The sequence below is a fragment of the Elgaria multicarinata genome, chromosome 6, assembly GCF_023053635.1.
Source record: "Elgaria multicarinata webbii isolate HBS135686 ecotype San Diego chromosome 6, rElgMul1.1.pri, whole genome shotgun sequence".
NCBI classification, from domain to species: Eukaryota; Metazoa; Chordata; class Lepidosauria; order Squamata; family Anguidae; genus Elgaria; species Elgaria multicarinata.
The window spans coordinates 24,664,289-24,736,377 of NC_086176.1; positions in this window are offsets into that span (position 1 = coordinate 24,664,289).

Consider the following 72,089-nt stretch of genomic DNA (forward strand, 5'->3'; position numbering starts at 1 on the left):
CTAGTGGGGATTCCAGAGGTGAAGAAAATGGTAAATAGGGAGATGTGCATAGCATTGTATGGTCAGGGCAGGAGATGTAGCTCGCCCTGACAGCAATCATTCCCATGTTGACACTCCAAGACTTATGGGGTATATCTGGCAGATGAAGGCAGCCATATTTTCATCTGGGATCTACAGAAGGGCTTACAGGATTGCATCCTGGGCAGGTGGGGGAAGTGTGACTAAGTGGAGGTGTGTCACTCTCTTGTGTCAGGGACGTGAAGAAATTCAATTTGTTGGGGTCGGTAGTTGTGAGCACCTTGACGTATAGTTAGGGTGACTGGCGATTTCCAAGGCTTGCCGGTCATGGCTGTTGGATTTGTGGACAAGTGACAGGTCACTTTGGGGGCTGACTAGGGGTGTCAGAGGAATCCGTCCGGGGTGGTGATGGAGCTCACTTATCATTCAGCAGTTGTTAATATATTCCACCACCACCCTGTCCCCTGCAAAAACATTTGTGCTGCTCTGAAAGATTCCTTAGGATTTCCAGCTCTCTCTTCTTTTCACTCAAAGTGCATGGAGGGTGGGCAGTGGGAGAGCTTCAGAAACTCTGAAATGAAAACTTTTTTTGTTTGTTTCCCCAACTACCCCTCCCGTCAGTTTAAATGGAATTGAGTTACCATTTCTTTAATCAGGTAGAAACGGTGTCTTGCACAAAGCTTCCTGGAATTACCCAGGATTTTCCTTCAGTGCAAATAAACCTTGGAACGTACCTCCCCAGCTACACTGATGCTGGATGTTTCAGGGTTCAGTTTTAGTTAAACAGATTTCAAATTAGCCAGCAGCGCTCTCGCACCTTGAGAAATGCCAATTTGGCTGAGGAAATAAACACAAAGCAGCTGGATTTACACGGAATGTAAACCATATAACTCACAAAGTTGACACGCCAAACGCATTCAGCAGAAACAGGAGAGGAATGGAAGACGTGTGAGCTGTGCCTGTGAAGTGCTTCCTTTCAAAGCTCAGCAGCCCCATCTAGAGGCAAAAGGACATCCTTGAAAGCATTTCACATTTGATCGATGACTATGAAAACACATTAGTAATTGTTAGTAATGGTTGTTTGCATATCCATAAATTTTCCTTCATACTTAGTGGAGACGGAAGTGCTTATGGAACTAACTTGTCAGCTTGAAAACGGGATGGTAGGAGATTTGGGAAGGGGTTCTTTACAGAGCGCGCCGTAAAATAATAGAATTTGCTACCATGAAACATAGTGACGGCTTGAAGGATTTTAAAAGGGGATTAGACAAGTTCATGGAGGCTACTAGCTATGATGGCTATATGCTACCTCCAGCCAGTATCAGAGGTGATAGGCCTTGGTGTACCAGTTGCTGTGAAATATGAGTGTGAGGGTACCATTGTACTCATGTTCTCTTCATGAGCTTCCCACAGAGAGCTGGTTGGCTATTGGGTGTGACTGTGTAGAATGCTGGACTAGACGGGCCTTTGGTTTGATTCATCATGGCCCTTCTTATCTATCTATCTATCTATCTATCTATCTATCTATCTATCTATCTAATTAGAAGTTGCGAGTTAGTTAGTCATGCCTTTTTGACTGCTTTCCCACTAACTGATTCCTCTACCAGATATTGCATTGGAAAGCTCTTGATATGCTGATTCCATGAATAACAACATTTTCCACTATAATTCAAAGTCAGGAGTTTATTTATCTCCATAGTGCTTTAAAAAATAATTAGGCTGTCTTCTCTAGCAATGTACTATAAAGTTTTGTTCTTGATATATATAAAAATATAAAGTCTAATGAAATTAACGCAATAAATTGGAAATTGGAGCAAAACAAAATATGAACACAAAAGTAGTCTCTGTACACCTTTATAAACACAGGTGCAGGCCAAAGTACAATGATACGCCAGTAACATATGGCCTGTAAACAAATCATTAATGGATTAAGAGGCACCTCCAATTAAAAGCAACCCAGACAAAGTTTGGTTATTGCTTAGAAAGGAAGTCTCCAGCTGTTAAATTTAACAGAATAACATTTAAAACCTCCGTACATCTTTAGTTAACTTTTCATTAGATTTGATTTCCCCCCCCCCCTGCAAACTGTGTTTGTGGGAAACCAACTTGTTTTCTTAAATTTGATCCTTAACCATTTGGGGGGCTTTGTCCTAGGCCGGATGTTGGAATGGCATGCTCCCCCAAATGCCTGATGACCTCCAAAAATATCAACCACATGACTTGTTCTTTCTAGGTCTTCCATAGAATTTCATGTAATTTACTTTGATCCTGATAACACAACAATCTACGTTTCCCTGCTTACTCCACTGACTGTGGTAGCGACGCAGGGAAACACGTGTCATTGTCATGCCATTCAATATGAGATAGTTGGTACTAAATATTACAATGGAAGAGGAGAGACAGAGACACACAGCTGCCGGTTTGGCATCAGTCCTGTATTTCAGGTAACATGTGGAGATTAACAATTGGAATAAAGTTAAAAATTGCACGTGGCATGCCAGCTCTTCAGCAGATAACTAATTGCTTCCAATGTTTTGCAAATTGTAATTGCATAAATTATTTTTGTTAGGCTGTCCATGCATGAACAGTTCATTTCACTGTAATGCCATCCTTGGGAGCCAAATATATTAAGCTTTGGGCAGCCAACAGATGCTGTAATGAAGGCATTCGGGAGCAAGGGGGGCTTTGAAGAGTGGGGTTAAGGTCGTTTTTAGTGGTGTTTGTTTATTTCTGGGCTCTCTACTTGTTCACTCTGGAATACTGAGCTTTTTTCTGGCACTGCAAAGTAATGCAATGAAGCAAAAATGGCATAAAATGAGTGCAAGTAAAACTACCTTCCCAACTTCAATGGCATGCGGCCAAGAATTGTAACATCCTGTTAAAATGCCCCCCCCCCGAATTTGTAGTTGTAGTTTTGGATACACCTAAAGCGTCTCCTCCTCCTCCTCCTCCTCCTCCTCCTCCATCATCATGTTTCGATTTCTTAGATGGAAATCCTATGGTCCCTGGGAGAGTGCTGCTGCGAATTTGACCCTCTGAGGCCATAAACACTGCTATGACTTTGGGAAGGGTATTCCAAGTTGGGATTCCCCCCCTTGACCATCACAGCCATCATGGAAAGCCCCATGGCAGCTCCCTCCTCAAAGTCTGAATGCTGACCTTGGGTAAAGATGCAAATGAGTGGAAAGGGGCACTACCAGGGTTCCTTCCATGTCCTAGACCCCAGCGCAACTCCTTAAGGATCTCTTGCCTCCTTAAGATCCCAAATTCCTTCTTTTGCCTTCCTCTTCCCAGTAAAGTGGATTTAGGATGTAGATGTGGGGTGATTGACACTCCAGACACTTCAGGTTTAACACAACTGTTTCCTAGAATATTAAAACAACAAAATTACAAGTAATGATATTTAGTCAATAGAGCTGAGTAATATGAAGGCATAGAAGAAAAGTTACAAAAATGCACATTCTTTTACCGTAGCTGCATTTAGGCTTTTCCAGCCACTTCTTCCTCATGCTCTTATCTTCCCCTGCTCTCTCTGGCTGGTTTCTCCCTCTTTTGTTATACCCTCATCCCCTTCCCCAAACAGAGGCCTAAACTACACCTGCAGCCCTTCCGGGATGGGGGGGATAGGATCTTGGACTTCCCAGCTTCCAGGATCATTCCCCAGGGTCCAAACACCAGTCCTGGAACTGAAGAGGGATGTTCTGGCATGGCAAAAAAATAAAAAAATAAAAAAAGAGAGGAGATGTTGAGCAATTGCATGGGCATGATCCTACACCAAAAGTGAGTGTTTAAAAATTAAAAAAAATAACAACCCTGTAAACTTGGCACTGAAAACCACCAAGAGCTATCCTAGGGATGGTGAAAATGCTCCCCCATCATCCCCAATGGGCACAGACTCATGCCACAGAGCTCTGTGCTCATTTGGTGAGCCCCACTACTCATGGGGAGGAGGGATGACCCTGGGAGTGAGCACCACACTGCCCATGGACATCGGGGTTGTAGACCCTGAAACTACTCCTCTCAGGGATAAAACGCAACAGAAAAACCCCAGGCCTCTAGGTCTGAGTTTATTACCTTGCCTCTGTGGGCCTCAAGCCTTTACAGGTATGTTGGAGATCCACAGGATCCTGAAGCCTCCCAGCTCATGTCTGTGCCCCAATCTCTGCCACTACACACACCCAGGGCCAGTGCTACCATAGAGGCCACTCAGGCGGCCGTCTAGAGCGCCACGGTAAGGGGGGGGGCGAACGCCGCACCTGGAAGTTGCTCTCCCACAGCGGCTCTGAGAGGGCGGCTTCTTGGCGCGTCGTTCCAAAGCCACCCGCCTGCCCCAGCGTCCTGGCTTCGCTTCGGCTGGGCGCCCACCCAGCTGAAATGAAGCCACATCCGCCCCCCCCCCACTCCAGCATCCTGGCTCCTCCCAAAGTGGCTTCCATCCTGGTGCACTGTTCCGAAGCCGCCCGCCCACTGGCACCCCCACCCTAGCATCCTGGCTTCGCTGCGGCTGGGCGCCCACCCAGCTGAAGTGAAGCCACGCCCGCCTGCCCACCCCAGCTTCCTGGCTTTGCTTCGGCCGAAGCAAAGCCAGGACACTGGGTTGGGGGGGGGGAGCTTTGGAACGGCACACCCAGCCAGAAGCCGCTCTGAGAGAGCGACTTCCGGGCGCGCCATTCTGAAGCCGCCCCCGCCCGCCCCCCAGCGTCCTGGCTGTGCTTAGGCTGGGTGGGCGAGATGGTGCCCCGCACCCAGGTACACTGGGGTGGGGGTGGGGGTGGGGGTGGGTGAAAGCAGCTCACCTGCCTAGGGCGCAAAATAGTTTGGCACCGGCCCTGCATACACCTAGCAGGTGTTTTATGAAAAAACAACAGAAAGAGGATGGAGAGGTGAAGATCACCTCTGTTGCTACTCCTGCTCTGCTGGGTGATCTGCCAGCAAAGCATAGGTGTTCAGAGCACTCCAACTGGTGTCCCTCCAGTGATGGATGGCTCTTTGATCTAGCAAAGGCCTTTCCCATGGCAATCCCCTCTACAGCCCACCCTATCTCCCCAATCTGCTCCAGAGGGTTGAGGACGTTTTGGAACAATGTAGAAGGAGACTTAGGGGGCTGCAGGGAGGAAGGGGAAATACCAAAAAAGGCTCCCAACTCCATCCTGTGGATGAAAGCCACCACTGAATCAAAGAAACTTCCATCAATGGAAGGACACCAGTCAGATGCAACCTATTATTTTTATTATCATGTCCTTTGCTGCTTTGAATTTTTTTAAAATGCAAAGTGGCATATAAAATTGTAAGCACACTTTTTCACTTCCCAAAGTTTTAGTTTTGAAAAGAAGCTGGCAGTTTTCAAAGAACATCTCATCTGAATTGATATGTTTGTTTGTTTTTCATTTGAAACCAAAACCGGTTGCTGTCACAGAGGGGCAGGGATGTTGGAGGAGTCTAGTTTGGGGGTTGAACTCTGTGAGTTTTCATCAGCTTGGCCTCCGTGAGTTGCCTGTTAGGAGGGAAGGAACTTGAAGGGTTTTTTTTGGGGGGGGGGGAATTATAAAATAAATGTGGGAGAAAGCAAAAGTTACAGATGTGCCCATCCATAGTTGTCACTGATATTTTAGCTGTTCTGTGGGTTGTTGTATTTTAATGAATAATTGTGGCTGTTTTAAGTGTTGTACATTTTCAATTTTTGTAAGTTGCCTTGAATCTTTTTATAAAGGCACCTAAGAAATAATAATAATAATAACAACAACAACAACAACAACAACAACAACAACATCCAATAGTATGCTGGAAGAAGGGAGTTCCAGGAAGCTAAGTTGCCACCATTTTTTTTTTCCTGAACGGCACCTCATCTTTAACAGCTATATGGCAGATAGTCATATTATGGTCCTCCATTCTAGGAATAGATATAGGCCTAAACTAGATCTAAGGTTTATACCGGGATCATCCCAGGGTCATCCCTGTTCATGTAAATGACACACAGGATATCCTGGGAGCAGGCAGGGACGACCCCGGGATAAACCTTAGGTCTAGCTAAGGCCATAGCTATTGAGTTTGGTTGGTGCAGATGGGTGAGAATTGTTTCAGTTCATTTTTGATAAGCACTTACCAAAATTCACAAAGGTCATATTCAGGAGAGAAAGTGAGATTTTAGAAATTCAAATGCAGGAGAAAGTGGGACTGACATGTTCACCCATCCCTAGTGTGCTCACACAGAGTGTTAGAAGATAAAGAAAATGAGAAGAGCCATGCTGGATCAGTCTGATCCATTCCTGTTTCCCACATGCCCCCAGAAAGCCCATAAGTAGGACATGAAGCAACTGGTATTCTTGTTCAGTTACTCAGGGAACTCTACAGGGAACTGTACACTCTTTCTTCTACATTGTCACTTTGCCTTTGATTAAAACCTCCCACTGAGGCAGAATGAGGACAGGGAAGAAATACCTGGATATTGGAAAGCTAAGGGTCAAAGAGCCCAGAGGCAGAGTAGGCAATGCACTCAAACAGAAGCTTGAGGAAAAGGACAGAAGAGTCAGGAAACTAGAACATAACAGAGCAAATCGCAGAAGGCGCTGTGAAGAAATTTCCAAACTTAAGTTCAAGTGCAGCTGCCTACCATTAACTAGTTGTAACTCAATGTGGTCCTCTTCGGTATGTGTGCAAACATGCACACGTTCTACAAGAAACACATTCATTGCAAAAGACCTTTGGACATTGGCAATGGGATAACTGTGACAAAAAGAGGCGATCCCAAAACAATCCACATGCACCTAAGTAGGTATGGAAGAATCAGTCATTTTCAAGTTTGCAAAAATTCTCTGAAATGCAGTTTAATTTGGGTGACCGTATGGAAAGGAAGACAGGGCTCCTGTATTTTTAACGGTTGTATAGGAAAGGGATTTTCAGCAGGTGTCATTTGTATGTATGCAGCGCCTGGTGCAATTCCCATTTCATCACCACAGTTAAAGTGGCAGGAGCCCTACCCTCTTTTGTATCTTTAGGGTAGTGGCCCCTTCTCTGTGGAACTCGCTGCCCCTGGAGAACAGGCAGGCACCCACACTAGGCTGCTTCTTGCAAACTCTTGAAAACAACTCAGGTTTGAGAAGCCTTTCTCAACTGACCCTAACCCTAACCCTAACCCTACCCACCCGTCCTATATTTTAAATTGAAGATTTTTAATTTGCTTTTTAAATCTTTTTACTGTTTGTACCTATGTTCACCACTCTGGAATCTTTTTTTTTTTAAGATATTGAGCAGTATAGATATATTGTAAATAAATAACTAATTTGTACAAATTGCCCAGAACCTCCAAAAATGCACAAAATTCCCAGAAAATCCACAAACTTACCCAACTTGCTGCAGATTGATTCAGGCTCTGCATTGGGTACCGAAATGAAGTCTTGGGGAGCGAGGCTAATTTGTGGCCTCCAGATGTTTTGGACTCAGCTCCCGTCATCCCTCACCATTGGTTATGCTGGCTAAAGAGGGTGAGGGAGAGAGGCAAGAGGCTGGATGGCTAAAAGGAAGTGGTTGCTGTGCTAAGGGCACTAGCCTGGCAGGGGAATCCTTCCACTTGGAGCTTCTTCTGGCACTATAGTATAGAACTGGACAGACGTTCCTTAGAAAAGTCTTTTCTGATACCCCCTCCTCACCTCAGGCGTTTCTGTTTTTGGCTGTCCTTGAACTGCAGATGAATTTCAGCAATCCCTCCCTTATTTCCCCACCCAAGAAAAGGTTGGAGATTTAGGAATTTTCCATTTTGTATTATCATACTGGAACCCTAGGTCATCCCAGCAAGCTGATTGGTGGGAGATCCAGGACAGATAAAAGGAAGGACTTCTTCACACAGCGCATAGTTAAACTATGGAACTCACTACCACAAGTTGCAGTGATGGTCACCAATTTGGGTGGCTTTAAAAAGGGATTACACAAATTCCTGGAGGAGAAGGCTATCAATGACTACTAGTGCCGATGTCTATGTGCTACCTGCAGTATCAGATGCAGTATGGCTATGTACACCAGTTGCTGGCGAACATGAGCGGGAGGGTGCTGTTGCACTTGTGCCCTGTTGTGAGTTACCAGTTGGCAGCTAGTTGGCCACTGTGTGAACACAATGCTGGATTAGATGGACCCTTGGTCTGATCAAGCATGCTTCTTCTTCTTCTTCTTCTTCTTCTTCTTCTTCTTCTTCTTCTTCTTCTTCTTCTTCTTCTTCTTCTTCTTCTTCTTCTTCTTCTTCTTCCTCTTCTTCTTCCTCTTCCTCTTCCTCTTCCTCTTCCTCTTCCTCTTCTTCTTCTTCTTCTTCTTCTTCTTTTTCTTCTTCGACGTCTTCATCTTCATTATCATCATCATCATCATCATCATCATCATCAGGGAGCTAATGATGACATTTTGCCCCTGAAGTGAAAATGGGAGAGCCCTTGCTACACTAATGCTGGCAGTGTCTGTTGCCCCTAGGGGGTCATGGGAGTTGTAGTTTAAGCCCTGTGATCCCTGGGGGGTGGGTGGGGGAAATATGCTACCAACATCTTCATTTTACAAACATCTAGGAGACAAAGAAGTGACCCAGTGGGCCTCTCCTCTCTTTGGATAGGGAGCTACATCTGCTGCCTTCTGTCCAACTTTGTCTCCCAAGGTGAGTTGTTCCCTCTTGATGGCCAGAATAGTGCAGTAGGCAGAAGAAGGAATTGCTTGAGCATTTGCTGCATTGAAACAGAATGCTCCACAGAGCCAATTCATTATGGGGGCAAGCACAAGGTTGTCACCAATCTCTACATGGAACCTTTCCTCAAGTCTCCTGGACCTTTTAACAACAAAGTCTCACTTTTAACTTTATGTCTACACTTAAATTACTGAACTGTCTGGGAAACGACCTGTTTATAATGCCACCGCTGCACATCAACACTGTTTTGATGTGTTCCAATTAAAATAAGAAGCGGATATAAAGAAACAGGATTTTTTTTTTTTTTTTTTTTAGTGTCAGTGGGTAATTTTGGAAGAAGCTTTATAATGTCACGATGGCATAGACGAAGTATGAAATCTGTGAAGTATTATAGAAGTAAATCAAACCCTGTGTCTCATTTCTCTAGCTCGAAGGGATGGAACATATTTGACATCAAGAAAACAACTGTCAGGATTGCTAAATCTGGCAAGAAGTACCAATCAAAACATGTCAGAGAGCACAGCTGTAACCTGACACACAGGTCTGTAGGTGCCTGACCCTATCAGTCAAAGCTGGGTGGGCCTCTAATCGCAGGCAGATGGTTACTCCATCATAACTGTGGAGGTTGCTTTGATGATTTGGGGCTGATGTGACGGATGTTGACGGACATTGGTGTGAATTGCTAGAGCTGTTATTCTCCAAGATTGAGCTCTAGAATCTTTAAAACTTCAATTTCTGTGTTGGGGTTGGAGGAATCTTATCTCTAGAGCAACTTTCCCCATCCTGATTCCATCATGGCTGGCTGAGGAGATGCTGGGCCTTGTAGTCCAAAACATCTGGATGGCACCAGGTTGCAGAAGGTCGCTCTAGTGCAAATGTATAGAAAAAAACAAGCTCATCAATACTGAAGACTGGATCTTGGTTCTGCCTTCCTCAATATGAAGGGGGCTTCTGTGAAAGAAAGGGCTCCACTCACAGAAGGCCCCTCCACCTGAGTTTTAGGAATCCCCCTTGCATACACACATATGTACCCCATAGCTCACTTATTCAGCAGGTCTCCTGTCACTCTGTGTATCATTTTCAGGGGCTGGTGGAGCTACAATAGGAAGGAGGGGACAACAAAGTCCAGTTCAAGCAGTGCAGGGAACAGGTGATCTTCTAGGACACCTCTCCTGCAATGCTTGGTTCTGAGGAAGGACCTACTCAAAGCCAGGCATCTCAACCAGCTCTCTAAAAGCCATAACAGCTGCTTCCTTCAGCTGACATGGATTTCCAGAGAGCCCGCCTGTCCTTTGGGACATGTGGTGAGGATTCTTAGCACAAGCCAGAGGGCAGGTGTGGGCAAGTAATGTGGTGGCAACAGGTGGGGCTGGGGATAAGTCATGATGTTGTGGTGGCAGTAAGGGTGTGTAGGTGATGGCAATGTGGAGGCAGCACCATGTGTGTTCTCCCACCTCAAGTGGCAGGAGAGCTTACAGCAGGGCTGCAACCACATCTTGGATTTTCAATCAGCAGAGGGCAGGCTCACATAGGGAAGGGAAAGTAATAACGGTTGCTGTGGTGGGGTGGTGGCACTCCAAAATGAGACCCGTTATGAAAATAAGAGTCCTAATTAGGGATGGATAAATCTATTAAGTTTGATTGAAGTTAGCTCTAATTAGATGCTCAATCATCTAAAATGCAATGCAAGTCATTTTTGGAGGTCCCTGCTAAGGCACACCATCTGGAGGAACTGGTTTGTGCACCACACCTCTTTAAACGTCTACATTTGCATAAAATTATATTTGAGGTGCACTCGAAAAAGCACGAAATTTCCTCAGTGGGATGTAACACATCTATCCACGGCAATCATATGTTTCAGTGCTAGGACATGCTGTTTCAGAACAAAGGCCTATCTTGTCCAGTGTCCTGTTTTCTACATAGGCCAATCAGATGTTTCTGGGAAGCCCAGAAGCATGAGATGAAGGCAGTAGCTCTTTTGCACTACTGTCCCATGGCAACTGATATTCAGAGGCATGCTGTCTCTATCCATTGAAGTGGCACAAAGCCATCATTATTGGTAGCAATTGTTAGCCTTATCCTCCACAAATTTGTCTACCCCACCTTAAATTCATCTCAGTTGGTGGCTATTAAGGATATATGATGATTTCATTTGAACTGTGTGTGTGTGTGTGTGTGTGTGTGTGTGTGTGTGTGTGTGTTTAAAAAATTGCATTTATATCCGATCTTTTTTTTCTCCAAGGAACCCAAGGTGGCATACATAATCCTCCTCCTCTCCATTTTATCCTCACAACAACAACCCTGTGAGGTAGGTTGGGCTGAGAGTCTGTGACTGGCCCAAAGTCACCCAGTGGGTGTCCATGGCTGAGTTGGGATTAGAACCTCCCAAGTCCCAGTGCAACACTCTAAACACTACACCACACTGGCTCCTTCAAATTTCTTCAAATTAGTCCCATTCACAACCCCGAACATGAATACGAATCGGAGCAGAATTTTCAGGAAAAGTTCCCAAGTTCCCAAACTTAGGGTCACATTTGAAAAGTGGTCATTTAAAAAGAAATTTAAAAATAGCACTTCCATACTATGGAGGAGAACTGTGCATTTGGGGTGTGCTCTTTCGATGCACACTGAAATGTACACTTTTGGGGTTTTGAAAAGAAAAAAAAAAGATTGTGTTTGGGAATGGGAACTAGACAAACTGAGCTCAGAGGTGAAAATAGGAGCATCTCGATGATTCTCCCATTGCTCGTGGCCACCACTATATCTTGTGGTAGAGCATTCAGTGAACTATGGACTGTGTGAAGAAGTCCTTCCTTTTTTCCCTCTTGAATCTCTTGCCGTTCAACTTTGTTGGATCAGCCCAGATGTTAGTATTATGAAAGGGGAAGAAAAAACCCTGCCTTATCCATTTTTTCCACACTGTGCAGAACTTTACCCTAAAATGTCTCCTATACAGTAGAAATAGCAAGAAGCAAGACATGGAGATAGTCTTCAGTATATGGGAAGCTAAGACCAGAAGTCAGAGAATATAAGTGTGCATTTGATAGATGCAGACGAAAATGATCTAAAATCAATAACCTATTATCTCTTACTTCTATGGAATGAAGAGGAGTATTTCACCACTTGATGTCACTGTAGCACTTAATGTGTGTTTTAATTATTGGCTAGTACTGGATTTTTGTTTCGTGCTACACAGTGCTATTTTCTGTTGGGGTGTCTTTTTTGTTATGTTTTGTTTTTCTTTTCTTTTTACAAACAAAAATGAAAGGTAGCAATTAAACAGAGCACTAGTAATAATCCTTACATCTGACAACTAATTTTGTTCTGCATTAAAATTCAAATGGACCTCACAGAGTGCCTGAAGAGAGCTGAATTGATTTGCAGTAAGTGGATCTCAAGTGATTCAACATTTTGCAAATCCGTTGAAGTGTTTTGTTGTTGTTTAGCAAGCTAGTCTGTTTCTTTGTGCTTTATCCTGTAACCTAAATTCTTTTCAGAAAAGACAATACTAGGGTCACCAGTCATAGACTGAGGCCATAGCTAGACCTAAGGTTTATTCCTGGATCGTCCAGGGGTCAAACCTGTTGATCTAGGTGATGCACAGGGGATCCAGTGCTCAGGCAGGAGTGAACCCTGGATGATCCCAGGATAAACCTTAGGTCTAGCTGTGGCCTGAGTTTCAGAAACAGTCTTGGCTGAAAGACGTTATGTAGGGATGAATTGATCATTCTGTTGCCAGACTACGTCCGTTTCGCATGTGTTCATGCATTCATAGGTCTGTGCCATTCTGTTTCCACACCAATCTGCAAATTAAACCACACACACACACACACACACACACACACACACACACACACACTTATTTTGGCAAACTGATAAATGCTGGGAGTTGTAGGACTTCTTTTCTGTCTAAACATCTGTTGGATTGCACCCTCAATTAACTTACTTTAGGATCCCTGCAATAGTCTAGAAATAGTGAGAAATGGGCAATTTGAGCTAAGCCATGTGAAGTTTAAGATGTTTGAATAGTAAACTGGGCATACCATTGGGCTGGAGAGACAATTAGCTTCATCCCATGTACCTGTTTCCCTTGAATTATCCCCTACAGCGCTAATCTGTTGGCGTTGTTGTTGTTGCTAGCTAAATCACACCCCGGGCGGCAGCGCTCCTAAGATCCTTTGCATACCAGGAAATGGGTTTAAGGGGGGGGGGAATGTAAAAAAAAATTAAAAAATCAACAGATGACCCAATCCAATTCAAATTTGGTATGCTTAAAGCTCTCATTAATATCTATTACTGTGCCAATTTTAATGTCTTTATCTTTAAATTTATGCAGATGTAAGCATTTGTTTATTTTTCTTTAAACATATCAAATCCTGCTCCTGCGTCCCCAGTGGCCGCTCAGAAAACAACAAATGATTCGCTCCAAAAGTAGTACCAAAATAGGTTGGGTCTTTTGCCTTTGAAGCACAATTAAAACAGAATGCATGGGAGTACTTCACAATAAAAGCAGATTATAAGCTGGAAAACTTCAGAGTCCTTTGCACTCAATTTGCAGTGATTGCGCAATATAACCCTGGTGTGATAAAGCTCAATGTAGCCAGTGATTTCCCTTTTCCAATGTCAGCTTCAGTTTCGTCTCAAGTCTCCATCTGTCCAAAGTGTTCCTTGACATCAGACATGGGTAACTTTTCATTGTCAAGGAGGCAAATCACATGGACTATATGATTTCCTGACTTTGGCTAGATTTACACTACTACTTAATAGCAGTATTGAAGTGCACTGATAACTGTTGGAGCACAATCCACATTCCACATACCACTTTCACAGTGTTATATCTTGCTTTTTATTCCACATTCACAATGATTTTACTCAAGGTGTAGATCTGGCCTTTGATCACTTGGGTATACCATGCTCTGATGCTGGATACCATACTTCTGCCATGCTATAGAAAGAAATCTCACTTGATAGAAAGTTTATTAAAGACCACACTAGTTGTTGCACTATCAACATGGCTACAATTTAAAATGACAGCCTTATGTTTAGATTCTCCTTCCCACTCTATTTGGCAGTTTCCCCCAATTTGATGACCTACAGATGCCTTGGATTACAACTCCCAACATTCTTGACCATTGGCCATGTTGGCTGGGGCTGATAGAACTCCAAAACATCAGAAGGGCAGCAAGTTGGGGAAGACTGTTATGATCTAGAGCAAAATGTTGAGAAGTCACAATGTTCTGAATTTACCTGCATCTACCACACATCACTGAGTGCTACTAGCAGGGCATGAGCAAACACAGAGTGTTATGACATCACAACAAGAGTAGGTTTTACTAGATATTATAGAGGGGGTGGAAGAATCTTAATGTGCCATGGCTCTTTTTAACAGTAGCCAAATGCTTAGTTTTTCAGTTTGAGTTGATGTCCAAAAGGGAAGCTGTTTCCTAACAAAGGGCCTTGCTAGACAAGGCTTTAGCCCGGTGCGAGCCCCGGGCTCACCCCTGTGCATCCAGATGACGCACAGGGTATCCTGGGCTCAGGCAGGGGTGAACCCTTCCTGGGCCCAGGGTAACCTGCACCGCTTCTGGCCCGGTTTTTCCTGCGGTCTCCGGCTGAGCCTGAGACCACAGGCGTGTGTAGCCAGGTCAGCCAATTTTCCCGGCTACCGCATTTACTACCGAGTAGTCGGGAAAAGCAGTGGATGGAGTGCTGCGGCCATCAGGGCTATGGTGGGGACATGGGGGGCGTGGGAATCATGGCCTATGGGACATGGGGGGTGGGAAATGGAGGCCATGGGGAGATCGGGGGTGGGAAACAGAGGCCAGGGGAGATTGGGGGGAATCATGGCCCAGGGGACATGAGGGGGGGAATCGCGGCCCAGGGGTGATCGGGGGGAATCGTGGTCCAGGGGACATTGGGGGAGAATCACAGCCCAGGGGCAATGGGGGGCATCGGACATGGCAGGGGGCATCAGACATGGCAGGTGGGTGGGGGGCATTGGACACTGAGGGGGGGAATTGGGGCCTGGGGGAGTGGGGAACCCTTTTTTTTGAAGGCTACCTTTATCGTTGGTGCGCTCCTGCACACATGGCCCCTTTAAAGTTTTAAAAATGGCTGACGTGATGGGGCTTTCCTTTACCCCGTCGCGTGTAACATGTAGACAGGAGTGACAGCCCACGCTACTTCTAGTGTGGGCTGGCCCCTCCACATGCCCGGATTTAAAGGTACATTTAGCAAGGCCCATAGTGACACAGCAACACAGCTCACCTCTCTTGCAAGTTTGTGAGATCAAAGCAGGGCTATTTAGCAAAGAAGCATTGAGAGTTATTTACCTTCCCTTTTGTGAAATGGAGTAGCACTGTGTACATTTAATGAAGCTTCATTCACAAAGAACAGGAGTAGCTGCATTGCTCTTTGCTTGCACTGACTTTGGCTACACTGTCCATGGCTTTGTAGAGGTGGCTCAAAATTGCATTAAATAATAAAATCTAGAGAGAGAGAATGAATGATTTCCAATAAATGTTATAGGCTTCTGTCTGCAGTTAAAATTCTGAGGAAAGGGAGAAGCTTCAAAGAAAAGATGAAAATACTTTACTTATTGATTAAGAGAAAAGGTTAGATTGACTTTGCATTCCAAAAGCAAATGTGCATTGCATAGTTCTTTCAAGTCATAAAAGAAAATCCCAAAAAGGAGATGAATGCAGAGTAAGATGCATTAACTGTCACACTTATAACTGGAGAGCATCATATTAATTAAACGTCTCTTACAATAGCTACACCAATGGTATCTGCACTGGCCATTGAGGCTGTCTTCTCTGAATCCATTTGAAACAATAAGAAAATGTTGGTCCACATAGCAATTCTGATTAGCTCCATCTGAATTGCATATGGCTCCAACAGAAGACAGAATGAGTTGTGTTTGAAAGCTCATGTGTGTTTTTTAATACATTTTAATACATTTAATACATTTAATACATTTTCATGCATTCGGAAGTCAATCCAGGATCAGCCCATTATAACTGTGATGTGTGAAACTAGTAAATTCAGAGCAATGGCACAAACAGGAGTTGAATTGGCAGCATGGGGTGTTGACTCATGATGGGGGGCTTAGAATAGATAAATTTTAGCTGCATGCTCCACTATCAATCAAGACATTCCCAAATACCCACAAAAAATACATGTTTAAATTTGAAGTTTGCCCTATCTGAACAATGAGTGTTGACTGTGATGGCCATTGCAAATTGGATCCCTTCTAATGTCCAAGGTAGGATCTACACTACTGCTTTAAAGCGCTTTAAAGCACTTTGAAAACATTTTGACAACTGTATACGGAGTGTGTCCTGGGCCCCAACAGTTGTCAAAACTGTTATAAAGCACTTTAAAGCACTTTAAAACAGCAGGACTTCTTTGATTCCCATGATTTTAAAGGCTGAACACGTTGGGGAAAATGATTGTCCGAATCTAATTAGAGAGATAATTTTAGACCACATTGTCTTTGCTTGGGCTGGTGCAGTGGAGTTGAGATAATATGAAGCGGTTTTCAGTTGTGAAAACTAGTGAACGCCACTGAATTTTGTAATTAGTATGCTCACTGGTCAAGCCTTGCTTGTTCACAATGATCATCAGTGAGCCTGGACCAGTGGTTTACAAAGTCACTTTTGAATTTAGAATTAATTGTGAATAGTCTGTATCTAAAGAATGCCATTCCTGTGTATTCATTGAGTTGGCTGGATTAACCCTTTCCTTGCCGAATCCACTGCTGCTTCTCTCTTTGCCACTGCTGCTCTGACTCTGTGAGAATGAAGAGGACTCAGCAGCATCCTCCCCCACCATCCTTAAATTCTTAGTTGTCCTATACACTAACAAATAGTTAATACATCCAGACCCTGATGATCCACAATGGGAAGGGTAGAAAGATCATCTGCATAAATGTTTATATCCCTCCAGTAGAGCTGCCATTATGGAATACTTTTGACAGTCTACTGGAAATTGTTCCTTTACACTACCCTGGCACTGATCTAATATGTGGAGATTTCAACGCTCGTATGGGCATAGGATCAAAATCTGAAGGCAGCCAAATTTCTACCTACAGAGAGGGTATTTTTCCTTTGGGCCATTACTCATCGGATGAGATCTTAAATTTCAATGGTCAGGAACTACTGAAAATTCTCTGTAAACATCAGCTAATAGATGTTCAAGAGAATGGAAGTTCTCCTGATAAATTACAGGGTTATGTCACATTTATGAGCTCCAGAGGCGGAAGCATGGTGGGTTTTTTTTTTTAATGCCTACCACATTATTGTCCCATGTGGTAAAATTTTGAATTGAGGAGCCTTGAAATGCACTTTGAAATGATGCTGCACCTGGGCCAGACTGAAATGGCAGACTGGGCTATTGAGAAGTGAAGACCGCTGCCGGCTGCTGCTATGATAGAAGGCATCCTTAGGGAGCATGTGGCGTTTAGGCTTGTGAGCCTTAACTCACAATTTCCCTTCTTTTTGGTGCTTGGTTGAAAGCTGTAGAGCCTTAACGTTGTTTTATAAACCGCAGGGTTTTTTGTTTAACGGATTGACTATTCTGGTGGTGTTCTTTTTAAGTTAGTAATGCAAATTGAAAATCTGAAATTGACTGTAAATATTCAACTGAGCCATCATTCTGATATTTAGCATAAAGATGACCTTATACCCCTTTTCGGATAAAAAAACTGACAAAAAGAGCTTTCTTGTAGTCCTTTCTACTATCTATGAATAATATCTTGTATGTGCCTTTCGATCTTTTCTTCCCACCCACCTACCCCCAACAACCTGCCCATTGTTTATGGCAACATATATACCTGAGGGAAGTATTGAATACTGGAAATGAATTATGTAAGTTATTGTTCATCAACATTGATTGAACGAACCCAACCCAAATGGCATTGACCTAGATTATCTTGTATTTTGTTTACATTATTTTCTTGGTTTACTTGTTGAGGGAAATTGGGCAGTCTTCCAATCTTATTGAGGTGACCGAAAGTATTGGCCATATGGCTTTTATCCCCAGTGAGATTGCTATTCTTCCCGATAAACACGTTTGCATCATTTGTTATTTTCACACTGGCTTACAAAGCTTTATCACACATTTTCTGAGGTTACAGAAACATGGATGATTAATATGACTTTATCTTACTTTCATGTACTCAACATTAACATTCCTAAGTAGCAATCAATCAGCTTTCCTTTGACAAACACAGTGACCTTTCTCCATACATCTCTACAAAGGAAAAGCCTTGATTGAACAACAACAAAAGCCCATTATAGTAGATAACCACGGCATGGAGAAACAGTATTGTCAATTCTCATTTTCCAGAATGTCATATTTGAAATGTCATTATGAACTGTTTTCTTTTTCCTCAGTTACAAAACATAATTTTGAGCCCCTCTCTAGCTCTTTCAGAAAAGGCAACGTTCAAGGACATTATTCAAATATCACAGTAAGAGGTCAGTACTCAAAGAAAATACTACTTTACAATTATTATTATTATTATTATTATTATTATTATTATTATTATTATTATTATTATTTATATAGCACCACCAATGTACAATGCATCTTTCCTGGTCTCCTTCAGCATAGGTCTGTGGATTGAGATGCTGCTGCAGCTGCTACTACTATTATTGCTGCTATTGACCATATCAATATGAGTGCTGGCCTACAAAGTACATGGTCTGGCCATTCAGTACAAGGTTTAAGGTTGAAATGGAAAACTGGGCCAGAAGACGTACAACTTTTATTCCAGTAACTCAGGCCTTAGCTAGACTGGGCGAAATCCTGGGTCGAACCCCAGGATCATCCCTGTGCATCCACATGATGCACAGCAGATCCCAGGATCAGGGAGGGATGATCCCCTTGCCCCGGGATCTCACCCTCTCCTTTGGGCCCACTTTTTCCATGGTCCCAGGTGGAGCCTGAGACCGCCGAATGTGTGGCTTTGCACGATTCTGGGAACTGCACCCATCGAGGGTAGGGGGAAAAGTAATTAACATTTTAAAAAAGTACCTACCTTTGCACACGAGCATTCGTGTGCTCCTGTTGCTTTAAAAATAAAAAATGGCAGGCGCAACACCTCTCCTCCTGAGGTTGTCGCACCTCATGTGTAAACGGAGGAGGGGTCACGCAATAATCACATCGTGGGATCTTCCCTCCTCCATCATGGATTAAAAGGTAGGTCTAGCTAAGGCCTCAGTCTTTAGGAGAGATGTCAAATTACAATGACTACATTCAGTCATTGACTGCATTGTGTCAGTGATGATATTAGCATGACCATTAAGAAAGGGTTTGCAAACTTTTGCTTCCATTTTTATTAACCAGTTTCTTGCTATGTCCAAACTGAAAACTGTGTTGCTCTTCTTCTTCTTCTTCTTCTTCTTCTTCTTCTTCTTCTTCTTCTTCTTCTTCTTCTTCTTCTTCTTCTTCTTCTTCTGATAGCCACTTTAAATTATTAATATAAAGTAACTTTACAGCAATTCATTCCAATCATTACAATACAATCAACACATTCAAAAACACAACATGGTGTAATGAAACTAATCAGTTATTCATCTGTTTTCTATATAACAGTTACAGAGTGTTCACAATAGAGACCAGTCTTTTAAACAATGCTGATTCTAATTCAATATAGCTATTCATCCCATAAGTATAACAAAGAATAGTTAAGATTAACCACAGTTTGTTAGGTTTGGATGACACAACAAGCTGCAGTTAATGAAAAACAGAAGTGAAAACTTCTGAACTCTTCCTATTTGCTCCACCTAAAGGGAAGAGGGGAAGGCAGAGTATGCAAACCCAAGTCTTGCCGAGACTCATTCCCAGCATGATAAACCATGGGTCATTGTGATGTCTGAACGCAGCCAATATATTTGCATCTTGTCTCCTCCTCTTGAAAATGAACTTGAGTATTTAGCATGGGATATTTTATGCTAATAAATTATAACCAATAGGAAAGAATATTCTAAATTGAAAGATGTATAAATGTAACTATTTGTACTTGAAATACAACTCCCCCCACCCCTCAAATACGAACATCTTCAGTTATAGGATTTAAGTTCAGCACATACATTTGCACTTAGTTATAATCTGAAGCTTTCTTGCAGTGAAACTCAAGCGGAAAGAGTATGGAAGTAAACAGCCCATAAATCACTTGATTAAACAACATATTATTATGAAGCAGCAGTTACCATTAGCAACCTTTTTCATGTTAACTTGTTGGAACAAAAAGTTTGTTTATATTTAGAGCCCATGAACTAAAAGAACGGTTGGGGAGGCAACAGAGACTGCATTCATTTGAATAAGAGCATTGAAGATGGATATGCCACATAATGTGCATTGACATTTTATGTTCTTTTCCTACTTGCATACATTATGTTCAAAAATTAGAATACTTTTTTTTTTGTTATTTCATCACTGTTTGCAACTTGATACTGCCAAATAGGGATGGGGAAGTGGCCTGCTGTTGGCCATGGAAATCAACTGGATCCTTCAAGTGTGTCCTGCTGAAAGCCCTCAAGGGGGAGGAGTTGAGCATTTGAAAGGAACACTCAAATGACCAGATGGACGTCAGCATCATTTCCTGTTGGAGAGGTCCATCAGACATCTCACTGGCTTGACATTATGCTTCAAACTTTTTCCCACTGGGGATCATAGTGCTTGCAGTTTAACCCCATGATACCTCTGAGCATCTTTTTCTGAACAAGCTTTTCTCATCTCTGTCAGAGCCCTGTGCTACCTACTACTATTTCCTCCAAGAGGTAGGTGTGTGTGTGTGTGTGTGTGTGTGTGTGTGTGTGTGTGTGTGTGTGTTAGGGAATCATAATAGATGGTGGAAGGTAGTAGGTTACAACCTCACCTGCTCTACATAATATAGGTACATAGGAGGTTGTCATACACTTGATCAGGCCATTCTCCAGGGTTTTAGGGAGGATGTGTTCCTAGCCCTACCTGGAGATCCCAGGGATCAAACCTGGGACCTTCCACATGCAAATCATGTGCTCTATCACACTGAGCTATGGCCCAGTTAAAAATTCTTCTCCACTCTGTTCTACATGCTTTGTGTTCTCACCTTCACCCCTACTACTCAGTTCTCCGATTGGTTGTTAATTTAGGGAGATGAACTTTTGTTTGACTACATATCACATGTAAAGCACCAGTTGGGGAAAAGGGGCACTTTCAATTTTGGCTTGAAATTCCTGAAGCCTACATTGCTGTTTGATCCTGTTCTGTAGCCTTACATGCCCAAACTAGCACACACCCCAGTTGGTTTCAATGTCTGATTGTCTACTTTTCACTCAGAACTTAACATGTTAAGAATTGCTGGAAAAGTCATGTGATGACCTCTGTTCATGCTGAAACATCATCATCATCATCATCATCTGTTATCCTAATTAATTTTGCCTCTGTGTGAACACTCTCTCAAATTGTTTTGTAAGGACAGAACATGTTATGAGAGACTCTAGACTGGTATCTAAAATGGCATCCTTATGTTGAGCTCCATCACTTTTACTATGTAATCTGTAATAGTTTACATATGCCATGGCTGTAGCAGTTTCGGGGGGGGGGGGGAGGGACAGATACAAATGGCATCATGACCACAATGTACAGTATAAGTCAGCCTTCTCCAACCTGGTACTGTCCAGATGTTTTGGGATACAATTCTCAGTTTTCCTGACCACTGGGCTTGCTGGATGGGGCCATTGAGAATGGAAGGTCCAAAACATCTGGAGGGCACTATGTCAGAGAAAGCTGTTCTGTGCATTTTTGTAGAAGGAGGCGACATTGAACATAGAGATGCCATAGTTCCCCAGTCCCACACCATTAGATGCCATTTTAATGTGTGGGTTCTTCCTCAGGCACCACACATTTCAATGCATTGCTCTCAACTTGAAGGATTCCCTGTTTCATGAATTTACTCGGTATATATCCCAAAACAAATATATCCCAGTCTTCTAACAAGGGCAAGGCAAACCATGTGATGATAAGGAATCCAGATTTCACAGTTGCAGTAATTCCTTTCCTTAGCAGCAGTGAGCCTGTTAATTTAACTGGTTTAGAAAGTATTAACAAGGTGCTATTTAACTTGAGACTAGTGTTCACTGATTATTGTGGAATGGCACTCTTCATTCTCCCCTGCCTATATGGAATATCTGTTCTTTAATTGTAGCTCATGCTTGGACTTGGCATTCCTTCAGAAGCCATTAGATGATGTGATGTTGCTAAATAATGGGTTTAATAATCCCTGAAGTCTTAAATTAAGCACAAACGAATCCCAGAGGTAACAAAGAGGCACTATTATTGTTTGAGACAATTGAGATGAGGAGAGAGTGTTGAAGAGAAACACTCTTTAGTAAGATTAGGAGATACAATGTGAGATTATGGTTAGGGGAGGAGAGTGAGAGCTCTACTGATTAAATTGTTAGAGGTCCAAAGTAAACCTTTTCTTTTATTCCTGACTCAGCTGCATTCTTCCCATTGGGAAGACTGGCTTGGCCATTCCAAAGTATCACAGGACATGACTCAGCACTTTTAACAGAGTGTGATTTGGCACATTTCCCGAATGCAGTCCAACACTTCTGGGAGCATTAATTTAACTCTTTTGTGGAGATGCAGCACTTTTGCAGACCATGACGTAAGGACTTATGCTTCCAAACATGTCGACGTGCCTCAGCAGTTTCTGAACAAGGCAACTTGGCACTTCTGCAGGACACAACAGCACTTTGGCAGAGAGTAACTTGGGACTTACTGATTTGGAATGCTTCGAGATGGCTTGGAACATAATATGCAGAGCATGACAGCACACTGCCATATAGTGAAACAGCAACACTGTCTGACAATGAGTCAGCATTTTTACAAATGTTAGGACAATACATTCTGAATATAATTTGGTCCTTTCACAGAGCATAGTTTGACATTTGGTGACAGAATTTGCACTGCCTAAATACTTCCGCAGATAATGACTTGGTGCATCTTCAGGCTATGATTCATCACCTTTTATAGATCATGATTTTACACTTTTGTAGAGCTTACATTGGAACTACTTATTGATCTAGAACTTTTGGATATGTCTCAAGAAAGCATGACTTAATATTTTCTATTATTTATTTATTTACAATATTTACATACCGCTCCCCATTCAAAATTTCAGAGTGGTGTACAAGGTAAAATAAAATAAGAACAGAAGAAAACACTTTAAAATAGATTTTAAAAGAAGCAAAATGTACAGTGAACCATGGCTGGTCATTAAGGAAAGGCTTCCTGGGATAATGACATTTTCAGGAGGCACCGAAAAGTGTACAAAGTTGGTGCCTGCCTGACCCCCAGAAGCAGGGAATTCCATAGGAGAGGGGCTACTAACATTTTGGAGTATAGGACTTGACACTATGTGAGAATGGTTATAAAATGATGTATGGATAGTATGCAACTCCAGAAATTCTGGGTAAAGTATGTCAAGAATCTTGGAAGGAAAGGAAAATGAACTTTTACATATATGGTGGACATGTGACTCAGCAAAGAAATACTGGAAAATTGGTGCAATGTTAAACTCAAGTAATATACGGAGTTATTAAAGCACTGTTACTTGTTGTTGTTATGCCAAAAATGCAAAACATTTAAATATTCCATTCCATCAATAATTAATGCAAGAGCATGCCACCCTGCAAATAAATGTTATTTAAGAAATGCATGCAATAAATATAATCTAATGTGTATATATTACATTCCGCTCTTTAAATCTTGAATTTTAAATTAAATTCTAATTCTAATATCCTAAGAATATTTCTGCTAACCTACAGGTTTCTTATGTGACTAAGCAAGAGATTAGCTGATTTGCAGCATCATGTGATAGGTTTTGGGTACAGTGAGGAAAACAGTCTTGGCAAAGGGGGAAATTTCCTATATGAAAACTGTCCTGGGCCAGGGAGATACTCTAATCATGGCTCTGAGATGGTAAATCTCACTGAATTCAATGGGGTTTACTCCCAAGGAAGCGTATATAGAATTGCAGTCTTAAAATAAGTTGGGTGCAATCCTATACAACTGGCACCTGATGCATGGAGGGCTCCGATCTCAGAGCCCTCCATTCATTCTAAACCCTGCTGGCAAGAGCTGTACAGGACAGGGGAACAGCAGACACTTTTACAGCCTATCCTCCTTTGCAATGATTTTAGCTAGATGGTTCTCTGAACCTGTTTAGCTGCTGCACGCTGCTGGGAGTGGCCCTTAGGGACCTTTGGATCTGGCGGATCCTCTGCTTCCCACCCACTGGCACCCCTAATTCACATACAGATCTCCTCAGAGTGGGCTCACAGGAGGGGATTCTGCAGCATCCTATGGCACCCCAGTCACTGTCTAGGGAATATACAATTGTTGCGTGTAGAAGTGGAAGCATGGAATAAAGACACGGACACAAGAGCTTGGATTAAACTAGGGCCTCTTCATAAATAATTAGATAGATTCATCCCTCCCTGGATCTGCATGTGAAAGTGTGGGAATTAAGTCCTTATCTCAGGTAGCTTGCCTGTCTTATGGGCGACCAACTCTCCAAAGCAAGGAGTCTGGAAATCCAGCTCCTTACTTACGTGACACTTTGTAAGTGTGGGGAGTCCACCCTACAACACCCGTCCACTGCCATAGTGACAGTGAGTAGGTGAAGACAGGAGGCTCTCCAAAGGCATACCATATCCTGACATGTGAGCTGCATAGCCCCCGAGGAGCAGGTGCTCCGGCTATGCCAATCACCAAAAGGTGCCAGAGTGCTCATCTAATATAGCCAATTCCTGCACATATCCCTGCCACAAATCAACCTAATTACTTACCCTCTCACATAAGACTTCCAGTATGAAGTAGGCCAAACCATCAAGGATGGAAAAATTCCTACCCAGCCCCCCTTCCAAAGGGATTGAATGGCTAATCCCATACTAGAAGAAAGGTGGGAGCTGAAAATGGAAGAGGCCGATGCCTCGGGGGGGGGGGCCTGCCTTTTATAGGCACAACCCCACCCTACCTTACGTGGCCTACATTTTTGTGCCACGAGGGGTGCCTTTACTCTGCTCCTCCCCTTCACAACAGCCAGCGTCCTGCCTAAGCCTTTGGCTGGGTGGACACCGGATTTCTGTTTATCAGTCTGGAGGGCAGACATCAATGTGGTCAGATGTCCCTATTTTGAAGTTCCTTAGCTGCCTACTACCCAGGTGCAAAGTAAACTGGTGATGCTTTAATACAAGCCATTCTCCTGAATGAGTGCCATGCAATTATTTTATTGTCGGTTGTTAGCATGCTGACCAACACTGAAAACCACAATTTCACAACTTCATTCTGCAATGGTGTCCCCATTAAAAGAGACAGGTTTGTGCTACATGCTAGAGAATTAAGTGATGTGGTTAATAAAATCCAGGTGCCTATTGAAACTCTGGAGATGGCCATAAGTGTTTGAAGGAAACCTGGGACGCAATTTTCTATTTCTTTTTTTTTTAGCGACAGGAATAAAAGAAGCCCATTGGTTTCAGCAGCATATGTTTATTTCATGACAACAGCTTTACTTTCAGATGGTGGTTTCAATTGCATTTTTAATAGCTGCTTTTGTGAAAATGGAGGAGGGAAATGTAATATCAGTGCTGCTCCTATCAGTATAAAAAAGTTCAGTAAAGATGAGAAAAGAAAGCTTTCATAGCTTTGTGGCAAGTTCCCATCACTTGGGCAATATGTCTTCAAACGTTTGAACTAAATGAAATTTGTGGGGGAAAATATTCACAGCTGGATGGGGGGAAGCTCTAAGTCAGAAGCTATGGATTACCTCTTTCGGTGCAAATAATGCTTACCATTTGCAATATAACCATGGTTGTTAAGGCTACTGTAAGTGCATCCAATACATCCCAAGATTGTATAAACTGGTGTGGGCAAATTTATGATGGCAGTGGCAGAAGGGAAATGACTCACCATAGTGCCCCTTCAAACTTAGAGCTAACCAGGGTGTATGCTGTTGTTGTTTATTCATTCAGTCGCTTCCAACTCTTCGTGACTTCATGGACCAGCCCATGCCAGAGCTTTCTGTCGGCTGTCGCCACCCCCAGCTTCCCCAAGGTCAAGTCTGTCACCTCCAGAATATCATCCATCCATCTCGCCCTTGGTCGGCCCCTCTTCCTTTTGCTGTCCACTTTCCCTAGCATCAGCATCTTCTCCAGGGTATCCTGTCTTCTCATTATGTGGCCAAAGTACTTCAGTTTTGCCTTTAATACCATTCCCTCAAGTGAGCAGTCTGGCTTTATTTCCTGGAGTATGGACTGGTTTGATCTTCTTGCAGTCCAAGGCACTCTCAGAATTTTCCTCCAACACCACAGTTCAAAAGCATCTATCTTCCTTCGCTCAGTCTTCCTTATGGTCCAGCTCTCGCAGCCATAGGTTACTAAGGGGAATACCATTGCTTTAACTATGCGGACCTTTGTTGTCAGTGTGGTATCTCTGCTCTTAACTATTTTATCAAGCACCTCTTTTTTTAATTCTGAGAAACTGATTTGGTTCCTTTTCTGCATTCAAGGGTCTAGTTGACACTGATGTGATAAACCTGCACCTAGGCTGTACCATTTCAGGCTTCACCTGATTGATTGTCCCTCCTAAAAACACCAACTATCTCCAAAGAAAAGAATCAATGTCAAGCAGGAGAGTTCTAATTTTCCCTAATATTCTGTGTATAGGAATCTCCCTCCCCCAACTCAATGCGAGAGCATCCTATCATGTGTAGAGTGACCATATGAAAAGGAAAGGGCTCCTGTATCTTTAACAATTGTATTGAAAAGGAAATTTCAGCAGGTGTCATTTGTATATATGGGGAACCTGGTGAAATTTCCTCTACATCACCACAGTTAAACCTGCAGGTGCCCTGCCCTATTTTAAATCTGGTCACCCTAGTACAGCTCCTGCACCTTTAACTGTTGTGATGAAGAGGAAATTTCACCAGGTTCTCCATATATATGAATGACACCATAGAAATTCCCTTTTCTATGCAACTGTTAAAGATTCAGGAGCCCTGTCCTTCTTTTCATACGGTCACCCTTATAATGTGAGTTCCCACCTACACTTTAAAGTGATTTAGACAAAGGTTTATCAGCTGCTATGCACATGCAGGGCTGTCACTGGGCCATTAAAATGAGAGGAACAGTGAAATTGACAGATTCACCCATCCCTACTCCTAAGCCATCTTGGAAGGAGTTGCAAAGTAGGATATACATTTTATTATTATTATTATTATTATTATTATTATTATTATTATTATTTAAAAAAATCTGCACCACCCCTACCATTTTTTTTAACCTTTAGCCACTGAGCATGTTCAGTCCTTACTAGACCATGGCTCTTTTGAGGAAGGTTCCCCCCCCCTTATTTTCTCCCCTAAAGTTTGTTTGTATTTTTGCAGACCTTGTAGTTCCTTCTGAGCCTGGTGATACCAACCTCTTGTTCATGAATAGTATCACATTGGTCATACAAGGATTGATACACAGCGAATGAGTTCATAATTAGTATCTAGGATTAGGTCTCCTAAAAACCATTATAAAAGGAGCTAACTCTTGGCACTAACAGAAGAGCATTTAATGAGGGATGTCAGATTAGCACTGACATAGCCGAGAGATTTTTAGCCATTATTTATATTAATGTTTTGAGGGAAGCGGGATTTTTCAGAGAACAAATTAGTCTAGGAGGCTTTCACATTCACTCAGATACTCAGACTTGCTCTGACAACACAAGTATAAGGTCTTCTGATCATTTTCCAAGAGAGAAAGGAACTGCCATCATTCATATGTTTCTTGCCCAGTGGCTTATCTCTGTCCTTTCCACTGCTTCCATTATATATTTGCTTGTTCATCCCTCACTCTGTCATGTTGTTTCCTCTTTATCACAGAAGGATTGCTAATTCATCTTTCAAGGAAGGAGATTTGTCCTTCTGTTGACTAATCCTCTGCATTAAAATCTAATTTGTTAGCTGCTCTGTATTCCTACTTCTGTGGTTTACAGTGATGCTGCAGGTCATATTTGCTTCCACCTTTTCTTCTGTACTTAGAGAATGTGAGAACAGACTGTGTCAATGATCTCCACATCATTGCGTAATACAGAGTGGATTTTAAGCTGAAAGGGAAGTCAGTGGAATGCCAGGGGTCAGTATATTGTTTAAAATAAATAAATGCAGAAATTAATACACATAGGATATGATCAAAGTTAACTGAGATGGGAGAATAAAATACTGAGAATGCAGAGAGAGAGAGAGAGAGAGAGAGAGAGAGAGAGAGAGAGAGAGAGAGAGAGAATCTCCAGCCTACCATGGAGCAAATGAGCTTGTTTTAGTAAGCTTATAATTTGCCTTGTATGGACTTCTAAATAGGGATGGATGTATCTGTCAATTTCACTTTGTCCCTCTTTCAGATTTTTAATATCTCAAATTCTAATAATCTTTTTTTTAAAATGGACTGAATTGAAATTCTCACTCATCTGCCAGCCAAATTCAACAGCTATTCCCAGCATGGAGAATACATGATGTACTTACCAACTATATAGCTGTTAAAGATAAGGAGACATCAATATAAGTAGATGTGCAATCCTAATTAAACACTAGGGCCTTTGCAAGACCTACCTGGGAATCTGTGCAGGAGGAGGGGCAAGCCCGTGGTACAAGTAGCGCGGGCTGTCACTCGAATCCAGTCATCAGATGCAACGGGCTGCAGGAAAGCCCCATCACGTCCGCCATTTTTTTCAGTCTTAAAGGGCCATCTGTGCAGAAGTGCACCAACGATGAAAGGTAACGTTGTTTTTTAAACAACGTTACCTTTGTAAAACGCCCAGAGAGTCATGGCTATGGGAGCGTTATATAAGTTTAATAAATAAATAAATAAAAATGATTTCCCCACTCCCCCTGCCCCCGATCTGCCCACTGCCCCCAATCTGCCCCCTGCCCCCTCTCTCCCCACCCCAATCTCCCCTGATTTTCCCCTGGCTCCAATCTCCCCCCTGATCTCCCCACCCCCGATCTCCCACTGGCTCCGATCTCCCTCCCCACAATCTCCCCACCCTGCCCTGATGGGCCCAGCACTCCTGTGGAGCACTGCACCCTGTCCACCGCTTTACCTGGCTACTCGCAAGTAATTGTGGTAGCCGGGAAAAGGGGTGGAACAGTCTACACGCTCGTGATCTCGGGCTCACCCCGAGGCCGTGGAAAATACAGGGCTACAACTGGAGCCTGTTACCCCGGGGCAAGGGAGGGTTGACCCCTGCCTGAGCCTGGGATCCCCTGTGCGTCATCTGGACTGCACAGGGGCAAGCATGGGGCGAGCCCCGGGCTAACCTGTGGTCTAGCAAAGGCCTAGCATGGTTTAATTCATAAGGATTCAAACCCACCCTTTGAAGAACTAAGCACTCACAGTCTTGGGTTTGGATGGATGAATCCCTCCATTTCAGTTTTTCCAACATTCAGATCTTCAGTATTCATTAATATTCAATGTCAAAATTTACAGATGATTTTGAGAACATTTGGTTATAGTTTTGGAATGGATGATCTTGTCTAAGACCAGAAAGTTGATCTAGATATCTTCAGAAGTCTTTCTGTGTTTCCCTTTGCATAATCCTTTGCAGAATCCTGCATTCTTGTCTTGCTAGAAAAACCTTGTCTTTGTTCTTCATTGCACAATGACATTTGCATTCACCATGTGGTGGAACCACATAGAACAGGGTTGTTGGAATGGGATCATTTTGATGATATGGCATTGTCACCAGGCAGTATTTTTAAGGGTTAATGAAACTGAAAGCTGGTTTGCATCTGAAGTGATCACACCTTGGACCCATTCAGAAAATTCAGATCTTCATGAACCCAACTTAGTTACACAAAGTATGGTGATGAACTCCCCCCTACAAATGCACTAAGTGGAAAGGCAGAGTATAAATTGAATACATTAATAAATAAACTGATGAGGATGAGGCATCTTTTCATCCTAGAGCCCAGATTCTTAATGTCAGTTAACAAATGTGTGCTCATCATGCGATAACTGTACTGTCTAATGATAGCTAGCATGTGTCAATGGCCCCTCACAGATATAACACAATAGAGACTGCTTTTATTTGATGAAATGTCATAATAACACCTCAAACACAATGTTTTTCAGAGGGGTTGATTCAGGCATTCAGGTGATAGTCAACAGGTGTAGGGAATGAAATAGCACACACACGTGATCATGAAAACCAAGTATAGACTAGTCATGTGTACCAAAATCACATGATTTTGATTGGGAAAAAAAAACACTTCAGTCATAGGTTTTAAACTATTAATATGCAGATGCTAATAGGGATGATGGAGAATTTAGTTTGCTCCACATTTTTAAACAAACTGACCTAATTTGCCCCTCTGGGACCACTACAAGCATCAGAAGACAGTTATACGTCAGATTCTGCACTTTTACAAATTTTGTGATGCAGTTCTCAGCTCACAAATTGGATACAAAATTGCATATATTAAGTAATGTGTGCAAAAATGCATATATTGGACTTTATCCACTTTTGTTTTGCAGAACATTGTGAAAATTGGATGGAATGGACTTATGACTGAATGTGTGTGAAACTGACAAAGTCTGGAGACTGGGTGCTTTCAGAGGAGGGTTTTATTTGTCATCGCCCGGCCTCATTCACAGAATGTTGATGATGACATCTTCCCTCCCATGATTTGCCACTGTTTCCTTTGGCTGTTATCTTACAATGGAAAATACATTAAGGAGAAATGGATGGAACAGCTGCCCATTGGGTTGTAATCATTATAACTGTTATAATAATCATTATTATTTATTGCATTTGTATACCGCCCCATAGCCGAAGCTCTCTGGGAGGTTTGCATAAGGTAAAAACGCTTAAAAACAACATATAAAAATTAAAAACCACAAAACATATAATATGCACATATATTTAAAACCACTATAAGAGTTTTTAAGGCAGGAAGAGTGACAAAGGTGACCTTCACCTCTCTATTCTCCTTTCTTTTGGTTTTCTACTTGATGTGCTTTTGGGTGCATCTAGTCGAGTCACAGGGATGGACATGAGGTTGGGAGGCTTTGTGGAGCACCGAGGGTCAGAGGTGTGGGAGGGAGAACAGTCTCCATTCAGATTTCCACTTCCAAGGCCATATCAGTGTCTACAACCTTGAATGGGGAAACCCACAATGTCCTATGGTCTCTAGGATACTCTCCCAGGGACCACAGGCTTGCTCTCTAAGTGGGTGTGTTAATTTTAGGACCACTGTATTCTTGGACTAGAAATACTTCATTTAGGTGTGCTAGACTATCTATCCATGATCAACCCTACACATATTTACTTTTGTGAGCTTTTAGACTAGTCGATTTCAGCTGCCACCTGGACTTGGCTCCCCTGCTTGTGACTGGTAGTGCTGCTTGGCAGATTGTGACGAGCGCTGAATGGCGTCTGTTCAGATGCAGGGGTCTTGCCCAGAGCCAAACGGCTGTGTGTATTCATGTGTACCGCACTGCTTTGAAATGCATTCCTGCTGACATTACATTTCTCTCCGATTTGGAAACTCATGCTCGGAAGCCTGCAGCACACTGCGAAAAGCTCTTTTCTCAAGCCGCAAACAATCTGGGAAGGATAATTTTAGAAGAGCAACACAATTAGCAAGAAATAATCGTTACTGCAAAGACTCCTTGGGGGCATTTAAAACACACACACGCACAACCCGTTTTAGGCATTTGGATTTTGGCTGCCTTGATTTCCCAGGAAGGGTTTATATTATAGAGCCTCAGTTCTCAAACCACTTTGCTCCGGCCAAGTTTTAAAACTGGAGCAGAAACTGAGAGATGACAGGCTGTGGGAGGGATGTTGACTCATCCTTGCCCTCTGTGCTTACCCAGACTTGTGGCTGTAGCTGAAAGCTCCCTCACACCAGGGGTTAACATGCTCCCTACATGTTTTCGTTCCTTAGTTACTTCCTCTTTTCAAAAGAGGAAGTACAAAATGAGCATGAGGCCCATTGAGTCCGCAGTTCTAATGGCGCTGCTTCTCCTGCACACAGCAGGAGAGAGCAGTGATTCCGAGTTTAAAAATACATTGGACTTAATGAGAGGTTTCTTTGTCATCTGAGGAAGGCCAGAAGGCGCACGGGAAGCAGACAACATCATGCAAGGGACCTGAGCAAACTCCGTGAGTGCCCGGTAATGAATGTGCAATAAAATGCTCGTTGGATGGAGCTTTGACTCAAGCCCAGAGGGAATGGACAAGGATGCAATGAGTCACTATTCACAATACTTCAGACTGGATATGGAGGAAAGAGCCTGATGGGAATTTGACAGGAGGATCTTTGGAGGTGGAAGGGTTTGGCATCATATTGATGGTGTGGATGATGAGATTAAGCTGGATCCATTCTCCTGGTGGAAGGGGACATCCCTGCTCCCTCGTTCCCAGTGTAGTCTCTCCATGCCTTTCGACATGCCACACAGAGACAGGAGATCCTGTTGAACGGGGTGAGTTGTGGTGTGTGAGAGGGGGGTCCCCAACAAACAGGGGGAGGGAACTTCCTCAAGTAGAGCCCTTCTGCTTGCACTTCCTCTTGCAGAAAGCATCTTAATCTTATGGAAGGCAGTTCCTGGATCCAAACCAACATTTATCTGTAAACATCAGGGAGAGGTTATTCTCCTTCAAGGCACATTCACAGATGTTCTCTCGGTAATCCTTGGATCAAGGTAGGCCGGTATTATTATCCCTAGATTGTCAATGGGAAGGATGAAGCTGCAGGGGAAAGAGGAAAACTGTGCAGCAAGTAATGACCAAGTGCCTTTTTTGGCAAAGGAATTGTGGGTTGGAGTACAAGCCCCATGATTTCTTGAAAGGATGCTCTGCCCACGATGCTGTGCCCTGTCCAGGTGGACAAGAGCCCTGCTGGACACACCAGGCTTTGTTGGAGCCTTCTACTGGCTAAGAATGCATGAGGAACTCATTTCAGTTGATTTTTTAATCAGGATTTTACTCAGTTCACACCTTCCAGCCTGAACATGGACTCAAATACAATTTGCTGTTGAAATCCATACATTTCCAAGCTTGCACTGTGATTCATGGACCAAAAAGGAAGAAGGATTCAACAGCATGTGTGCCTTTCAAAAATATATACATTTCAAAATGCTGTGGAATGGGTGACCGGGCCTTCCCTGAAAATTGCTGTAGCCTGGGACGTTGGTATAGGAGGAGACATTCCTTAGGTAACTTGGTCCTGAGTTGTATAGGGCTGTGTGTAGTAATAATGACACCTTAAACCTAGCTTGGTCGAGGATGGCCAGCCAGTGTCAATCCTTTAGCACAGGCATAATATGTGTGCATTAAGGCACCCCGGTCAGTAACCCAGGTGCTACTTTCTACACTACATGTGGCTTCCAAAGCACTCTTAAGGTCAGCCCCCAAAGAGTTCATTACAGTAACCTAATCTCAGATTTACCAATGCGTGGATCACAATGGCCAGGCTGTCCCTGTCCAGGAGTGGGCACAGTTGGTATTAAGAGAATCCAAGAGAGGGCTGGGGTCTGGCAGACTCTGCAACCCTCAACCTCCTGGACCCCATTCACTGAGCTGCCACACATTTACCGAACCCATTTGCCAAATGTCATGCAGTCCACGAGCACCCAGCAGCAGCCCAACCCCTTAGCGAACTGCCATTTTGTGTAAAAATGGTGTTTCAGGGTTTCCAGAAATGTAATGTTACATAAATGTTGGCTGTAAAGGAAGCATTTATGCAAATTACAGATGTAAATGGTCCCTTTGCAGTGCTTGCTGGGCCATCCAGTAGCTCATGCAGGTGTGGGGAGGAGCAGCAACAGTTTGGGAAGTGCCTAGTGGGCATGGACAGAAGTGACTCCATCCATCCCTAGTCGGTATACCAGCTTGAGCTTGTAGTAGGTGCTTCTAGGTATGGAGGATACTTAGGACTCCAATGACAGATCCAGGAGCACTCCAAACTGCAAACCTGTGTTTTCAGGGGGCATACAACCCTATCCAGAGCTGGTAATTCCCCTAATTCTCAGGCCTGGGAACCACTCACCCACAGTGTCTCCATCTTATTGGGTTTCGGCTTCAGCTTATCAGCCCCCATCCAGCCCATCAATATGTCCAAGCACTGATCTAGGTTGTGCATGGTGTCTCCTGATTCAGATGCAACACAGAGAGTATGGTAGAATACTGCACAGTATAGAAAATAGCACAATAGTGTGCATCATTTTGCTTTTCTAAGATGAGGACCCTATTTCCTTCTCGCAGCTTAATTGGTAATACTTGTTTCAAAGTTGTTTGGATTTCTAATTAAAAGCTAAAGGTTGCATTCCAGCAGGGTGAATATATTTTCTTAAAGCTCAGTGTGTTTTTCAAGCTGAACCTATGCAGTGAAAGCAAACACCACTGAATTCAACAAAGCCTCCTCTGTGGTAATAATGCACAGGGTTGTAGTCATGCCCCTTAAATCTAATTGTAATATCTCCATATGGGTGGTATTTTTTTCCTACTCAGAAAATTACCTTTTGCAGATCTAATCATATAATCTGCACCTCTACAGCTTGCTATGAGTTACAGGTTCTTCATTGTGATAGCTATGTGTACGTCAAACAATGCACTAGACAAGATCTTACATTACATCTAAATGTTTCTATGGAGACATAAATTGGTGGTTCTTGCCTGAAAATGCATAAAATTGCATATGATCTAAAATGTACTCCCCTTTTAGTTCATAAGATGTTGTTCCCCTCCACATACAACTTAGGTACACATTTGGAGATACTGGGCTCTCTTCTTTATATGTCTCCATTTCTTAAAGATGCCATCTTCCATAATTGTTTATTGAATGACCCCAGCATATTTTGTGCATCAATGAGCTGCTCCATACATTCATTATTAGCTATATAACACTTTCAGGTGCCTAGTCCTGATTTATTTTTCTAGGTGGCACCTATTTTATTCTCTTGCTGTGCCATCAGTACTGTCCAGGAAATAGCTCTTCAAAATGTCATTTTCTACTCTAGAAGAAATTGCATAATTCATCTTCCTCTTCTTCTTCCTCTTCTTCTTCCTCCTCTTCTTCTTCTTCTTCTTCTTCTTCTTCTTCTTCTTCTTCTTCTTCTTCCTCTTCTTCTTCTTCTGTTTTTTAATCTTCTCGTTTCATACTTGTATATATCCCGCTTTTAAAATATAATCTTCTCAAAGAACCAAGAATTGTTTAGTCATGTAAAGATATACTGTAAAGGCCTTACAAATAGAAGATACAGAACAGGAGGAATGAAAAGCAGGCAATATATCCCTGGTACTTTATCAGGGAATTCTATACTAGGAAAAAAACCATAGTATCTTTTTGAAGCAGAGTTGGCAAAATACTATCTAAATATTCCAAGAAAGAGGCAGGCTTTTAGATAGTTAAAGTAAATGAATTGGGTTGTCCTGAATCAAATGCTACCCATCCACCTAGTACAAAAGTGATGAATGTTGCAATAGATTTACCCACTCAGGATCAGGCAGAGAAATCCTTATTTACAGGTCTGAACAGTAGACAGGTACAGGCAGAAATTAATTTATTGGCCCCCAAAGAAAAGAACTGTGTGGATGGGGGCAGTTGCTTATTTTAGCGACAGAATGGAGTTGATGCTTCCAATATAAGGCTAAGCTGTAATTTTGTTTTTTCTAGGATGGTGATGCATTGTGAATTGGTAATTTAATCCCTTTATGTGCACTGTCATTGTTTGCAGCTATTTCAGATTTCTCTATATACAGAGGATATATTGTCAAAGCTACCTAATACTATCTATATGGGCAACCTAAAATGTTATTCCTGTAAAGTTAGGGGTTTAGCCACAGTTGTTAAAAGGAAAAGGGTCATACTAGAAATTAATAGGTGCTTTCCCAACGTAATATTTCTCCAAGAGATGCATCTCAGCAAGAGACATAACACAGTATTAAAACATCCATACTTTGGCCAACAGTTTTTTACCTCTTCAAAAGCTCGTGGTGTTGCTATTCTTTTTCCAACCTCCCTTCCCATTTTGGCTGGAAGTACCATGGTGAACCCCGATGACAGATACTTATTTATCAAAGGTGCCAGAGGAGTTTCATACTGTACATTCACTACTTTGTACTCACCAAACTCAAACCAACATAGCTTTTTACATGATACTTTGCAGAAGTATTCTGCAAGGTGTAACGATTATGTGGGGTGGATTTTTAATAAAATAAGTGATCCAATTTTGGATACAACATGCTCTGGGGAGAGGCACAGGACAACCACTATTTCAACATTTGGCTAAATTCAAATTAATAGATTCTTGGTGATTTGCAAATACAGGATCCTGGGATTATATGTACTTTGCCCCTTGATGTCAAACATACACTAGAACAGACTACTTACTAATTTCTTCAGCTCATGCGACTTCTATCATAAGTACAGATATCTATCAAAGAATGGTATCAAATCACCCAGCTGTAAGTCTAACCGTAAACCTTTATTTAGACTGATCCTTTACTTATGGTGTTCCAATCCTGTTCTTCTGCAAAACCAACTATATGTTTAGAAAATTAAAACTGAAATAGAACATTATTTATATACAAATGAACAAGGAGGATAAAAAACAACACAATTTGCTGGTTGGAAAGATAATGGTTTACATAAGACACTGGATTTCTTTCCAAAGGGCAAATGTTTAACAGGATACCAAATAAAAGACAGGATTCCAAATACTCCTAGGGCATGTCTACACCATAGGGTGTAGAGGAAGGGAGGGGGAGGATTGTGGACCTATCTGCTTCTGCGATTCTCTTCCAGTGCCTTGATGGCCATGCAATGTCCCAGAAGGAAAGAGGATGTCATGGCCAACTCCCCCCCCCCTTTCAACAGAGAAGAAGAGCACAATTGTTTTTCAGCACAAAGTAAGTTTTGTTTTGTTTTGTTTTTAAAAAACCTGAACCCACCCCCCACCCCCACCCCCACCCCCACCCCCACCCCCGATGGGCATGCCCTGCCCTGCACAGCTCCATACCCATTTTAAGAGCCCCACTACTCATGAGGAGGAAGGGATGACCTGGGAGCAGCAGCCACACAGCCCACACTCCTTGGGATGATCCCACGGTCCCAGATATTCTGGGGAAAGTCCCTGGTCATCCCAGGTTGCCCCCGGGATCCCCTGTAAGACATTTGTATGCACAAGGATGATCCAGGGATGACCCCGGGATATAGGGCTGGTGTAGACATGCCCTTAATCTGTGGTTTCAAATCCATGAAGTATTTCATTTTCTAAATCTACCGTCAGTTAAGCACATAACTCTGTCAAGTCATAAAAGAATGGGCTTACCCAGTGACACCCCCCCCTATTCATATTTATATATATATATATATATAGGCAGGGGGCACACCAAGCAGGATATAGCACCATGAAAGCGGTATGAAAGTGGTATATGTAATGTGTCAATGGGCTCCAACAGTTGTCAGTGCACTTCAATACTGCTATAAAGCAGTCGTGTGGCTCCTGGGTTTTATATACTGCTTTCATACCACTTTCAAAGTACAATATCCTGCTTGGTGTAGATCTGGCCTGGTTATAGTCTTGTGGAGAAATGACATATGGAATGAATGAATGAATGAATGAATGAATGAATGAATAGTCCTGAGGGGCTGATATTGGGTCCTTCCTCAATACTGAAGAATGATAACAAAACATATATTGTGGATCTCAAAGTTTTGGAGTTGAATTAAACACACACACACACACCTGAATAAAACTCAAGGTATCCTGACAATATATATCCCTGACTTTCTCTTCCTTTTTTTTGCCAACTATCATAGTTCTATTTTGTGTGTGCTGCCAGTTAATTAGAAAGGACATAGTAAATGGATCATTGCAATTGGCTTACTTCTTGAGTTTTAAAATAGCCACATAAAATAGAACAATTCAGTTAGAACAGAGCCAAACCAAGCCAAATGTATAGTATTTCTTGCCATGAAACAAAATGATTTGAGACCCAGTTGGTCAATTAGGGCATTAGTAGCATGTTCTCCATTGTCATTTAGCGTGCGTCACATTGCTAGTACTAAACCTCCACATGAAAAATACATTATAAAAATACGTAATGAATGATTCCCAGCTTTACCCTAGTAGCGCACACAAATTAGCATCCATTATTCGATCAATGGCTCAGTATTTCACGGTGCATCTTTCTTAACGTTTCTCAAAGTCCAGAGAGGGTCCCTGTGGAAGATGCAGAAGGTACCTGGGGCTAGCCTGGGCTGGGGGAGAGTTATAAAAATATGTATAAAGACTACGCATCACACACAAACACATGCATTTTATTTTTTAAAAAGAAAATAATAATTTGGAGAGACAGGGCTGTTGAGCAGAGACCATTTGTTGTTTCTCTGCTCTATGTTTCCCTCCTAGTAACTTTTCTTCACCTTGTAAGATGGCAGGATTTCGAGTGAAGAAATGGCAGGATTTCGAGTGAAGAAATGGCGGGCAGGGCAGGGATTCAGCATGCCCCGCTCCATTTCTGCTCTACCGGCCTCTCTGCCGGAGCTACTTTCCTTTTTAAAAACAACAACAGCAGCAACAAACACAAACAACAGCAGCAGCAAGGTTCTGCAACACTCGTTTGCCTGTAACATGCAGAATGTAGAATTTAACTTCATGATGTGGATAATTTTGTGGTACAGCTCTTGATGGATTATGCCACTTCACCTTGCAAATGGGAGCTCATATGTTTGGCAGTGCAAACTATTGTATTCTAAGCCTGGCTTGTTGTTTATATGTTCAGGGAGATTTCTTAATATACAGGCACATTCAAGTATGTAGGCAGACGCAAAAGGCTTCCCTGTATGTTACTGGCAGAGAGAAGCTTCATATTAGATTCACAGTGGGAAAGTTCTGTTTCAATTAGGGATGTGCTCCGCTCCGATTAGGAGCGTAGAAGCAGTAGCGGATTGGCCTGCTCCGCCTTACCCAGAGGCGGAGTAGGAGCGGACCGCGGACCCCCTAGAAGCAAGGCGAAGAGAAGCGACCATTTTTCGGAGCTCCGAGTTCAGTCGGAGCGCTCCGGTCGCCATCTTGAAAACATTTCGCCATAGGATTGCATTGCGGCAAATAATCGCGCATAACTACGTTGTTTTTGAAGCTATCGTTCTGGAAATTCTTGTGCACAGAGAGTCGTGGATGGGGGTCATTTTGAGACCACTCTCACCTCTCTGCGTGCTGTGGTTCACGTGCAATATTTTTTTAAAAATCGGGTCAACCGCGGGGCTCAAACTGCGTTTCGGCTTTTCGCCCATAGGATTGCATTGAGGGAAAGAATCGGGGATAACTGGGGGGGGGTTTAAGCTATCGTTCTGAAAATTCTTGTGCACAGAGAGTCGTGGATGGGGGTCATTTTGAGACCACTCTCAACTTTCTGCGTGCTGTGGTTCACGTGCAATATTTTTTTAAAAATCGGGTCAACCGCAGGGCTCAAACGGCGTTTCGGCTTTTCGCCCATAGGATTGCATTGAGGGAAAGAATCGGGGATAACTGGGGGGGGGTTTAAGCTATCGTTCTGAAAATTCTTGTGCACAGAGAGTCGTGGATGGGGGTCATTTTGAGACCACTCTCAACTTTCTGCGTGCTGTGGTTCACGTGCAATATTTTTTTAAAAATCGGGGTTTGGGTTTTTTTTTTTTATTATTATTATTTTTTTGGAAGCGATGACAGGCACATTCAACTCCCAATCCTGATGAGAATTCATCTCCTCAGAAAGCATCCTCCTCCAATCCCAGCGTTGGAGGGGGGACTAAGGCAGACCCACCCTGAGAACTTTCTGTTTTGTGTCTCTTTGTGGGTTGGCGTTCGTGGAGGGAACACTTACTTAGCTAGTGCTCCTGCTTTGGAGATAGATTAATTTAATATAGGTTTAGTTTGGCGCGTGTGTGTGTTTGTTTGCTTCTTTCTGACTTGTAGCTTAGTTTGCCCTGTGTTTTCCCCTTACTTTGATTTAATATAAACTTTATTTTTGAATTTTGGAGTGTGTGGTTGGGTTGGTTGCCCCCCCCCTTCCCTGTATTAAAGCCTGACTGTTCTGCTTTTGTGAAAGCTTTCTTTTGAAAGCATACACACACTTTTTGTCCCATTTCCCTACATTTATATTCTTAAACATATTTTATTATATTCTTTCACATAGTCCATTAGTATATATTCTCATACATATTATATTAGTATTCATATTTTGTTCTTCTTATAGTAGTGGTTGGTTCTTTTTCCCCCTCCCCTCTCTTAAATCCTGATTGTGTTTCCTTCTATCTTCTATATACCAAATATACCAAAAAAATTGGATTCTCTTTTTCTTCTCTGTGTAACTTCGACGGAGTGGGCTGCTTTTGTCAAGTTCAACAGGCAGCCACAGATTGAGCATTTTGGGGAAAGCATACGCACACCATTTCCCTATTCTTAAACATATTATTATTATATTCTTTGACATAGTCTTAGTAGTCTATTAGTATACATTCTCATACATATTAGTAGTAGTATTCATATTTTGTTCTTCTTATAGTAGTGGTTGTCCCATTTCTTGTCCCATTTCCCTACATTTATTAGTAATATTCTAAAACATATTATTATATTCTTGTAGATATTCTTAGTAGTATATTCTCATACATATTAGTAGTAGTATATTTTATTGTTCTTGTCCCATTTCCCTACATTTAAACATATTATATTCTTCTTATACATATTCTTAGTAGTACCTTATACATAGTATTAGTAGTATTAATATTTTGTTAGTCATCATGAAAAGAGAAAGCAGGCGTGCTGAAAGCAGCAAGGCTCAGTCTGCCAGCAGGGCTTCCTCTCCTCCTGTGAAACTCAAACGGGCAACTCCTTGGCTGACTGCTCCAAAACAGAAGCAGGACAAGCAGCAGGCAGAGCCACTCTCTTCTGCAACTTGTGCCCGGCGTTCTCTTTTTGAGGGTGGGAATGGGAAAAGTGCCCGTTTGCAAGAGGCACGTGGCAGCAGTGCCATTAGAGGAGGAGGAGTATCCCCAACTCCTTCATTCTCCTTTCAGCCCACGAGCCCGCTGATGGACCTAGACGAGGTCCTCAGCACAGTGGAGGGGGGGGAGGAGGAGGAGGCGGTGGGCCTCCAGGATGTGGGGGCTGAGGAGGAGCAGCAGCAGGCCGAGGCTCTCTCCCCAGTCTCATCCCACACCCCTGTTTCTGTGGCAACACCAGAGAGCTCAGGCGGGCAATTGGTGGTGTCACCACAGAAACGAAAGACAAGCATCGTGTGGGACCACTTTGAGTTGGGAGCGGATCCCCGCTTTGCTGTCTGTCGCCACTGCAAACTCAGCCTAAGCAGGGGTTCATCGACAGGGCATTATGGAACCAGCAGCATGAAGATGCATCTTCATAGGCAGCACCAGGCGATCTTGCTGGGGAAAGAGGCGGGCAAGGCGACTGGTTCCAGGGGAAAGCCGAAGGCTGCTGCTGGCACTGCCACTCTAAGCTCTCCATCTCCCATCCCCACAAGGGTTAGGCAGGCAACCCTGCAGGACATGGGGTGGGGGAAGTATTGACCCACAAGATGGCGTTTTCCAATGCCCACCCAGGGTGCTACTGTGTTGGGGCATCTGCCGGGACTGACTCCTCCCCAATACTAGATCTATGACATGTCACTCTGCCTGCCCCTCTGCTAGCCTGTCCTCCTCGGTGACCGACTCGCTGGGATGGTTTGCGTTTGCAATGCGTGACTAACTGCAATGCTGGCTTAGAAACCAGCCATCACTTCCTTGTGCCCCCAGAAATGCCCGCAGCCTGCCTGCCTGCCTGCCCGCCTCCCCCGGGGTGCTGCTGTGGTGGGGCATCTGCCAGGACTGACTCCTCGCCTACTCTGCCTGCCTCTCTGCCCGCCTGGTGCCTGGTTTGCTCCCAATCGTCCTCCTCTGTGCCCCTCAAGGCGTAACTGCTGGCTTAGAAAGAAACAACCAGCCATCTTTGCCTCACTTTGCGCCCACTTATGGGTTGGTTTGCTATGCGTTAGTGCTCAAGCCATCCTTGCGGCACTACAATGCATGCTGCCTGCCTGCTTTCCATTGATGGTGCTATATAAATAAATAATAATAATAATAATAATTCTCCCCTTCCCGCCTTGCAGCGATGGTGTATGTGTCTTGCTTTGACTAAGGGGAGAAGTCCTTCCTGCGCTCACTTAGACTTTATCAAATTCAATAATCCCTTTTTCAAATGTGCCAGAAGATTTAGGGTTATCTCGTGGCATGTTGGGATTGCCTTGGAACTGGCCCCATTGAGCTGTCTGCAATTGCAACTTTAAATCCCTGACATACTGGAGTGTTCAAATTTCAAAAGTTCCCCTAACATCAGGGGATGATGGGATTGCCTTGAAACTTGGTGTCCATGGGGACACATGGGTAAGCTGTCATGGGACCAAAGGATAGGTTTCTAACGTGCAAATTGACGTAGTTGTAGAATGGGACTTGATTTGGGGTGAGTTAAAAAGTTTAAGCCGCGCCAAAAATCAGGGGATGATGGGATTTGCTTGCAACTTGGCGTGCATGTGGACACATGGATAAGCTCTCCTGGTGCCGAGTTTGAGGTTTCTAACATGCAAATTGACGGAGCTATCCCAAGGGGTGTGAATGGGGTGCCCGATTTTCATAAATTCCCCAAAAATCAGGGGATGATGGGATTGCCTTGAAACTTGGCGTGCATGTGGACACGTGGATAAGCTATCATGGTGCTGAGTTTGAGGTTTCTAACGTGCAAATTGACGTAGTTGTAGAATGGGACAATTTGGGGTGAGTTAAGCCATGCCAAAAATCAGGGGATGATGGGATTTGCTTGCAACTTGGCGTGCATGTGGACACATGGATAAGCTCTCCTGGTGCCGAGTTTGAGGTTTCTAACATGCAAATTGACGGAGCTATCCCAAGGGGTGTGAATGGGGTGCCCGATTTTCATAAATTCCCCAAAAATCAGGGGATGATGGGATTGCCTTGAAACTTGGCGTGCATGTGGACACGTGGATAAGCTATCATGGTGCTGAGTTTGAGGTTTCTAACGTGCAAATTGACGGAGCTATCTAAAGGGGTGTGAATTAGGGTTATGGGAGGTGCGTTAGAGGGTAGAGCCGCGCCAAAAATCAGGGGATGATGGGATTTGCTTGCAACTTGGCGTGCATGTGGACACATGGATAAGCTGCCCTGGTGCCGAGTTTGAGGTTTGTAACATGCAAATTGACGGAGCTATCCCAAGGGGTGTGAATGGGGTGCCCGATTTTCAAAAATTCGCCAAAAATCAGGGGATGATGGGATTGCCTTGAAACTTGGCGTGTGTGTGTATACGCCCATGAGGTGTCATGGTGCCAAACGTGAGGTTTCTAACTTCAACGGAAAAAAAGTTGTTTACTTTTTTAGCTTTCAATGCAAGCCTATGGGGGGGCAAAAACGGAGCTCCGGATCCGATCCGGAGCTCCGGGCGGAGCGGAGCGGAAGTGGGCGGAGCGGGGGCGGGGCGGAGCGACCCGCTCCGAAAAATGGCGGATCTGCAAGTGAAGCGGAGCGGGGGGTCCGTGCACACCCCTAGTTTCAATACTAGATTTTCTATGGGCTAATAGTTGGTGTCTTTTATTTATTTATTTATTTATTTATTTATTTAATTTATATACCGCCCCATAGCTAAAGCTCTCTGGGCGGTTTACAAAAGTTAAAAACTGTGACCATTAAAAAAGTATACAAAATTTAAAACCATCAAAAATATAAAAAAACCAGTATCCATTTAAACAACAACAGTTCATTTAAAAAACAAACAAACTTAGCATATGTTGTTAAATGTTCTTAAATGCCTGGGAGAAAAGTTTTGACCTGGCACTGAAAAGTTAACAATGTTGGCGCCAGGCGAGCCTCATTGGGGAGATCATTCCATAATTGGGGGGGCCACCACTGAAAAGGCCCTCTCCCTTGTTAACATCCTCCGAGCTTCCCTCGGAGTAGGCACTCAGAGGAGGACCTTAGATGTTGAGCATGGTGTATGGGTAGGTTCATGTCAGGAGAGGCGTTCTGTCAGGTATTGTGTTACCAAGACATGTACCCATGGGTTTGCATATTGTATTGTGACTAGGGATGTGCTCCGCTCCGATTAGAAGCGGAGAATCAGAAGCGAATTGGCCTGCTCCACCTTGCTCAGAGGCGGAATAGAAGTGGACCGGGGACCTGTAGAAGCACGGCGAAGAGAAGCGCCCATACGCGGAGCGCTTCTCTTTTCGCGGACCGATCCGATCGCCATTTTGAAAAATTTTGCCCATAGGATTGCATTGCGGAAAAGAATAGGGGATAACTGTGCTGTTTTTTAAGCTATCTTTCTGAAACTTCTTGTGCTTAGAGAGTTGGGGCTGGGGGTCATTTTGAGCCTACTCTCAGCTCTCTGCATGTTGCGGTTCGCTTGCTAGAATTTTTGGAAAAATCGGGTAAAACAGCGGGAAAATATCTTTTTCGAAGGGCTGAGGGGCAGAGTCAACTCCTGATCATGATCACATGATCCCAACGTTGGAGGAGGGGATAGGCAAAACGGGTAACTTGAGATTCTGGGAACTTCTCTTTCTTAGTCTGAACGGACTTTTCCCAGTGTTTTTTTTAAAACAGTAGCCCCACCAAATGCACAAACACAACCTGAAATTATATACTAAGCCAATAATAAAAGAAAGAAAAAGCACAGCACTGCTACCCACCCTAACTTTGGGGAACAACTAAATAGATGTGGTGGAAGGGGATGAGCTCCCCTAGGGCAAGGACGTGCCCTGTGCACTCTCCTGTCCTTGGAGGGCCATCAGAGCCCTCCAAAGGTAAATCACTGGAGTGAATGCCTATCATGAGTTGAAGTGATCGTTTGCTTCTTAAAGACTGGTACCTAGACAGGACCAGTCAAATTGGCAGATGATTCCCCCTCCTCTTGGGCACATCCACTTCCCTCTTACTGGTAAAAGACAGATATAGCCTTTTTTAAAAAATTCTTGTTGTTGTTTATTCAGCAACACTGCTGCTTTTAATTCCACCCCTCCTTTGTTTATTTATTTATTTATTTATTTATTTATTCCATTTTATATGCATTACTGGCTTTGAAACTATCCTTGGCTCACTTCCTTGTGCCCCCAGAAATGTCTGCTGCCTGCCTGCCTTCCCTCCCTCCTCCCCTGCCCACCTCGCAGGGATGGTTTTTGTGTGTCTTGCTTTGACTCAGGGGAGAAGTCCTTCCTTTGCTCAAGTTCCAAATCAATTTTTCAAGTGTGGAAGAAGATTCATATTTAGGTTTATCTCTACTCCCCAATTCATGGCATGTTGGGATTTCCTTTGAAATGGGCCCATTGAGCTGTCTGCAGATACTGGGGTGTCCGACTTTCATAAATTCCCCCAAAATCCGGGGATGATGGGATTGGCTTGAAACTTAGCATCCATGTGGACACATGGGTAAGCTGTCATGGGACTGAAGGTGAGGTTTCTGACATGCAAATTGATGTAGTTGTAAAATGGGACTTGATTTGGGGTGAGTTAAAAGGTTAGAGCCCCGCCAAAAATCAGGGGATGATGGGATTGCCTTGAGTCTTGGCATGCATGTGTATCCCTGGATAAGCTATCATGGTGCCGAGTTTGAGGTTTCTAACATGCAAATTGATGGAGCTATCGAAAGGGGTGTGAATGGGGTGCCCGATTTTCAAAAATTCCCCAAAAATCAGGGGATGATGGGATTGGCTTGAAACTTGGCGTCCATGTGGACACATGTATTTGCTGTCATGGGACTGAAGGTGAGGTTTCTGACGTGCAAATTGACGTAGTTGTAAAATGGGACTTGATTTGGGGTGAGTTAAAAGGTTTAAGCCCCGCCAAAAATCAGGGGATGATGGGATTGCCTTGAGTCTTGGCATGCATGTGTATCCCTGGATAAGCTATCATGGTGCCAAGTTTGAGGTTTCTAACGTACAAATTGACGGAGCTATCGAAAGGGGTGTGAATGGGGTGCCCGATTTTCAACAATTCCCCAAAAATCAGGGGATGATGGGATTGGCTTGAAACTTGGCATGCATGTGTATACCTCCATGAGGTGTCATGGTGCTAAACTTGAGGTTTCTAACTTTAACAGAAAAAAAGTTGTATACTTTTTTAGCTTTCAATGCAAGCCTATGGGTGGAAAAAACGGAGCTCTGATCCGGATCTGGAGCTCCGCAGCGGAACGGACATAGGCGGAGCGGGGGCGGAGCGGAGTGGCCTGATCCGCAAATCACGGATCCGGAAGAGAAGCAGAGCGGGGGGTCCGTGCACACCCCTAATTGTGACTAGTGTTCTGGTGGCTTACAGAAGGCGCAAACATATATAAAAGTGGAGGGGAGGAAAGAATTAGCTTTGAGTATGAAATCTTATTGGGTGGGCTGATTCACATGCATGAACACACTTGGTCATTCAATACTTGGTGACTCAGGCCAATAGGATCAGCTCTAGAATGCTCCAGGGCTTATCACTGTAAGTCAGAGCTAGGGATTTATGAGAATTTTTGTTTTTGCTCACAAAACATGTAGCAGGCCCTGTTTGAAGCTTGAACACGAGCGGGGATACCTGTCTACTGCAAATATTTGAAAACTGCCACACACGTCTCACATTCGTCTCATTCCCAAGTCCCAGTTTGATTTGTTCATAGTTCCTCAGTAGACTGAATGACCCCCCCTTTAGTCTATGGAGGAGATTTGTGCAAATGCTTGGAGATTTGCGCAAAACTGCCATTCAATTGCCGCTCAATTTGTGCAAGTTTCCTGTTTGCACAGAACAAGCAGCTATTACAAATGCAAATGGGAAATGAGTATGAGATGGGCAGTGAGACAATCTTCACAGAATCCTGGGGATCTTGAATATTGCTTGGTTGCCCATCCCTAGTTAGAACCATTAAAAGATCTCCCACCTCATCACTGGTGGGTTTTTTTAGATCATCAAGGAGACTATAGAGATAGTGATGTTCCGACCATTTTTAAGGTGGGCTACATAGGAAGCTGCCTTCTACTGATTCAGAACATGGGTCCATCCAGCCCCGTATTGCCTTTGCAACTTGATGCCCTCCAGACGTGTTAGGCTATGACTCCCATTAGCCCCAGCTGAAATTGACCATGATGGCTGGGGATGCTGTGAGTAGTAATCCAACACATTAGGAAGGCACCAAACTTGGGGAAACTGGTCCATAGTACCCGGCAGTGGTTTTGCAGGTTTTCAAGCAGGAGCCTTTCCCACTCCTAACTTGAGATGCCAGGGAGAGTACCTAGGGATTTATGAGAATTTCACTTCTGTTTGCATCACATGTGAGCATGTACCATTCGAAGCTTCGAAGATGGGTGAGAGCATGTGTCTGCTGAAAATATTTGCAATTTGTCAAACAGGTGGTCACATTTATCCTGTTCCCAATTCCAAGTTTGATTTGTGCAAATGTCATCAGGAGTCTGAATCAGCCCCACTTTAGTCTTTGGAGGAAATGTTCACAAATTTGGGGTGATTTGCGTAAATCTCCCAATCAATCACTGCTCGATTTTGTGCAAGTGTCCTGTTCGCGCAGTGCGAGTAGTAGTCACAAACGTGATGGAATCAGCAAACAGGAAGATACTGTTTGGAGAATCCTGGTGATGTCAAACTCTGCTTATTCACCCATCCCTAATGAACCTGAAATTTTCTGTATGCAAAGCACATGCTCTATCACAGAGCTACAGATGTTCCTCAAAGTCCACTCTGTGTGCTTACTTAGGCTGTTATCCAGTGCACACTTCCATGGAAACAAGCTCCACTGAACACCATGGGGCTTACTTCTGAGTCAATATGCATAGGATTTCTCTGTTGGTTTATTTCCTCTGCTTCCTCATGGGTGAATTTGTCCCATCCTTCTGCAAAGTTCAATGCCCAGTGACTGGGAGGCAGAGGCACCTTGACACAGAGATACTCATGTTCTCTAATGGAGCACATGAATAAAACATTGGCTCCCCAGTGAGGATGCTTTTGGGTTGAAACTAGCATTGCTAGTGTCGACGCTGCGGCAATCCCAGTGATGAAAACCTTTCCCTGCATTTGTTACAATTCGTAACTCAAGAAGGAAATCTGTCTCAGATCTGTGGGCTGGCATATCCATTCCCTGTAAAGCTTTGTGAAGGGAAGGACACATGCCAAAGAATTTTCTCTCCGAGTATTCATTTTGCATGCACATGCTAAATCCAGATAAAGCCTAATTAGCCAAAATTAGAAAACATTTCTACGGTGCAACAAGAAGCGGAACCAATTGGAACAGAAGTATTAAATACATAAGCTGCTTATGACCACAGGATCCCATAGTATTAAGGTAGATAGATCTTTGGAAGTTAGGCGGTTTTGTCCTTCTGCCTCCCTTAATGAGCAGCTGTAATCAAAGATGTGAGCATTTACTGAGGGTTCTAATGAGTTCCAGACACATGAGTTTATCTTGCCTTCACTGTGATGTCATGGTGCCAGAACAAATTAATGTCATTCATTGATTTCTGTTTGTTCTACCAATCCAAAACAGGTAGGGGTCAGGCTTGAATGCTGGATTCTCCGTACCTTGTCCCCTTGCTGACTCTTCTGCAGTGTAGTGGCCAGGATTTTTGGCTCAGCTAAGTTTCACTTATGGCTAATGTGTGTCTTACATGCCTCATTCCTGTGTTTAATATAGCTGCACATTGTAATGTGTTTTGTATCAACCTTTTATTTTATTTATTTATTTGTTTATTTTATTAAATTTATATACCGCCCCAAAGCTGAAGCTCTCTGTGCGGTTTACAAAAGTGAAAAACAGTGAACATTAAAAAGTGTACAAAATTTAAAATCATCAGAAATATAAAAACAACAGTATAAAACAGTATCCATTTTAAACAACAACAGTTCTGGGGTCCAGTAAAAAAAAACACCTTAGCATATGTTGTTAAATGCTGTTAAATGCTTGGGAGAAGAGAAAGGTCTTGACCTGGCGCCAAAAAGATAACAATGTTGGCGCCAGGCGAGCCTCGTCGGGGAGATCATTCCGTAATTGGGGGCCACCACTGAAAAGGCCCTCTCCCTTGTTGCCATCCTCTGAGCTTCCTTCTGAGTAGGCACTTGGAGGAGGACCTTAGACATTGAGCAGTGTACGGGTAGGTTCATGTTGGGAGAGGCATTCCGCCAGGTATCCTGGCTGCATGTTTTAAATGTTGTCATTTATGAGTACAATCAAGACTCTTTTGATTTTCTATCTTGATCTACCATGTAATTGTGGATTTCTATTGAATTGATATGTAATTCTGAGGAAGGCCATCAAACTATCATTGACTACTTGCTGTAGAAGCAGCTTGCATGCTTGTAGAGTGAGGCTAAGGTCCTTTCTACACCTAAGGCTTATCCCAGGAAAATGGAGGGATCATCCCTGCGTGCTCCTGGGATCCCCTGCGTTTCATTTGGATGCACAGGGATGACCCCAAGACAATCCCGGGATAGATGGCTTGTGTAGAAATAGCCTAAGTGAGGCCTGGGGACATTGCTGAGCTGCTCTAAGTTGGGGATGCTTGAGGTCAGCTAGGGCTAAGTATTTCTTCTGCAGTATTTTGGAATTAATAATATGTTGTAGTTGTAGTCTAACTGCATCTCTTCCCTGGGCGACCAGCTAAGAAGGACAGGGATCGAGAGAACAAGTTGTCTTCCTTACTCGTCCAAGCATCTTGTCCACATTGTTGGCACTCACCAACTGAAACTGATCCAGTGTAATCCTACTTTCCCATAACATAATTCATTTTTGTAGGAATGTTTTGAGCAGAGCACTGCATTGCAAAAACCAGGGAGGAGCAATTCCCTAAGCATAGCTGTGTTTTACTTTGCTTTTTTGGTTCAGGAAATGCCAATTAGGTAGAACTGCATTACAATGCAAACTGGGGTGGTGGTGGGAATCTCTCCAATCCCTGTTTCTGAAATGGTCCTAGGAGCCACCAGAATGTGGCAGGTTCTAGATCCATGTGGAAAACATTCTAGTGCAACTGGATCCTATATTTTCCCCCCTCTATCCCTTGCATGCTGTTGTAAACTGGGCATGCTGCTATAAAATGGAGATCATTAAATGGACAAAGATGAGATTGAAGAATTCTCTTCCTCTGGGCTTCCAAAATCACACCTGTTCCAAACCAGTATCTTCACGTTATTTCAAATTCAGCAAAACAAATGTCCTACTTACTCATTTATCCTTGCTCTTGGAACACTGTGCTGTATATCAGCAATGAGTTTAACTGTGAAGCAATGCATCTTACACTGCTCACTGGAGAACCTTTAATTCAGCACCAAGTACAATATTAAAAAAAAAAAAATCTCCAGGAGATTGCAGGCAGTACATACATACTTTCATCACAAATCTAATACCCTTAGGTTGCTTTTCTTTCACCAGCTCTCCATGGTCTCTTGTACTATGCAAAACAGATTAATTTTGATAAGATCAGCCTATAAAGGTTTCAAATTACTGAGCACATAGCATGCGGCTGGGAAAAATATCCTTTGCTACATTTATAAACTTTTCAGTTTAACCTTGAAAATACATTGCATAGGAGAAAACACATAGGACAGATCTACACCAAGCAGGATATAACACTTTGAAAGTGGTTTCAAAACAGTATATGGAATGTGTCAAGGTCCCCAACAGTTTTCAGTGCACATCAATATTGTTATAAAGCAGTAGTGTAGATCCTGCCCAAGTTAAGTCCAGATATACACCAAGCAGGATTTAATGCTTTGAAAGTGGTTTCAAAAGGTTGCATACATCACACGCTGTCTAGATAGCATAGTAGACAGTGCTGGGGTGGAGTCAGTTATGGTCCATGTTGGTACCAACGATCTGGAGAAATGTAGTCGTGAGGTCCTGGAAGCCAAATTTAGGTTGCTAGGCAGGAGGTTGAAATGCAGGACCACCAAAGTAGCTTTCTTTGAAATGCTACCAGTTCCACGCGCAGGGCCAACTAGACAGGCGCAGCTGAGAAGTCTCAATGTGTTAATGAGACAATGGTGCAGAGAGGAGTGGTTCAGATTTATTAGGCACTGGGGAACATCTCTCAAGGTGAAAGAAGTTCCCCACCCAGGATCTAGAATATTAAAAAGATTTTCAGCTGTTCAAAATGTATTATAGTAGAACAAAGAACACCAGTTGCTGGGGGACATGGGTAGGAGGGTGCTGTTGCACCATATCCTGCTTGTTCATCCCTGGCCGATGGCTGGTTGGCCACTGTGCAATCAGAGTGCAAGACTAGATGGACCCTTGGTCTTATCCAGCATGGCCCTTCTTATGTTCTTATGAGGAACTACTGTTGAAGAAATGACCGCTGATTCACAGTAGTCATTATAAATTTCTTTTTAACAGGGCCTATTATTTCACCAATATCTTTTCTTATCACTCATTCTTCCCCTGGTGCATGATTGGCATGGGAACCCCTCCTTCCTGTGCTCATCAAAGCTGAAACTTTCCTAGTATTCCAATTAGCCTCTCGACCTATATGAGACTCCTCTTTGGTGAGTTATTTAAGAGCAAGGTCAGAAGGGGCGTCTGATGGATGAAAGAAGTGGTTGACATTTCAGTCGAAGATATTGGGTTGGATGAACACCTGCGGGGCGTTCTCTTATTACATTAATTTGGTCGGATCCCAAGGAATGTTCCCCCGTGTTTTAGTGTAGTTGCAAAAAAGCAGTAAACCAGAGCAAATGTGGCAGAGCTAAACGTTTTGGGACAGTGAACAAACAAGGGAAATATGTTACCCTCCAGCGATAATAGAACTTGTGCTGAACTGCACAACAGGCTAAGAGATAAAGTAGCCTGTCTGCTAGCTCAGTTGAGGTACCTAGGGAGGCTTGAGCAACGCCATTGTATGAATTCCTCTATGAAATGGCCTGATCTGTTGCTCTTGAACTAGCAGGCAGATTGAGACCTGCCAATCCACTGGTTTCATCACTAATCTGACCATCATGCTGAAATTCAAAATACATACATAAATACATATGTTGAGACACAGATATGTGCATTGTAATCTATATTTGACTACATGAGGGAATTAAGAAGATTAATGCAGAAATTCAAAAGCATTGAACAATGCAGACCAAATGCAGACCAAACAATGCAGACCAAACAATGCAGACCAACAATGCAGACCAAAAAAAAAAGACACCCAGGAAAATGACTGATTTATACATCCCTATTATTATCTCCTTGCTTTATCATCATCATCATCATCTATCAACTAAATAAGAATTTTTAGTTGATTCATTATGCTCTTTTTGTAAGAGCTCAATCAATTATATTTTAAGGCATCACCTCTATACAGGAACCAGTTAGGATGTGTAAGTCACCGTATAATTAATTTAATAATGTAAAGCTATCACACTCCTTGTTAGATGGAACAGCTAGCCTTCATATTTACTTTTTTATTCGCTACTGCATTGCCACACCAGAACCAACACAGCCTGAAAGCAGGGGTGCAGAACCGCTTTCAGCCTGAGTCTGGAGGTCCGCATTTGGCCCACAGGCTGGGGATTCCCCATCCCTCATCTACTCCAAGATTCTGTTACTTGCAGCAGCCACAAAGATGCCTTTACAACACTCACAACAGAGATATGAAGGCAAGAGTATTCCAAGCATCTGATGCTCAGAAATATGCTGCTTCTGAATAAGAGGATTCCATTTCAGTCATCATGGTTAGCAGCCATTGAAGATAAGTGGAATGTCTTTGGAGCACTGCGCAAAACACCTCTCAAAATTCTCCTCCCTACTTGTGGGCAGAGTACTAGAGGGGAATATTTTACCATTATTTTCAAGGGGAAGGGGAAATTGCCCAACAGTTTCTTGCCAGGGTACTCTGAACATCATCTCACTACTCTACTTGTGCTCAATTCTCATTCTCATTTGCGATCACTGCTTACTCTACGCGAACGGAAACATGGAGCAAATCGAGCGGTGGTCGAACATGAAATTTGCACAACTTTCCCCTGTTTGATTGGTGTACATTTCATAAATTTATGCACATTTCCTAAATTTCCACCATAGATTAAAGTGGGCCTGATTTGGCCTATGGAGAAAGTTGTGTGAATTTCAAAATTTCTGCAAATTATGAAATGTGGGAAATTTGCATTAATGTGGGAAATTTGTGCAAATCAAATGTGAGTGTTACATGAACATTTTCTATGGATATGTGCTCATACTCATGATCTTATCTGAAGTTGCAAATAGAGCATGCTCATAGTTTGCGAACTTCTCATAGATGCTTAACAATAGTGCTGCTTCTTTCTTTTTATCCAAGTTCCATGTTTGCTTCTTGCTGCTGTAAGTGGCAGCAGAAGTAACCTGGACACAATTTTGCCTTTTCCAGAATGCCCCATACCTAGTGGAGCATTGCAGTGAGTGTAGGATGGAGGCTGTAACAGGCCCACACATGGTGGGGAATGTCCAGAGAAAATTCTGTAAAGGGGGCTCATTTTTCTAGGATGGTGAGAAAAGGAAAAGGCTCCTTAGAAATTTTTTTAGAAAAATTAAAAAGATCCCCACCTCCCCCCAAATTAAAAACAAACACATAATTCCATTTGCACAAGCCATGGGACTGTTTTTTTAAAAAACAACAGCAACAACAACAACATAATCCTATTCGTGCAAATTGCTGCTGAGCAAAGCAGCTTTCTAGATCAGCATTCTCATACCTCGCTACTGAAAAGCCTCTCACTCTATAACTTTCCTCATAAGAGGAATTTTGGGGATGTTGTAGTAGCTGGCCATGAATCAGGTATGATTCAGAATAGATTGAATGGTCAAAGATTCAAATCTGTCTAGTAATATGCCTTCTCAAAATAACATATGAGCAACTAAGGATGCATGGCAAATTGGTTTCAATTCATTTTTGATCAAAAATTACCCAGTTTGCACCTGCGGACTGAACATGGACTTGGATGCACTGTGTAGTCAAAGTCTATACATATCCAAGCTTGCAACGTGATTCACACACTCCTTCCCCCCACCCAAAAAAATGCATTTGATAACATGTGCATCAAAGAGATGCTCCTGTTTTTCCAGGTGCAGATGGGCCTGGCTTCAGAAGGTGAGAGGGTCTGCTACCTGAAAAATAAACTGAACCTCAACAGCTTAGGAAGAGGAAGATTTCCTGCACTTCATATGTTTTTGTAAATCAATCTGCGGTTTATCGAGATATACTCCAACCCACCTGACAGTTGGGCTAATGAGATATTGCATCTCTTTGAGCTTCCCCTGTAAAGCTGTTTTGAAATTTAAATTTAGTGTCAAATTCAATCTCTCCCACCTCCTGTCTTCTGTTGTTTATGAGCTTGTGGCAATTTACTTTATATGCCAGGCTACGGCTGGGCATTAGCGCGAGTAATAATGATATTCCTTTATCAACGCGGCAATGAGAATGGAAGTGGGGAAGGAGAGAATGAATCCTTATTCACACAGGGGCAGGTGAAAGGAGTAGATTAAAAAAATTAAACGGCAGAAGGGAATTCTGAGTCAACACATTTGGAGCCCAATTTATGGGCCATTTGTGATCCTTGTGCACGTGGGAGCTTAGCAAATAAGTGGGATGCCCTGCAGAGATTTTGCTTTTGATGGCTCTTTTGACATCAGAGCAACACATACTAAATTCCTTGTGGTCGCCTTCTCGCAGTCAGAAGTTAATGAGGTAAAGCTCTCCTCTGAACACAATTTGAGCATAGGAACTAGGCTCTTCATGGGCTTTTGGTTTGCTGTGTTTAAAGAGTGCAGGAAAGGGGTCATTGAAGAGTAACTCAATGTTCCATCTTTCTCTTTAGTGGAGATGTCAAGAAATTTTAATAAAACTATTAGCTATACCTAAGAAACTGCCTTTTCCACCTACTGTGTCCCATCAAAATGTGTGTGTGTGTGTGGGGGGCTTCCAATGAATACCGTCATTTGGTGAATTGCCAAACATGTGTTAACATTTGATGTGCATGAATTCCATAAATGGATGCAAATTTTGTAATTTGTGCACATTTTCCTTATGGAATGAATCAGCCCAGCTGTGGGACTGTCCAGGCTAATTCCACCCTTGCTGTCCAGGCTACACATTTGTTGTTGTTGTTGTTGTTGTTGTTGTTGTTGTTGTTGTTATTTTCCCAAATACCGGGACTCAAGTTGGCTTTACATATTTAAAACATATACAATTAAAACATCTAAGGAAGGCTGAGTGAAGGAAGATAGATGCTTTTAAACTGTGGTGTTGGAGGAAAATTCTGAGAGTGCCGTGGACTGCAAGAAGATCAAACCAGTCCATACTCCAGGAAATAAAGCCAGACTACTCACTTGAGGGAATGGTATTAAAGACAAAACTGAAGTACTTTGGCCGCATAATGAGAAGACAGGACACCCTGGAGAAGAGGCTGATGCTAGGGAAAATGGAAGGCAAAAGGAAGAGGGGCCGACCAAAGGCAAGATGGATGGATGATATTCTGGAGGTGATGGACTCGACCTTGGGGGTGGTGACACAAACAGAATGATGCAAAAGTTTAAAATATAATCATCTACAGTATTGAAACATTTAAAAGATATTGGGCCCATTCAGAAGACACCTTAAACCATGGCTTTAACCACAGTGAATAAGGCTTTTTTGCTTTATTCACTGTGGTTAAAGCCATGATTTAAAATGCCTTCTGAATGGGGCCTAAAAGACAAATGTCAAATAATAATAATAATAATAATAATAAATCCAGTGCATTAACAAGGTCCAGACCCAAAGGCCTGTCAGAACCAAAAAAGTTCTTGCCTGTCTCCAGAAATGTAGCAAGGAGAAAGCCAGTCTAGCCTCCATGGGAAGGGAGTTCCAGAGCCTTGGAGCAGCCAAGTGGGAACTATGCCTAGTGGGAACTATGAGAAGGGTCCCAGTCTATGTACTCACATGGGCTCCACGTAAAGGTTACTCCTTGAGCCAATCAGGAATCTCTCTTGTATGGAGGAGCTCTGCAGGTGTATGTTGTCTTCTCATGGTGCCTACATGCATGGTGCTCGGGCTAGCTTGTGTGGTCCAGCTTCATGCCTACTGAACCTCCATTAAGTTTACATTTAATTTAGGCTTTTCCACTAAAAATGGTGCTCAGTGTCACAGCCAACTTTTTTTAAAAATTTTTATTTTCTACAGTACTTAAACATACACAATAACAATTAAAAAACAACAACACACTACATAAATGTTGAAAAAATGTTGAATACATAATATCTTATCTGAGTAACATAATCAAACTTAACATACAAGTGCACCCCCCACCTCGGGATCTCATTCCTGATTCCAAAATCTCATACTTTCTTCTGCTGGTGGTTTCCCACTTCCCTTAGAAAACACAAATATTAGGAACTGTTTCTAAATTCCTTCAAAATCATTTGTTTTAGCTATACCGCTTCTCCATTTAATATTACAAGTCAATTTATCATTAACTATATCCCATATTTCTTTGTACCATTCTTCAATACAATATTCCCCTTGAATCTTCCAGTTCCTAGCTACAATCAATCTTGCTGCAGTCAGCAAATTCGTTATCAGTTCCTTAATTTCTTTTTTACATTTTAAATCTTCAAATTATTTTTTTCTATTAAAACTTTACTTAATCTACTCTTTAATTCCTCCGGGAAATTTTTTAACATTATTACCGGTGACAAAGGGGAGCTGCTCGGAAGCAGCTCCCCTTGATATTTGCTCCAAATTTCCCAGTGAAACCTTAAGAGCGGGTTACCTATGCTTTCTACCCATTTTTTTTTCCTTCCCTGAAAAATACATTTTCCAGATTGATCTCTGTAGTACTTGTAGTTTTATCCTCCATCCAATCTAATTCTCCTATTCCTATAATTGCCTCCACAATGTGTCTTAATCTGTTAGCTACATAATATAGTTTAATATTTGGGAGACCCAATTCTCTCTTTTTTTGACTTAAATACCATTTACTTTTATTTACCCTCGCTTTCTTAGCTCCATTACAATAATTATTTATAATACTTTGCCAACTTTTTATCTCTAATTCTGAAATTTTTATTGGTAGCATCCTAAACACAAAATTGATCTTTGCTAAAATCTTCACTTTTATTAATGCTATTCTTCCAAACCAGGATAAATTTAATCTTTTATATTTTTCCAATTTTACTAAAATCTCTTTTTTTTAAGTATTTAAATTCTCTTTCTCTAAGCTCTCTAAATTCTGTGTAATTTTTATTCCCAAATATCTAATCTGTTCCTTAACTCTCATTTCTCTTCCCTTTCCTTCCCACTCCTTCTCTTCCTTTTTAGTATAATTAAATAACATCATTTCTGATTTGGACCAATTTATTCTTAACCCAGTAATATCCTCAAATTCTCTCAATTGCTGTTTAATTCTCCCCATCTTTTCTATTGGATTCTGAATGGTTAGCAGAGTATCATCTGCAAACATATTCAGTTTTATTTTTTCATACTACCTATTCCTTCGATCTCCTCATCTTCTCTTATTGCATTCGCCAATAATTCCATTACTATTACAAACAGGACCGGCGAGAATGGACATCCTTGCCTTGTCCCTCTGGCTAGTCGTATCTTATCCGTCACACCATCATTCACTGCCACTACAGCTGTATTTTGAGAGTACAACTGTTCTATTATAGCTTTAAATTTATTTCCAAATCCCATTTTATTTAGAACCATCTTTAGAGCTTGCCAGCTCACACAGTCAAAAGCCTTGAAGATATCCAATGCCAGAATTCCCGCTTTAACCTTAGACTTTTTTATCACCTGTATTGCATTTAAAACTCTTCCCACTAAATTGTGCATTTGTCTACCTGCTACAAATCCACATTGATCTTCCCCTATATATTCACCTATAAATTTATTCAACCGCCTTGCTAAAATAGTTGAGAAAATTTTAGCATCTTGGTTTATTAATGAAATAGGTCTGTATGAATCTGGGACAGTCAAATCTTTATCTGGTTTTGGTATTAAAATTATTAATGAATGTTCCCATAATTCTGGTGTCCTTTCTCCTTCCAATATGGAGTTGTACAGCTTCAATAATTTCGGTACTAAAAAAGTTTTAAAAACCTTATAATATTCTGATCCTAAACCATCTACCCCAGGTGATTTACCCACTTTCAAATTCTCAATTACTTCTTCTATTTCTCTTTGAGTTATTACCTTCTCCATTAACTCTTTATGTTCTATTTTTATTCCCTTCTTTATATACTTTTCTATATAAGCTTCCAGCTTCTTTTTTTGAGTGTCCTTCCCCTTATACAATTCTTGATAAAATTCTTGAATTTTTTTTATCTTACCCTTCAATAATACCCACAATAATACCCACAATAATTCCCTTGTTTATCTTTCAATATTCTTATCCCGTTCCTGGCTTTTTCCTTTTGTGTGAGTCTGGCAAGCAATCTAGAATTTCTATCGCTATTTTCAAAATACTCCCTTTTCATATATACTAAATTTTTCTGAACTTCCTCTAAATTTAAATTTTCTAATTGCTTTTTCTTCGCTTGTATTTCTATTAATTTATATTTATTTTTAAATTGCCAATAATCTTTTTCCAATTTCTTAATCTCTTCCTCCAACTTTTCCTGCTCTACTATTTGTTGCCTCCTTAAATTACACATTTCTCTAATACATATCCCTCTTGCTACTGCCTTCATGGTATCCCAAACTACTGTCCTTGTCGTTCCTCCCTTCTCATTAATTTCCCAAGTCTCTGACATTTCTTTGCCTTTATATTTTATCATAGCCATAGACCTCAGTTTCTTCATCACTTGCTCCTTTTTGTAGTAACTGCCAAATTTCACAAGGATGTCTTTGATTGCTCCTCTGTAATTTGCTCCTCCCACTCTATGGATCCTTTCCAGATCACAGTCTTTTATATCCAGATCAGGCATCATATCATTAAACCACTTCAGAATTATTTTTCTCAAATCCTCTGCTGGTTCTTCAATAAAGTGTTTAATTCGTACGTTGGATCTTCGGTCCTGATCCTGCAACTGGATCAGCTTTAATTCTTGATCTTGGAACTTCACTTCACAACTTTTTTTCAAAGACATCCTGCCTTTTCTTCAATGATTTTACTTCAACATCCAGCATCTTTATAGCTCTGTCATTTTGGGCAATCTTGTCAGCTAGCACCCCCATCCGCTTATCTGCCTTTTTGGAATGTTCATCCATCTTCTTTATCAGGGTTGCATTACTATCCAGTATCAGTCTCTTAAGTTCCTCCATTGAAGTTGGCTCCATGCCAGCTTTCTCAGCCATCTTGACAAATCCGTTTTCGCTCTCGGTTCCACTCTCACTCCCACTACTTTGTGTAACTTCTTCTGTGGTTATTTTCTCAAGATGGGCCAAATTATGATTAGAGGGACGTAATCGCTGCCAAGTCACTTTTCCAGGAGGTTTTTTTGATTTTCTAACATTCGGCATAGATCTATTTTTAACTATTGCTTAATGTCCCGATTAGCATTCAACACGGTCTCTTTTTCTATGCATATAAAACACTTCCTCCTTCTATGCTTTTTAAAGGGTGAATTTACTGCCAATTAGTCCTTCTTTCCAGATAAGGAGTGCAGTTCAAAATGATTTATCAGACTAGGAGACAAGAGAGCTCCAGCATTCACAAAACCAGTTTCATTTTCACGCTCTCCCCTCCGTTCCGTCTGACTGATTTACAGCCCGAACACTGGGCTAATTTCCTCACTCCTTATACTGATTGTACTTCTAAAAATAACATTTTCACCCTCTCTTAAAAGTCATAGTAACTTCCATTCATTTTCATTAGAGACCCATGCCTTTTTAAGTGAGATAATTAAATTCTCAGATCCCCCCGTATGGGAGTCTCTCACAGAGAAGTCTTACCCATCATGGCATCCAGCTCCGCCCCATCACAGCCAACTTTTAACATCTGTTAAATCCTTCTGTTCTCTCAATCTTGTTTCACACTCTCAACTAGAAGGCTTTAAATGTGTGTGTGTGTGTGTGTGTATGTATATATGTAATGTTTCTTATTGATCCTGTTCAGATGACACTAAGCAATGGTGGTTAAGCATTTTGAACTAAACTTTATGGCTAGTGTGTTGTGTGAACCATCCCTAGCCATGGTGGCTACATAATCATGTTTTAAACATGCTCACTAATCATTTGCTGCAAAAGGGTTAGTGGCCTAATCAGGATTTAGCATGTCAACTGAACAGAACATCTATGTTTCTTTTAAGTTATAGTTCTCCCTGAAATTTGAATCTATGCATATATATCAGCACATGCAAATTTTGCAGAAATCTGTGTCCTCTTTTCTCCTCTTCTTTGGTGTTGCATTTCCTCTCTTTTTGGGTGAGGTGCAAGTGGGATTTATCATGTTTTGAACTGAAGCAGGTTTGGCTCAAGATATTGTAACAGTCAAGACGGCAATGAGATGCTAAACTCTGCATGTTATATTTATGTATTTCCAAAACAAATGCACCATCTGACTCCCAGTCTTAAAAGCTTAAAATGGAACAGAGAAAGGCTCTCAAACTATTATGCTCACATCCAAAGTGGATAGAAAATTAAAAGCTGGAAAACTAAGAAAGCAACTATAAAAAATGTAATTACTTTTTATTGACCAAGTAATGTTTTAGATTTTATGGACAGAGAAGAGAAACCAATTGAGTTAAAAGCAGTACTGTGAAGCCAGTTCCACATTTTTAAAGCCTGTCTCCAGCACCAGCAGTTAAAGTCATGCAGAAAATCCCACTCCTTGCTTTTGCTTGGCCATTTGTCCCTCTGGAGAAGTTGAGGGGAGGTCATTCATCTTAGGTGAGGGCAGGGAATTCTAAAAGCCCTTCACAGGTGTGTTTGCGTGTGTTGCCCTAAAATACAAGGCGGTGAAGGCTTTTTTTCTTCCTCTTTTCAGGACTGGCCTAATATATTGCTGCCTGAAGAGAAGGACAAAATGGCACCCCTTCCATTCCACATGCAGAAAACAACTGGAATGGCAGCTAAATATTACTTCAACACTGGCAATGGAACAGCATCCTCCACCACACCTGGAGGTCGCAGGCTAAACTTGGGGGGCACAGGATAAGCCACATGGCACAGACCTCCCTGCCACTACCTGCCCCCAAACCTTTGCCACCTGAGGCAGCTGCCTCACTCTGCCTAATGGTAGGACTGGCCTTGCTTTAAAATAAAATAAAATTGCAAAACAGCCAAACTGCCCTTGCAGCCTAACAGCGTTCACTACCTCAAGAGAATGTGCTGTACCTTATCATTCCCATGGGGCTTTCTGTAAAGGGGGCAGCTTCATGAGGGTGTGGGTGGCTCACGTATTTTTCAAATAAATAAATGAGAGGACCTCTTGGAACCTCTTTTGTTATCTGAAAGGCCTTTAGGACCCGCCTCTCCCTCCTGAAGATTTATCAATCTTCAGTGGAGTGTTTTTGTCTCACCCTCTCCCAACCCAGACAGATGGAAAAAGCTGGGCTGGAAGGTTTGGTCCAGGTCTACCAGTCATCAGACCAAAAGAAAATCCTCCAAAATTTACTCCATCCTTCTGTGCACTAGACATATAAGCACAGCTTTACAATGGAAATCCACCACTATGTATACATATCTGCATGCATCCAGGTACTAGCACAAAATCCATCATTGCCCATAGCGAAGCCCTATGATACATCAAACTATCTCATTCATTCCAGTTCCTCCAAGTACTCTCACCTGAATGATTTACAAAAGACATGTCTAAAATCCAAAAGGAATTTAGTTTAAGAAAGCTGATGCTGGAATACAGTTGAGGTCTGCATAGTTAAAGCAATGATATTCCCCGTAGTAACCTATGGCTGCGAGAGCTGGACCATAAGGAAAGCTGAGCGAAGGAAGATAGATGCTTTTGAACTGTGGTGTTGGAGGAAAATTCTGAGAGTGCCTTGGACTGCAAGAAGATCAAACTAGTCCATACTCCAGGAAATAAAGCCAGATTGCTCGCTTGAGGGAATGGTATTAAAGGCAAAACTGAAGTACTTTGGCCACATAATGAGAAGACAGGATACCCTGGAGAAGAGGCTGATGCTAGGGAAAGTGGAAGGCAAAAGGAAGAGGGGCCGACCAAGGGCAAGATGGATGGATGATATCCTGGAGGTGACAGACTTGACCTTGGGGGAGCTAGGGGTGGCAACGGCCGACAGAAAGCTCTGGCGTGGGCTGGTCCATGAAGTCACGAAGAGTCGGAAATGACTGAACGAATAAACAACAACAAAACAAGACCATTTGTTGTTGGTTTTGCAATAAGGCTAACTGTCACGACACAGGCCTCACACACCAGGCCTTGTCACACACAAGCCCTCCTCAAGCCAAGCGCCACCACTCAGACAAACATTCTGCACTCATTAGACATACAAAGCCAGACATACCTAAGGGAACAGAATTGTGGGGTAATGCCACACTAACTCTTAAAATATTATTGTGCCAACGTTATTTATTTCATAGTAGGAAGCCATCTTGCATCTCCCAGGCAGTGCAAGTCAAAGTGCCTGGCAGCTTACATAGGGTAGTTGCAAAATTGGTTCATGATTGAACCAGAAATCTAAAAGTGTGTGATCAGCCTGTGATATCCAACAAAACATGTAATTGCAGCAAAATTGGTATTTGTATGATTTTTCACGCATGATGGCATGCATGCTTCCCTGCCCCCTTTACAGAGATAATCTCGATTTCAGGTCAATGTCATATGTCAAAATTCCCTGTAAATTATATCATGAAATAAATGTTTGGATTTGTATACAGGCTAACAGTACAATCCCTGCCATGTCTACTCAGAAGTATGTCTCAGAACCATGAGGCTATAAAGTTTCTTTAAAAACTGACAAAAACATATTATGCCAAAAATTATATCCAAGTTTGCCAATGTCTTTGCGTGTTGAACCTGTAGATGCACAGAAAAGAGAGAGTCCTGGCAATGTCTGACTGATTTTCCTACTTCTGCCCAGGGGATCCTGTCTTCATTTTAATTCTGGGCAGAAGACAAGCACAATTTGATATGCTTCAGCCATTCCATGTAGTGGGACTAATGGTAAAGCGAGTTCTCCAAATACAAACAGTTTTATTGTCTCACTGAGGTAAGAGACTGCTTTATGTAACAATCTTTGATGGCCCTGGTGATGTTTTATGTTCTTATCATGCCAACTACTGCTCCCCACCCTGTGACTTTGAGAATCAATTCCTTTCCTTGAGCTGCAACTATCTATTTACTTATAAAGGGAAAACACATGCCGCATTTCCTAAATTCATTCCGAAAGGACAACCTTTTTACGGGATATACATAAATCATTCCAAGTGAGCAAGAAGCACACCACAGTCGCTTCTCATTCAGCAGGAACAGAGGACCGTCTAAATACCTTGTAGGTAATTTTCGGATTGAATGTAAAGATTGATTTCTAAACTAGCTTAGAGAAAGGGAAATTGATTGGAGTGGTACATGCTGCAGCAAATTGGCATGATATATTGTATGGCCACAATTGCAGCCCTGTGTGTAGTGTGAGTCAGATTAATTCTACCATTATAATTGGGAATGGGGGTAACACTTTCTATAGACAGGAGGCAGCATTTCTATTGCTTCTACTCAGAAAATGGCCATTGATCTGAAACCTGGCAGTGTCGGAGGACTGTGGGAATGGGCAAAATCTGTGGCTCGCCAAACTTCTCCACATTCTGTCTTGAAGCTAGTTCTGATGCAGGTCCATATGAGATTGCGAGTTCTGCGTTGAAGTGGGTAATTGGAAGAGTGGGAGAGAATGTGATGAGAGGTACTGGGGAAACATCAGTGCTGCAGAGTTAATTCTACTTTAAACACATATAAATGATTTGCGGATGGAAGGTGAAATAACGAGATGAGACAGGAAGTTGGATTTAAAATAGGGCCACATTTATTTATGAATACCTGCAAAGGAAGACGGAGGCCTAAGCGGGCATCCTATCTTGGCCAACGTCTTGGCCATAATTGGGATCGGGCAATCCATTAATATCCCGACTGGTGACCTGTCAAGATTCCCCTTCTGGGGTAGGTAGGCCTTCCATTGTCACTCCTCCTCAGGTTGCAAAACTCTGAGTGAGTGAGTAAGGTTGGCCTAAGATGTAACCCTTATCCTATCATCTGGTACCACAGAACTCCCAGGTGTTACCACAATGGTGCCTAAGAATGCTCACCAACCTTATCCTTGCTCCCATTGCCTGCACGCCTGCTCCAATCAAAATGTGACCAAATTCAACCAATTAGCCTAGATAATACTCACACTGTCTTACAGTGTGAAGTAGGTGAAAAAACTCCCAAAAGAAATGATTGAGAGCAAAAATTTCCTATTTGGGGTAACCAGCGAACCCACACTGTCTACAGGGAGGGATCTACAAAAGACACAGAGAAAGCTGGGGAGGGGAAGTGCTCCATAAATAGGGTTTGGCGCCACATTGGTGGCGCCAAATGGAGACAGCCTATGGTGAGCCTCCACTCATCTCTCTCCCCTCCCCTGCAATTGCCTACCCACGCCCAGGCAAGCCAGGCATGGTTGTAAGGCCTTTATGTGTCTGTTATACTGGGTTGTCTACATATTTCCTATTTAGGGTGACCATATTTTGTAAACCAAAAAGGAGGACAACATGGCCGCCCCATGGGGGGTGCCCACCAATATGTCCAGCCCCCAAGGGGATGTGCCCACCAACATGTCCAGCCCTCAAGGGGGCATGCTCACCAACATGTCCAGCCCCCAAAGGGGCGTGCCCACCCAAACATGGCCTTGGTCACAGGTCTGATTTCACAGTACACAATTAAGACAAACCTGTTCTACATAACACCTTAATGTTAAAATCACTGGAATAAAGTATAAGTGAGACATTCAATTGAAATTATCTTCACTCATTCCTACTTCTGTAGCTTTTGCTGTACGTTGAAGCTTTTGCTATACTGTGTGCTCAGCTACACCAAGCAGGGTATTCCTCTATGAAAGCGGTATATAAAAGGCAGGAGCCACACTATTACTTTATAGAGGTATTGAACTGCACTGCAGGATCTATACTACTACTTTATAGTGGTACTGAAGTGCACTGACAACTGTTGGGGCCCATGACACATCTATACCAAGCAGGATATAAAACTATGAAAGTGGTAAATGGTATGTGTCATGGGCCCCAACAGTTGTCAGTGCAATTCAATACTGCTAAAGCAGTAGTGTGGCTCCTGGCTTTTCTCTACTGCTTTCAAAGTGGAATATCCTGCTTGGGATAGATGAGCCCTGTGTGTGATACATTCTTCCCTTCCCTCAAATATCTTTTCTGACTACAAATCCTTCATTGGATGGCCATAGTCTAACCTTTCCTAACATGTAACACTGTTTTCCCATCACCTTACTGCATACTACTACCACTGAACAAATGAAGCAGTTGACAAGTATACAACAACCAAACAACCAAGCATTCAGAAAGAGTATAAACTACTATTAGCCTGCAAACGTTAGCCATGGAACAAAATAGACTAAAGGCTTGTACCTCTAAAGGCCTCTTAGCTTGTTTCAACTTCAACCAGACATAACAGTCAAAAACAACTGAGAAAAACACACCTACATTGAAATTGAAATACCTAATGACAAAAATGTTGCAGAAAAGGAAGAGGAAAAGAGAGAAAAATATACACCACTGGCTATGAGAGTTAAAGAACTATGGCAACAGGAAAAACTTACAATTATTTGTTAGTCACATCAGTCACCAGCATGACATTGTTGTTGTTTTTACAGAAAACCTTCAGAAATTAGGCCTACTAAAATACATGCACGCCAACATCCAGAAAGCAGTCATACTTAAAACATGTTCAATAGTCAGGACATTTCTGAATCAGTAAAAGACAGCATGACTTGGCAAAGCCCATCATGTTCATCTAGAAAAACCACCACAAGCAAGAGAGAGAGGTGATGATGATGATGATGATGATGATGATGATGATGATAGCAACCCTGTTAATTTTTTTTAAAGTTTCTTTAAGAAGGATGAACAATTGTCAGCCACTGTTACAAAATATACGTCATGCCAATTATAGCAAACAAAATGGAAAGAAAGGTCTATGAGTCTAAAATGCATTATTTAATAGGAACGTCACCTCCAAATCATCCACCGAACTCACAGAAAACTACAGCCACCCCCACTACAAACATGCACATGCATTCATTCAGTCAAACAACCAGGTATCCCATTCAGACATCAATACACTCACACTGCCAGAACATGTGTGCGTGCACACACACACAGACTCAACATCACTCACTCCAAAAACACTCATGTACACATGCATGCACATGTCCATTCACTCAAAGACCCCATGCACCCCATTCACCCATACATACATACATTCATTCTCTCTCTCTCTCTCTCTCTCTCTCTCTCTCTCTCTCTCTCTCTCTTTCACACACACACACACACACCTCAGTCTTACCTCCTACTCTCTTCTTCTCTTTCTTCTGCTCCTCCTCCTGCTGCTTGCTTCTTTTTGCTTCTTGCTTCTTCTTGCTGCTGCTTCTTCCTTCTTCTTCTTCTTCTTCTTCTTCTTCTTCTTCTTCTTCTTCTTCTTCTTCTTCTTCTTCTTCTTCTTCTGCACTGGTGGTGGGGTGGGGTGCTGGAGGCTGCGTTGCTGGAAGTTCCTGCATGCAGCCCCCAACCACTCACCTCGCTCTCACTGCCCACCCCTTGTGGCGGCCATCTTGAATCTCTCCCGAACTCATGCGAGATCTCAGCTGTTGGCTGGGTCTTGGGAGAGTTCCTAGCCAGCTGCCGAGATCTCACTTGAGTTCAGGTGAGATTCAAGATAGCCACCGCCACTCGCCAGGGGAACTTAGGCCTGGTAAGTTGGGGTTGCAGTTGCTGCGGGCCCAGTAACCACAACCCCAGTATTTTGGGCCCTAACTCCAATTCCTCCTGACCCCCAGATCTCCCAGGAGGTTTCCGGAATTTTCCAGAGGGTCTGGGCAGGCTATTCCTATTTCCCTATAAAGCCTTACACGGCTTGGGACCACAATACCTGACGGAAAACCTCTCCCAATGTGAATATACCCGGTCACTACGTTCAACATCTAAGTAGTAGTTGCATTTCATTGATGAGCTTTCCCCTTCAGCAACATAGAGAAATTCTTCTCCCCTGAATACATATGGTGAAATGGTCCACCCAATTTCTCTGCTCATAAACACGATGGAGAATTTTGAGAAGCTCAAGTGGTATGCACAGCTCTAGTGATGTGGCATTTCTTACGGCCTGGTCTTCCTATGCCCCATTATGCTGAGGTAGCAGTGTGTAGGATCCAGTACAAAAGTCTCAGTGCAAAGGGATCGCTTGTTTGCTTCCTCTCTCAATAGAGCAACAGCATCACCAAAACACTGGTGTGTGGAGAGTTTGGGCATGTCTAGATGGGGCGATATCCCAGGGATCGCCCCGGGATCATCCCTGTGCATCCACATGACACACAGGGGATCCTGGGGGCAGGGAGAGATGATCCCTCCCTTGCCCTGGGATAACCGGGGTGGCTTTAATCATGACTTTTCCATGGTCTCGGGATCATCCCGAGGCCGCGGGACGTATAAGCAGCCATCCAGGTTTTGTCCCAGCTCTTTGCGAGGAGCCGGGAACCAGGCATTGAGCTCCTCAGGAGCTCTGTGCTCATCAGGGGTGGGGTGGGGGGAGCAAGAGGTTTTTTTTTTAAAAAAAGACTTACATTTGTGATGGAGCGCTTGTGAGCTTTTTTTAATTAAAACTAAAATGGCGGGCGCAATGTCTGGGATGATGTGCGCCACGTGTAGACTGAGGGGGAGAATCTCACAATCAGAAAATTGTGAGATCCTCCCCCTCTAGTCCCTAGGTCTAGACATGCCCTTTCTTAAGTGACATCATATTTGCAAGGAGACCTGTGGCATTGGTTAGAGGTAGATGAGACACTCAAAATGCCACATGATCAAACACCTGTGGTAACATTTTTTCTTCTGAGTCGCATGTGCAGATGTATGGAATGCTCCTGAGAATTTTTGTTAGCTTTATTACTGAATGAGCTTCATTTTATTAGCCTCAAACAATTTTTGTTTCCTTCTCCTGAAATTTCTCAGAACTTCAAAGCAAAATTTCACTTTAGGGTAAACCAGTTGACAGTGTTAAAATTAGTAGAGGCCTAAATGCTGATGTTGGCATCAAAGGGCGGAATCTAATTATTCTGATAAATGAATACAATTTTGAATGAGCAAAGATTTGAACCTGTCTTTTCTTTACTTAAGACAATTTAATATTTGTTTAAGAGAAATATACAGCGTTATTGATTCCGTACCCTCCCAGTTCCTTTTCATTAGGAAGATAACTGTCGGAATATTAAAATATAATGAATTTTCATGGATAACACTTAATGAAGAAATCACCCAATATAAGACTCATGATTGAAATCCTAAGTTTGTTGTTTGCATTACAATGATTAAACATTTAATAATTTGCAAAACAAAGGTTATACCTAGTGAACAATTATGTGAATCCCCAGGCTACATTTTTTTTCTTTTGGTAGGAACATAATTCATATTAATATAGCTATACCTCAAAGCTAAAAATCAAATCTAGGCATATATATTGCCTTTAGCTAGTCCATGGGCTATATCTGCCTCTGGACTTACTGTTCCATCTTAAAACTGGCAGTCAGAATTAATTTGGGTATCGAACACCTGCTGCCTTCAGCAATTGTGAAAAATATATTCCCGCTGCAAGGATCACTTTTAATTATTAACTCTGTCTCAGCACCAGTACAAATTCGGTTCCATTTGAATCCTACTTTTGCTTTTATTATGATCTTCCCCTCTGCACCCCATATTAATTCCACCCTCTCTGCAGTTATGTACAAGCCCATTGAAGAACTGCAATCTTGGATTATACTAACGCCTATTGAGCCCAATGTTCTTTTGCCAAGAGTAGTTGGCTGGATGCCTCTTGAAACATGGAAGACCACAGCACCCCCAAATCAGATCAGGACTATGTTTATCCCTTCCCCCCATGTCCATTCCAATTAACCTCCCTCAAAAGTTACTAATTGCCCTATGAGAAAAATACACAAGTACTGTATGACACCGCTATATTTTCTCTCAGTGGGCCAGTAGTAGCTTGAGGGAAGGTGGGCAGAGAGATGCAAAAACAGCATGATGGGGGAAAGGTTTAAACCCCCTGAGTCAAACAGGCCCTCCCTCATGGCTACAACTGACTTTAACAAGCCATCAAACAATCAAACGTAGGAGATCCTGATCCCAAATCTCCCTTTTCACATTTAGTTTGTCCTTCAGAACCAACCTACACTTGATGCAGAATAAGCTGGCAGGCTATCCCTATTCAGGTGTTATGCCTGAACAGGGTATATCACCACATGAAAGGGGCACAGGGTGATATGCATTGGCCCCATCCCCATGCATTGATTCCCTGAACTTCCTGTGTTCAGCAGGGAGTACTGAAGGAGGCACCTCTGCTCAAGCTCATTTGAAGCCCCCACATGACTGACAACCTTAATAAAGCAGGGTTCCTGATTGCCTGGAGGCTTCTGCTTTCATTTAAGCACATGTGGGAGAAAGCCCTCTTCAGAACTCCTTGATAGATGAAAGGGGGTTGGGCATTGAGGAAAAGGTGCTGCAGATGTTGTAAGTGGGACCAGCATGCACATGTTCTTAAATGCATTGATATACTCTGATAATTCCCGATTACGTCTACTGGGGATGTGACCAGTTCCTTTGGTGGGAGGCCTATCCAAGGTGATCTGGTGGTTGGAAGGAGAGTGCTTAAGCCTCTCACCAATCCTTCCCTGGAAATGCTCCAATGGGTCATTTTCACCTCAACTTAGGCTGTAAGTGAGGCATTAATCCAATTGAGTGGAAATAGCATGGGGCATCTTCTGCAGAAGAGGTTCATCAGGATGAGTGAAGGGCTTCTTTCTTTCTCTCCCTGTCCTCCAGTTTTCCCCTGTAAGTGCCCCCTGTCCCACATTCACAACATCTCAGCAAACACATATTGAGAAAGGGACTAGTTCATTTTGGACTGCATCATACTGCAGCTTGGTGGAAGGAAACCCCTTTCTGACTACAGAAAACTGACACACCATGAAGAAAGGTTTAACCCTTCCCATGATGTACTTGTTACTACGTGTAGTAAGATTTCTATGAGGGGCACATTCAAAAACATGTTCTTCCACTTGGGAGTCTGAAGTGGTACAGCCCAGAATGCTACCACTACACTCTGCCTGTCATGTAGACTGGGTCGTAGACCGATACAGAAGCAACGCCACCCCCACCGAACCTGTTTCAAGAGCAGTGCTTTATGCTCAGCCTATGCCTGTCTAAAGTTAATTTCCCCCTTTAGGTATTTCTTTCAACTGCTCTGAAGAACTTCCTCTGCTCCTGAAATATGCCCAGAGAATATACTTCATCTCACTCTTTATTATCTCGTTCCTTGATCCTGTAGTCACCCTTGAGGGTTGCTCCATTAATGCAGCGCTCCATAATGGAGGAAGCGCTCTTGTATATATAATTTTCTGCTCATTATATCATTCAGTGGCCTACATGAAAAGAAAGGGCCGAGATTGATAACCAGGGCTTGATGATGAAAAGTCAGGAGAGAACGCAACCCGGAGGAAGCGTAAGATAATAGACTCACCTCCTGCCTGCATTAATTGTTAGAGTGAGGAAGGAGTACTTTGGTGTGGCTATCATTGGGAGTTCATTGTTCTGCCCACCAGGTTAGGAGTGCTGAAGATATAAGTAACTGCATGCAATTTTTTTGAGGCTGTATAATAAGGTTATGAAGGACACAAGAAAAGCTCTGTTAAGGAAATAAACTTCATAGAGGCCAAGTATTTAACTTGCCAAATGGGATAAGAAATGATGAGGAAGCAGCCAGTTGTTCACTCTGTAAAGAAATTGGGTCCTTCAGGGAAGTATCTGGGTGTCTGAAAGGAAAACTTATAAGTCCCAATTAATACCATTCCTCTGGCTCTTTCTCTCTTGTCTCCACTCCACCATAGCGGTGGGAGACAGACCTTTGGGAAAAGGCATGAGGCAGCAGGCAGCAGAGGGTGCTGTCAAAGGTGGGAGAAGTTCAACAAGTCTTCTTTCTTAGGAGTAATGAATTAATCTGTCAGTGTCTTTTGCCATCAAGAATCATGGGGTTGACCAAGAAGCCCTCGGACTAGAGTCCAAGCAGCAAAATATACTGTGCTTGGCTTCAGAGGTCTCATATGGTCCCATCTGTCTCCATATCTACATCTACATGAAACTACTGGGCAACATCAAGTGGAGATTTCAGCTTTGGAGTCATCACCAGTGTGCTGAAGACACCCAGCTTTATTTCTAATGTTCATTGGAAGCAGCAGAAACTCTAAACTAGGGGTAAGCATCCTGGTGCCCTTGAGATGTTTTGGATTCCAATGTCCACCCACTCCAGCCAGCATAGCTAATGGTCAGACAAGATGGAAGTACTGTTGATTGGGGAGAACCTTTTACTTTGAGTTGAGGGATATGGCCTGTTCTTGGTGGGGTGGCATTTCCTCTTAAGGATCAGGTTCACAGCTTAGGAGGCTCAGGTGGCATCGGCAGTTAGGAGTACCTTTTACCAGCATTGGCTGGTATGCTAGCTGAAATCTTTCTGGTAGAAAATTACCTCACCATGGTAATTTATGCCCTAGTTACCATCCATTAAGACTTCTGTAATGTGCTCTACAGGAGACTGCCCTTAAAAAGTGTTTGGGAATTTCAACTACTGCAAAATGGTGCTGACAGGTTATTGACTGGTACTGACTGGAGTGTATTATTTGGATTTTGTGCAGTTTCCATTGATTGTCTGCTTTCTGAATTTAAGGTGCTGTTTTTGATCTTCAAAGCCCTAAATAGTCTGAGACCTGGGTTTTTTAAGGACCATCTTCTTCCCTATGTGCCTTTGCAGACATTTCAGTAAACTTCTGAGGCCTTCTGAAGCTTGGCAGACATCCCATAATAGCATGGTTCCTTTTCACTTGTGGCACATACTTTATGGGATGCCCTCCCCAAGGCAAAATTATTATTATTATTATTATTATTATTATTATTATTATTATTATTATTATTATTGAATCATAGAATAGTAGAGTTGGAAGGGGCCTATAAGACCATTGAGTCCAACCCCCTGCTTAGTGCAGGAATCCACCCTAAAGCATCCCTGACAGATGGTTGTCCAGCTGCCTCTTGAAGGCCTCTAGTGTGGGAGAGCCCACAACCTCCCTAGGTAACTGGTTCCATTGTTGTACTGCTCTAACAGTCAGGAAGTTTTTCCTGATGTCCA